The sequence below is a fragment of the Mustela nivalis genome, assembly GCF_964662115.1.
Source record: "Mustela nivalis genome assembly, chromosome: 17".
NCBI classification, from domain to species: Eukaryota; Metazoa; Chordata; class Mammalia; order Carnivora; family Mustelidae; genus Mustela; species Mustela nivalis.
In genome coordinates, this window is record NC_139036.1 from 39,992,571 (window position 1) to 40,053,476 (window position 60,906).

The following is a 60,906-nucleotide window of genomic DNA, read 5'->3' on the forward strand; positions in this document are numbered from 1 at the left end:
ACTAGCTTTTAAAGGCCTGGGCACCTGTCTCTCCTAAGAGCTTTTCAAATGATTCCAGCTTGCAAGCTGGGGTGGTGGCTCCCGAACTTGAGCCTCCGTCAGAACCACCTGGAGGGCCTGTTAGAACCTGCAGAGGGTCTAGGGAGTTTCTATTTCTGATTCGCAGCTGCTGCTGATACTATACTGCCGGTCGAGGACCACACTGGGAGAACCCCTGGCTTCTAAGCTAAGTGTTTACCTAGAGAACAGGAGATAAACAGAGGTGACTTAGGGGAGAGCTGGGATAGGTGTCGTAGGCATGTAGCTCCTCACCACTGCTGGTCTTACCCAGCTGGAGAAGTGAGGGGCAGGCGGTTTGTCCGCTTCTCGATAGGCACAGTAAGATCTTGATGGCGGACCCGCTCTGCTCTGGTGCCTGTGCTCCTTGCTCACCAGGCTGATCTGAAAGTAGGCGGCCAGCGTCCTAGCCTATAAGCTTTTTCCAAACTCAAGTCACACAGATTTTGTCCAAGCAACCTATGAAACTGGAACCCAAACCTTTTAACTCTGGGGAAAAAAAAAATGAAGGCTCATTTCTAAAGGACTCACCCATGACAGATATATACACAAAGCCTTTTGAGTTTTATTTGTTCCTTGGGCTGGAGATTCATCTTAACATGCATGCATTTTAAAACAGTAACAGGGTCTCGAACTGTTCCGAGCAGACATTAGACAAGCACAAGGGGCTGAAAATTCCTATTTTTAAAAAATGGAGGTCGCAGTGAGGAAACCGAGAAGTCACATAATTATGACGGGTGCTAGTGTATCCCGCTCCCCCACGAGGTCAGTCTAAGCTTTGTTCACACTTTCTGATGACAGTAATCTGACCTGATGTTCGGGTGTGCTGAGCAGCTCTGGCCCCCCGCTAAAGGCTGCTGGTTCACAACTCAAGAAACAGCTCTGTGCAGGGGAAGGGGGGTCCTCTGGAAGTTTCCTCCCCTGTCTCCCAAGCATCTCAGCATGACCCACTGGGGACAGCTGAGTCTCCTCTTCCCTTTGGAGGTACTATTCCTCCATGGCATGTCTCTTGAGGGAAGGTGGGCCACGTCCCTGCCCCCTGCAGACAGCTGGTGGATTTGGGGGCAGTTGTTCCAATGGGTTTTGCCTATGATTCCTGTGCTCAGGCTGGACCCACCCTCCCCACATTTCTGTCAAAAGGAAGTGAGGTCCCTAGACTCGGAGGAGCCACAGCTCTAAGGCCAGAGCTGTAAAGGCTGTTGAAACACACGGTCCCTTCTGGTCCCTAACACTTGAGTAGCTCAAATGCTAGGGAGTGCTGAAGTTTTTTCCCTCCCAACCTGAATTAGTAAAAAGACAACAGGGGGTGGGGGGGGGTGGGATTGGCTGCTGAGAAAAGTCCTGGGTCTTTGGTCCACCTCCCCGGGGCAGGTCCTGGCAGACTGAAGAGGGGAACGTCATTAGGGTAGGAGTCTAGTCCCCAGCCCTGAGCATGACCAGGGGACCAGTTTGAGGCCTAAAGCACAGGCAAGAGCAAGGAAGAGGAGGAAGGGAGAGGGAAGGAAGAGCTGCCTGTGGTGGAAACTTAGGGGGTGTCACTGAGAACAGCCACAGGGGCGACTCGTGGCACCCGCCACAGACCAGTAACCCCTGAGCTAGATAAGGAGAGACGGAGTGCTGCTTCAGCTGCTCCTGGAACTGCTGGCTTCTGCCCGGGACCCCCAAAACGCAGGGCACAGGGAAGGAGCTTGCACTGGGGGACAAAGACTCAGTGGTTCACTAAAAGGAACAAGGGCCAGAGGCCTTCATCAAGTGGTCTAAGTGGAGTTTCCAGAGAACCCTCGCTTGGGCTGGGAGGCCTGGGAAATGGATTTCTCAGCCATAGGCTTCAGGACGGGAGAAGCTGTGAGCGGCTAGGTGGTCAGAGTGGGGAACGGAGAGGAACTGCACACGGGCTTCCCCATCCAGGCTCCACCCCGGCAGTCCTGTCCTATTCTTACACCCTTGTTCTTGGGAGACCCCAAACTATTCCGGGGTGCTGGGAGACTGCTGGAGCTTTTCCTTGGGGCTCCAGAGAGAAAGGCTGGGCCTAGTCCCTTGCCCTCGGATGCTTTCTACAGCCCACAGAGGGAACGGTGGGGCTCGGAGAAAGGAATGGGGGCAGACGAAAGCTTGGGGACCAGTTCACTTTCTCCACGTTCAGACCACAACCCAAATATACCTGCATCATTACAAAAAGAGAAAGAAAACTGGTATAAAACAAAATAAACAGTTTTTGAACACCTGAATGCCAAAGGAATTAGAGGGCCAAACCCAAGGTTTTGAAGATAGCACAGAGAATGACCTTAAAAACCAAAAACAAAAAAACAAAAAAACCCCACCTCAAATCCACCCAACCACAGCTCAGGTTTTTGACCCAAACAACAATACTGTCAGAAAAACAAAAAGAGCATTTGAAACAGAATGCTATTCTCAAAATGTAAACAATATACCAGGAAAAAAAAAAAAAACCCACGAAAACACAAAAACTCAATGTTAAAGAAGTTAGATACCTGGTAGCTCATCTTTAACTGAAGGATCGTGTTACATTTTTCATACACATGATGGCAACATGATCAGCAGACCCAGCGCAGGAAGCTGCCGGGAGCCCAAGGCTGTGGCCGCGGCGGGGGGACAGCCCACCAGGCTCTGAAGACGTTGGGCCTCCTGAGGGGCAGATCCAAATTTTCATTCTTGATTAGGAGGTGGGGAAATCAAGTCCAGACGTTATTCCTACATAATCTCTTCCTAAGTCTGACTGGTTTTCTCCATGAGCCACTTTGTTCCAAGTTCTTCCCCAAGTCACTTGGTGGTCTCACCCCTTCGTGGGGCCGGGGCTGTCTGATCTGTCTGCCTCTTCCAGAAAGGTTCCAGCAGTCCCGGTGGGCTCCAAGAATGTGGCCTCCCTTCCTCCCTGACCTGAAAGCTGTGGGTAGGGCCCAGACACGGTGCTGGTTCCTGCTCCAGGAGCTGAGCCTGGCCAGGTTTAGAAGGAGCCACAGGAAACCAATCCATTTGTTCCAAATGTTTCCACAGACTTGCTTCGCATGTGTGGGGTTATGTACAAGTTCCATCATATCTCATCCTAAGTCCCCAGTTCCGACACAGGGCTGTTTCCTTCCTAGCCAGACCAGACTGCTCTGACGGCGTCACAGGAGGACACGTGGCTCAGTCCTGAGTCCTGGGTCACTCAGCAGCTGGGCAGAGGCCCTGAAGGACGCTCAGGACGCCACTCCTGAGGAAGGCCGGGGGAGGCTGGTCTGTGAAGGAAAACGCCCCCAAAACCCGGGGCAGGTGATCCCAAAGTCAAGCCTCCAGACTGGACTTCGTGGGTCCCCTCCTCAAGTGACTCGGAAATAACTTCAGGCTTGGATGCCACCCTCCAAGGTGGTGGATGGGTGCACCCCCTGCAGGCCACGACTGTCCACGCGACAGACCCACAGGCACGGGGCCTCAGGGGCGTCAGATTGTCTACACCATGGCCCTGGTGTTTGAAGAGGCTTCTCTGAAGGGAGGAGCCCGGGCAGGCAGAGATGTGGCCCAGCGAGAAGCTCAGCTATGAGGGAGGGTGCCCGGGGCCAAGGTCAGAGGGAAGTAAATGGATGGAGGACACCAGGTCTCATCTGACACCCAGTGGTGACTGGGGGTCTTGTTATCCGTAAAGATGCTTCCTAGTTCCTCTTGACCCAACAGGAGGCGGGCTTTATGGACAGGACGTGTGAAGGCCAGGGGCCAGGGGCATGGATGATGTTCACGAGGTTCTGTGAGAACCTGCCGTCCGACAGCCCGGCCGCGAACCCCACCCCCAACCATCCCAGAGGATGAACTCATACCCCTGGGAGATCTCTCCTCATCCAAGATGCCTGGTGCTAATCTGGAGCCTTCCTTCGGGAGGACAGCATTTACATGGAGGAATCCGGTAACATTTCACTTGGATCCGAGGCAAAAAGGAGGAGGACATTGTGCACAATACTCCATAACATTCAAAAGTTAATCCAGACAAGATCCAATGCAGCAGGGCTGAGGTGTCTGACCTCCTGTCCTCTGGCAACGGAGCATGTGGACCCTTGGCCGGGCCAGTGGGGTGCCCCTTTAACCGAAGGGAACCCAGAGCAGGGCAGGGATGGGGAGGGTGACGGGGTGATGACACACATCATTATAAACACCAAACCTGGAGCAATGAGATCGCAGAGACGGAACCCACAGAAACCCACAAAGTCCTCTCTAGCCCCAAGGTACTGTAAAAGGTTACAAGGGAACAAAAAGGAAACCCCTCTTCGACCTGGGTCAGAAGGGGGTAAAAATCAAGGAGCGGAGGGTGAGGTGCACCGCGAGAGCACGTGTCCACGCAGCACCTCCCCTCCCCACCCCCACTGGTCTTTCTGTCCTGGGTGCCGGCTCCTCACCAAAGCCCTCCCCTCTGCTCCCCACCCTCCCCTCTGCTCCCCACCCTCCCATCCAGCCCAAATACGCCCTCTCCCTTTTCCGACCCCGACCCCACATCCGGCTCTCTGGCTCTGGCTGAAGGTAAAAGGTAACTACGTGAGGATGTTGGACATGAACTCGTTGAAGCGTTTGGAGTACTGCTCAGGGTTCACGGTCGAGATCTCGGCCCCTGCCTGTAACACATAGAGGCTGACTCAGGTCGAGCTCCCCACCCTAACTGGGAGGCTACTGGGAGGCTCTAGCAGGGAGGGGCCTGGGGATTCAGGAGCCTCTGGCTTGGAGTGAGAACGAGGCTACAGCCCAGCCTGGCAGGCTGCCCGGAGGAGCGGGTCCGTCTCAGAGAGGCCGTGGCCTGACTCCTGATTCACAACTCCAAGCCTGTGCCCACTGAAGGAGCAGCAAGGTGGTGGGGAGGTGGTGGACAGACTCGGGATCTCTGGGCAGGGTCCCTATTTGGAGACAGGAGCTTCAAGTCCAAGGGGAAAAGGATTCTTTGGGGAGCAGCGTGGGCACTTGAACCAAGCTGCTAGCTGCAGGGACACCCAGCAGCCCTGGGGAGAGGAGCCAGCGTGCTCAGCCCCTGTGGCCTGCAGACCAGTGGGGAACAGACGGGGCGGACCAGCTGGCAGGGAGAGCAGCAGGGGTGCCCAGGAGGTGGGGGGTGTGGGGCAGCAGAGGGGGACTCACCCCGTGCTTCACTGTCTTGGCGGCGTGGGCAGCTTTCTTCTTCGCGTCGTACGGCGTGAGGATATCAATGATGGCCATGAAATAGACCTCCTTCTTGGGGGCGCCTGCAGGAGAGGGGAAGCAGGGTAGGAGGAGGAGGGGGTGGGGGGACAACAGAAAGAAGACAGCTTCGGAAGCCTGCAGACCTGAGACCCAGACCCATCCCGAGCCTTCCAGACCTGAGGAGAGGAATGCTACTGCGGCCCTTCTCAGAGCCTTCAGAGCTCTTCTCTTGTTTGTGGACCGTCTTCCTACAGGTTTAGAACTGTGAACCAGGGCCGAACTCAGCCTCAGACATCCAGGACAAGCAGAGAGGGGAAGGAAAACCTGACAGGGAAGGACCCCAGGGCCCCAGGAGCCAGAGTGACTGGCGGTGGCTCAGGAGGAGAGCCTGTGGGCAGGAAAAGGCCAAAGTCAGCAGAGAACGAGGCAGGGGTCCAGACACCCCGGGAGGCAGCTAAACAACGGGCCTGAAGGGATTGCAAGGGGGCCAGGGCTAGGCAGGGCAGACGCGGGCCCCTACTTACTTTCATGGCTTTTCATGGCATAGACGTCAACAGAGGGGTCGAACTCCCCGGGGCCGAAGAAGCGGGGGAAGCTGAGGAGGTTGCCCGGGCTGTCGGGAGGCGTGCCGTAGGAGCAGAGCAGATTGCCCCCCAGCCCGTCGTTCTCACACTCCTCGTCCTCGGCCCGCTCCTCCACCTCCATCTCCTCCTGCTCCGCCCGGTCCACGTCGTGGATGCCCACCAGTAGGCTGTAGTCCATGATCTTCAGTTGGGCCAGGAACTAGGGAAGGTGCGGAAGGAGAGATGGGAGGAGAGGTTACACTGGGCATCCCTGGGGCTCCTGGAAAGGGGAGAAAAGGCACTCCCTTCAAGTCCATTCTCCAATTCTGAAACACAGGCGAGAACAAGCCATCAGAGTCTCTGCCTTGCGTGGGCTCGGTGTCTGGTGGGGCGGACGGCCACTCCCGAGGGCAAGGAGCTGTGGGAGCCCAGGGCAGCAGGGGGAGGGGTCTCCCTGGGGAGAGGAGGTGAGCCCGCCTGACGGATGAGGAGCGGTCCGGCAGGCAGGAGCTGCAGGAGGAAAGGCAGCAGGAAGGCCAAGAGAAGAGGCCCACGGGGTCGGGGATTGAGGGAGGCTGGGGCGAGTCTGAGTGAGGAACGGGAGGCTGCAGTGCACAGAGGCCCGTGGCCTTCAGGCCATAAATCACACCCACTGGGGGCCCGAGATCCGGTCTAGCAGTCTGGAGCTGGGATATTTTTTTATGATGAAGTGGGAAATAGAACAGAAAATGTGAGAGGTCGCCGCGTGAAGTAGGTGGGACAGTGGTTCAGTTGTGTGTGTGTGCTAGGCTGGGAGGTAACACGTACTTCTCACTGAGGGCCACAGGCACAGTCCGAAATGCCACTAACTCAGCTTCCTTTACCAGTCAGGATAAGAACAGGGAGAAAAACAAAAAGGAAAGGGAACAGCCCTGAGATGAGCCAAGCAACACTCGAACCTTTTCCCGAAGGTCCGAAACGGCTGTGGCGCAGGGTTCACACCTGCATGAGGGTCAGTGTCTTGTGATTCCCAGGCTAGGACTCTGTGACTTGAAGAGCGAGAAAGTATGGGGCTGATCAGACGGAGCCAGCCAGCCAGAAATCCAGCTCAGCGATTACTGAGGCCGCAGTCACTGGTCAAATCCTCATTGAAGCGGCCTGTGACCATCATGCAGCACATGCTGGGCACTCTGCCATGGTCACCGGGAAACTGTCAGACAGACCACAGTGACCAGCACAGCCCCACACATAGGCCCCTGGGGTTCTAAAAGCAAAAGCAGCCCTGATGGGAGAAGATCTGCAGCCTCTCCTCTAGAGAGAAAGTTGGGGAGCACCATGCCAAGCACCTCCAGATGAGCCCTTCTCAAGATCCAAGGAGAGGGGTCTGAGGTCCCAGAAGAGAGAAAGGCTATGACCCACACCCGCTCCTATCCACCTGAGAAGACTCAGGAAGAAACAGGCAAGGGAAAACAAATGAAATGTGTAAACTGCCTTACCTTCCTCTCAGGAGAGTAGGGAAAAGGGAGGACAGGGAGGAGAAAGACTCTGAACAAACTGAGAGGCAGAATAAAGGTACAGACAGAGCAGGCAGTGACGAAGGAAAAGCTTCCTAGAAAAAAAAGCCGTTTGCAAAATCTACACACAGCAGCAGCATTCGCAGTGAATGGGTCCAAGAGCGGCGGTTAAATTTTGGTGCGCATTTGGTCAGATATTAATCTGGGTGCATCTGTGATGGTGTCTGTAGATGAGATTAACATGTGACTCAGCAAACTAAGTAAAGCAGATTGCTCTCCCCAGTGTGGGTGGGCCTCACCCAATCAGTCGAAGGCCTGAGTGGATAGAAAAGGGTGACCTTCCTATGAGTGAAAGGGACTCCTCCTGCCTGAGTCCCTTGGAGCTGGAACATTAGTTTTCTCCTGCCTTCAGATACAGACTAAACATTGGCCCGTCTAAGATCTTGAGCCTGCTGGTCTCTAGACCGAAACCACACTGTCTGCTCTCCTGGGTCTCTCCAGCCTGCCAACTGCAGCTCTGGGGGACTATCAGCCTCCATAACTGTGGGGGCCAATTCCTTATACTAAACATGGGGCTACCTGTCTAACTATTTACCCATCCATCCACTGGCACCATCTACTGGTCCTGTTTCTTTAGAAAATCTTACCCATTACACCAGTTGCCCTTTGATGGATGAACGGGTACACATATGATGCAATATTATTCAGCCTTAAAGGGACAGCCATTCTGACAGGTGCTACAACACGCATGAACCTTGCAGACATTATGGTAAGTGCAAAAGCCTGACACAAGAGATAAGTACTGTGTGATTCCACTTACATATAAAATACTAGAATAGCCCGGTTCACAGAGATGAAAAGTAGCATGGTTCTTGGCAGGGGCTTAGGGAGAAGGAGAAGTGGGGAATCAGTGTGTAATGGGGACAGAGGTTCAGTCTGGGAAGACAAAAGTTTCTGGAGAGGGATGGCTGTCACAACTGCGCAACACGGTGACTGTACTCCATGCCACTGAGCTGTGCGTTTACAAATGGTTAAGATGGGAAATTTTATGTTATGTGTATTTTACCCCAATAAGAATAAATAAGAAAACACTTCCAAAAGTTTGTAGGATTTGGCCTTAATGAACAGCCTCCTAACTTATGGAAACAGGAGACACCGAGTTATCAAGTGGTCAGGTAACACATCTGCTATCTAGCACCTGTCCTCCCCAGAAGAACTTCTCTGCCTCGAGTCCCGCTCCAGCAGGAGGCCGCCGGGTGAGGGAAGAACCGGAGCCAGAGAAAGGCCTGGTTGGTGGCGTTCATGGCTGGCTTCCCTTTGCTCTGATGGCCAACACCCCCAGCCCCCAACGATGGGAACACCTGCAGAAAGGAAGTTTAGGGGTGTTTGAAAAAGGCGTTGGAATAGAACAGTGAGGGATCAAGGAAAACGTTCCAACTTGAGCTACAAAGACTACTGTTATGAACGTGCTGCTGGTGATGGAACCCTCAATGGCACCCACACCAACCTTCAAATCACCAGCCTTCCTTTCCAGGAGTGTGGAAAGTAGTGAATTCAGTTTTTCTTTTCTTTTTTTTAAAGATCTCATTTTTAAGTAATCTCTATACCCAACACAGGGCTCGAACTCACAACCCCCAAGATTGAAGAGTCACATGCTCCGCCTTCTGAGCCAGCCAGTCTCCCCATGAATTCAATTTTTCTTAAGGTTAAAGAGGCTCCTGCTCTGGGGACAATAGGGGGCTCTCCTCAAATAAGGTGAAAATGAGGGTTAGTGGGGCACCTGGGTGGCTCAGTGGGTTAAGCCGCTGCCTTCGGCTCAGGTCATGATCTCAGGGTTCTGGGATCGAGTCCCACATCGGGCTCTCTGCTCAGCAGGGAGCCTGCTTCCCTCTCTCTCTCTCTCTCTGCCTGCCTCTCTACCTACCTGTGATCTCTCTCTGTCAAATAAATAAAATCTTTAAAAAAAAAAAAAATGAGGGTTAGTAAGTACCTCTACGTCCCGTTTCAGTTTTTCCAGGAAGTTCTTTTTACTTTCCTCTCCCACATGCAGCTTCTGCCCTTCATTAAGGAAGTCATTGTCTTTGAACGTTGGCAAGTCCTTGGCCTGGGAGAGCAATAGCAGTGTGAGGCCAGGTGGCCGAAGACACTCACCCCATGAGGTAAGAGGAAGGGTCCTCACAGCACAGAGGGGCAGCCTGTCCCATCAATGGGTCAGCGCAGGAAGCCGCAGTCCCAGGCCTCAGCCGCAGGGATGGCAACTAGGTGGCAAACTTCAGGCAGGGAGGACAGACCAAAGAAGGTCTTCCTGCTGAGCCTGGACTACCTCGGGACCCAGGCAGCCACACCCCAAGTGAGGCTGGCCAATGAGACAGAAACCGCCAGGCCTGCAGGACTGTGGACACACGGCAAGGCTGGAGCTCGAGGCCGAGGCCAAGGCCAGGCGGGTGCCCAGTGACACAGCCCCGACCGAGGGCGCGTATGGGAACCAGGCTAGGGGCTGTGATGGAGGAAGGGCCAAGAAGACTGACAGAAGGTATTTCTGATTCCAAGTGACCCAGGCCACACTTGATCAGTACCGGTCCCAGCATACCTTCTCTTTGTCGCTGGCTTCTCTGGCGACAGTGGAGCCCTGCAAGGACAAGAGCCGTCAGGAGAGATCCAGCTGAGGCAAACTCCGCTGGGCGGAAAACACGCACCCATCTTTGGGGAGAGGCAGCACGTGAACTGAAGGAGGCTGGTTAGAATCCTGGAGGGGCCAGGAGGCAGCAGCTTGTTCACGTCCTCTGCCACAGACCGCTGACAGAGCTCTGATTAGGCCTAAGCTCGAGCTCTGCAAACAGGACTGTACCAAGACTCAGTCCCTGCCCTTAGGGACTTCCCTTCCAACAAGGGAGACCGGCATTAACAAGTGGTTACATGATTAACTAATCCATTAATCACACTGGTGCGAGGTGGAAAACGGGAGGACACACGAGAGCAGGTGGCACAGGGGTGGGTCTGGGCTGGGGGCAGGCAGTGGTCCAGGCTGGCTTCCGGCAGGAAGTGACATCTGAGCCGAGCAAGAAGAAATCAGGTGGCGGAAGGCAGAGACGGACAAAAGAACAGGGAGGGGAAGAGGCCAGGCGGCCGTGAGAGGGGCTGGGGAGGCGCAGAGCACAGACCGGGCAGGAATGGAAAGGACAGCACTGCGGCTGCAGTGGGGGGAGAGACAGGGGTGTGAGGTGACAAGTCAGGAAGCCGGCTTCCAGAGCAGTGGAGCGCCGTGGCTCCCAGGTACAGGTGTGTTCCTTTCCGTGTCTAGAAATGTGCGTGTGCTATCAGTCCGCAGGGCCTGTCCCCCGGCAGCTGCCCTCGGAGAGCACACGCCCCCACAGGAGCTGAAGAACATCGACGGTGACATAAATAAGGCATGTTAAATAACCTCTTGTCCCTGTCACTTGGACTTCCAACAGCCTCTGACCCAGAGGAACTGGGCACATCAACTCCAGGGTCACCTGCCTGTGCTGAAACCCCTGCTCTCAGGCTTTCCCGTCATGGGGAAGCCTGCGGGGGACGGGGGGGACAAAGCGCAGGAGGGCAGAGCCCGTTACCTTGAGGTCGTACTTGCGGTGTACAGTGAGGCGGTGGCTGAACACGTTCCTGGTGACCACCATGTAGGTCTCCACGCCATCCACGGTCAAGCGGTACATGCCCAGGAACTGTGGCAAGAGCGTGTTGCCATGACACTCCACTATGAACTAGAGCAAAGGGAGGAAGGAGGGGCGGCTAAGGAACGATGGAAGGCGCCGGACGGCTGGGGCTCTGCCCAGGCTCAAATCCCCCTGGGGAGGTCCAGCCTCTGGGCCAGTCATTTTCAGAGGGGTCCTGTGAAGTCATGGGGGCTCCTCGGACTTAACGAGGCCACAGCCATCCCTGCCCCCAGCCAGCCCTGCCAAGTGAGAGCTTTGGGTCTCCTATTCCTGGGCCGCCACTGAAACTTCCATGTGAAACCAGATTCTACTGCCGGAGATAAAGTGAGGCAGGCCTGTGAGCAGGCTACAGGGGAAAGAGGAGCGGCTTCCCCTCTGCCAGAGATCTTAGCCATGCGGCACCCCAGAGGTTCCGCTGTAGCCCCGAAGACCAGAAGTCCCTTTTACCACCTCCTGGTGCCCCAGAGAGAAGGCAGCATTCCCCGAAGGCCCAGGCACTAGGACCAGGGCGTGCGGAGAGCCGGCCGGAGAAAGGAAGCGACCCTGCCCAGCCCCTGGGGACCTCTTTTAGAAGAAATGCGGCAGGTGCTACAGGAAGCCACTTTCCTACTCTGACAAGAAACAGCTGTTCCGCGGGATCTGAGTGAGTGAAGAATGTGCCTTCACTCTTGCTTTTTCTCCTGTTGCAAGCAGGCATTTCAGCTCCACACCCAGCCCCGGGGAAGGCCAAGTGCTTGATTCTCAGGAGGCAGGGACCACAGCAAGGGGCCCGATCCCTCCCCAGGGCCTCTGTCCTCCCCCAGCCACCCGTCCTCTCCCACCCAGGCTCGGGACTCACCATACCTGGTGGTATTTCTTTAGGATGTTGTGCATCTCAGCCACATCCTCACTTGACACGGTCTTGATGACAAAGCGTCGGTCATAGGTGGTGAGGAAGCGCGTGCCACAGCGGCCCTGGCTGTCACTGTTGATGGGGGCGCTGCGCGTCACTGAGTTCTGAGGGATGGAGACAAAAGCGGGCTGGTCTTGGGAGAGGAATGAGGGCTCTGACCTTTACTTGGGCCAACCACGCTGAGACAGGCGGGCCCTGACCCTCCCCTGGTGTCACGGGAAGTTCACTTCTCTCCCACAGGTCTTCCTGAAGGGTGACAAGAGTTGCTCCGGACCACCTGTTCCTGATCCCTGATCGGAGGGGCAGCGGGCTGGCTGCATCAACACTTCCTTCCTTCGGACCCCTGAGAATGACCCTGTCCACAAGATCCCTGCCTCAGGGATCCCTGCCCTGACCTGATGCCCACAGGTAACCTGACCTTGCATGAGCCATTTCACTTCTCCACTCCTGAATTTCCTGACCTGGAACACAAGGAGGCAGTCCAAGATGGTTTTCCCAGTTTCCTGGGGTGACAAAGACAAAGCTTAGGGACTAGTCAAGATGTCCAGCATAAAGCAGCAATGGACAGTAGTCTCTTTTTCCTGGATGTACCCCGGTCCTGGGAAACCCTTCCCACAGCAGACAGGTGCTGCTCGCCTCTCTGCCCAGCCCCTCTCCCCTCACCTCATGCTCTTGCTTGTCTGTGCAGAGCTATGAGGCAGTTCTGGGGAGCTTTTCTGGCTCTACCACTGCTCCTCCTCGAGGCCCCATTCCCACTGGGCTCAGAGAGCAGTAGAAGCCTCTAGAGGGGGTGGAGGGGGAGGTGTGAGTCAACCAAAGGGATGTGTTCACCAAGCAGACGCTGGGAGAAGACCTTTGAAAGGCAAGGCAGAGAGGAAGCCCCAGCTGTCCCTGTTCCCAAGCAGACACATGTGGGGATCTGCTCGCAGAAAGGCCTCCTCTCTGAGCCCTTCCCTCGGCTCTTACCTAGGGTCGGACTCTCTGCCCTCCCCTGGTGCCTCCTCAGGAGACTCTGGGGAAAAGAGGGAGTGCCACCCTCACAGGGAAGACTCAAGTCTGAAGTCTAAAAGGGCACCCCCAAAACTGAGTGTCCCCCATCCAGAAAGATCGAGTAGGCGCTACAGCAGAGGGCCTCGCTCCCCCAGCCTGGTCCTCCTTCCACAAAGCCGAGCAGGCCCCCGGCCTCGCTGGGAAGCATGCTCCCATCCCTGCCTCGTTTCCAGGCAGCGGGCTCTGGCACTCTGTCGGGAGCCGGTACAGGAGGCCTACTCTAAGAGCCGTAAGGGACTGAATATGATTGGCTGTTCATTTAGGTCCACTCTGGCAGGAGGTGCATGAGCACTGCATTGTGATTGGGTAACACTGCCTATATAAAAACGCATGCGCCGAGGGTAAAAGGGGAGAGGGAAAAAAAAGCGATTAAAGAAGAAGGTTCGCCGCTACGTGAGTCTCCGAGTCGTTCTTGCGGGCCGAGAGCGACAGGTGGTGCTGAAACCCGGGATTCTCATCGTGAGAGACGCACGGAGTCGGCGACGATCAGGTAAAGAGTGCACCTATTTCTGTCTAGTGACAGGGAAAGTTCCTCAAGTCGAGGACGAGCGTAGAAAGCTTTCCGGGATGGGAAACGAGATGGCTGCATATAAAATGCTGGGGCCGCTAACTGACATTCTTAAAGCAAATGGGACCCCTTTGAAAAATAAGAAGGCTCGCTTATTTCTAAAAGAAGTGGGTCAAACCGCTCCGTGGTTCTTAGAGGAGGGATTGCTTAATATTCCCCAATGGGAATATCTAGGGGAGGACCTCAGGCGCGACCCGCGCACTACGCCGGGAACTCTCGCTGTTTGGTCCTTAGTGAAGGTCTGCTTACAATCATCCCGCGAACCCATATGCAAGGCGGTTCTACAGGGAGGAGAGATCTTAGAACAGGTAAAAGAGGAGTCTTGCAAAGGATCCTGGAGAGATTCCAGTTCTGAAAGTGAAAGCTCAGAAGAAACCTCAGACGAGGAAAACGCCCGTCTGGGTGATAAGAGAAAAGTGACGGGAGGGGGTCCCTCCGATGATCAGAGAGTGGAAGAAATGAAAAGAGAGCTTGCAAAAAAGGAGGAGGAACTAAAAAAGGCTATGGCGCAGCTCAAAATGCAGGGGGAAGTTATGGCGCAGCTGAAATTAAAAGTGAAAGAAGGAGCTATGGCGCAGTTACAAACAGAGACGGAAGTGGTAGATAACTTAGATCCTATGCCCACGCGCCCAGCCCCAACAGCGCCACCTTACGAGGGGCCTCCTCCGTATAAACCTTGCTGCGCCAAGGCCTGCTATTGTGCGAGCTGCACCGCACAGAATTGGAGAGAAGTATTAGGGCCAGAAAAAGGGTTTTTCCCCGTCATGGAAGATCAACATCAGCAAAGATATCATCAGCCCCTAGATTTTAAACTCGTAAAGCAGCTGAAGGAAGCAGTTATGTCCTATGGGCCTCAGGCTGCTTTTACGGTTTCTTTGGTTGAAACACTAGGTAGCCTTTACCTCACTCCTGAAGACTGGAGTAACTTGGCTAGAGCAGTTTTATCTGGTGGGCAATATTTAGAATGGAAGATTCAGAATCAGGACAATTGCCAGGACACGGCGCGAAGAAATGCAGCAGCAGGTAACCCACAGTGGAACCTAGACATGCTAACAGGTGCGGGACAATATTTTGGGTCACAGGCACAAAGTAATTATCCGCCAGGGGTATATCACCAGATAGCAACCGCAGCTTTGAGGGCATGGAAGACGTTAAGGGGTGCTGGAGATTTGCAAGGACAGTTATCCAAAGTGCTACAAGGGCCGAATGAGCCCTATGCAGATTTTGTGGACAGGTTGATACAAACCACTGGTAGGATGTTTGGGGACGTAGACCAGGCTATGCCCCTAGTTAAACAATTGGCTTTTGAAAATGCCAACAAATGGTGCCGAGAAGCCATTAGACCCTGGAAAGCGAAAGACTTGTCAGCGTATATCAAGGTCTGCAGGGATATCACAGGACCTCTAGTTCAGGGCCAGGTCATGGCTGCTGCTTTTGCACAAGCGTTGCAAGGTGCAAATGGGGCTAGGACCAAAGGGTGTTTCTTATGTGGGCAAGAAGGTCATATGAAAAAGGACTGCCCACAGCGCAACAGCCAGGCACGAGGAGGAAGACAGAGTCAACCAGTCCAATTTGTGAAGGTGGAAGAGGCGCATCCAAATAAAGGTTATGGAGGACCGAAACCACAGCTATGCCCCAGATGTAGAAAGGGGAATCACTGGGCTAGCGATTGCCGCTCAGTCACTGATATGGACGGAAATCGGCTGCCACCAAATAATTGGGGGAGTTCAAAAAACGGGAAGCAGGGCCTTTCCCCCCGGGGCCCGAACGAAATGTACGGGGCGGTCATGGCGCTGCCGCAGAAGGCGAGACAGATGTTTCCCCCTGCAGACCCAGAAGAGCCACCACAGGCTCAGCCGGACTTGACCTGCGTGCCACCACCCGAATGGTCTTAACCCCTGAAATGGGTGTGCAGGCGGTGCCCTCGGATTTCCATGGGGGCCCGCCAGAGGGTACTGTGGGATTACTTCTGGGTAGAAGTTCCACCACTCTTAGAGGTCTCGTTATCCACCCAGGGGTTATTGATCCAGATTTTTCGGGGGAAGTAAAAATGTTAGTTTCCTCTCCAAGAGGCATCACCATTATCAACCCTGGGGATAGGATTGCTCAACTCCTAATCCTGCCCAGCCACCATGACAGATATAAGTCTACAGGAAGGTTGCGAGATGGAGGGCTTGGATCAACAGGAAATGACTTGATGTGTCTGACTATGGATATGAGCAACAGGCCCATGACAGTCTTAAAAATAAGAGGAAAACCCTTCTGGGGGCTGTTAGATACAGGGGCAGACAAAAGTATTATAAATTTAGCTGATTGGCCAAAGCAATGGCCCCTTGTCAAGGCCAATCAAACATTAAGAGGACTAGGAATTGCTCACAGCCCAGATGTCAGCGCAGCATCTTTAGATTGGGAAGATGATGAGGGTCATAAAGGAGTCTTTCAGCCATATGTTTGTTCTCTCCCTGTAACCCTTTGGGGACGAGATGTGTTAGAGCAAATGAATATAGTATTAACTACTGAGAATCATTATAGTGAAAATGCAAGAAACATGATGAAAGCCATGGGATATGTTCCAGGCCAAGGTCTCGGGCCCAAGGGGCAAGGGACCCCTAACCCAACACCCATGGGAGGTCAGGGTTTTCCCCAGCGGCCACTGAGGCAATAAAAATAGATTGGAAGGAAAGTACTCCACGGTGGGTGCCTCAGTGGCCGTTAACTACAGAAAAACTGAGGGCTGCTAGACAATTAGTTAGAGAGCAAGTTGAGGCAGGGCATTTACGTGAATCAAGATCCCCATGGAACACCCCTATATTTGTGGTAAAGAAAAAGTCAGGAAAATGGAGATTATTACATGATCTGAGACAGATAAATGATCAGATGCAAATAATGGGGCCTGTTCAGCTGGGCCTCCCCGTTGTTACTGCCCTGCCCAGAGATTGGCCTTCTATTGTTATAGATATTAAAGATTGCTTTTTCTCTATCCCGATCCATCCGGACGACATGAAGAGGTTTGCTTTTACCTTGCCAGCTGTTAATCATTCCGAGCCTGACCAACGGTATGAATGGACAGTGCTCCCTCAGGGTATGGCTAATAGTCCCACTATGTGTCAGCTCTATGTGGGCAAGGCTCTTTTGCCAGTACGGAATAAGTTCTCAGATGTTTGCTGCTACCATTATATGGATGATATCCTAATCTGTCATAGCAATACATCGGTTCTCACCTCAGCATTCACCTTTCTGCAGCAACAGTTAGCGATGTGGGGGCTAATTGTTGCTTCTGAGAAAATACAAACAGCAAATTTAAAGGACTATCTGGGCCTACAACTCACTGACTCCACAGTAAAGCCGCAAAAGGTTCAAATTCGCAGAGATCATTTAAAGACCTTAAATGATTTCCAAAAACTCCTGGGGGATATCAATTGGATTCGTCCCTATCTGAAACTGACAAATGCAGAATTAAAACCATTATTTGATATTTTGCCAGGAGACTCCAAATTGGACTCTCCACGGGTGCTCACGCCCGAGGCTATAAAGGCACTACAATTGGTTGAGGAAAGATTGGCTTCGACTACAGCAGATAGGTGCGATCTAGACAAACCAATTTATGCCGTTGTTGTACCATCCCCAGGTTCGCCCACAGGAGTACTATGGCAAGGTGGGCCTCTTCAGTGGGTGTATTTACATAATAGTCTTGCCCGAATCATCACCCCTTATCCCATTGCTGTGGCAATAACGGCAGGCAAAGTTATCAAGACTGGCATACGAGTTCTCGGGAAGCTACCCGACTCATGCATAGTCCCCTATGACAAGAGCCAGCTATCCACCCTTGTGAACACTATAGATGAGTGGTCCATCCTGGCGACATCCTATCCCATATCATTTGACAATCATTATCCATCACATCCATTGATTGAGTTCTGTAAAGATACACATCTTATCTGGCCAAAAATTTGCAAATCAGAGCCCTTGGCCAATGCCATCACTATATTCACTGATGCCAGTAAGAAAGGAACAGGCGCTTATGTGGTTGAGGGAAAAGTCATAACAGCGGTAGTACCAGGTGAATCGGCACAGCGAACAGAACTATTAATCATTATGCTGGTTCTACAAAGGTTTCACAATCAAAACATCAATATATATTCAGATAGTAAGTATGCAGTACTAGCCGTTAGGCAGATAGAGACAGCAATTTTTTCAGCAAGCCAATCACCTATCGCCTCCCTACTAAAAAACCTCCAAGAAACGGTGCTGGCAAGGCCAGCCCCCTTTTATATTGGGCATGTAAGGGCTCATTCTGAGCTACCTGGACCAGTAGCATCTGGAAATAGAATAGTTGATAATAATGCAAGGTTTGAATTCTGTGGAGCAATAGAAGAAGCAAAAGATTATCACAGGAAATGGCATGTGAATTCATTAACGCTAAAAACAAGATTCAATATATCAAGAGCAGAGGCCCGTGACATTGTAAAAAGCTGTGGCAACTGTTGTGTTCATCTTCCGACGCCTTCCTTGGGTGTAAACCCTAAAGGCCTTATGCCCAACCATCTTTGGCAAATGGATGTAACTCATGTGCCCTCGTTTGGTCAACAACAATACTTACACCTTACCATTGATACTTGCTCCGGAATCATCATGGCTACCCCTTTAAGGGGTGAAAATGTAAAAAATGTAATGAGCCACTGCCTACGCAGCTTTGCGTGCTGGGGAATACCTAAAAGTCTGAAAACAGATAATGCCCCGGCCTATACCTCAAATACCTTTAAAAATTTTCTAGCATGCTATAATATCCAACACAGCACTGGCATACCATATAATCCCCTAGGTCAAGGAATTGTAGAACGAGCACACCTAACATGGAAAACTACCCTACAAAAAATTAAAAAAGGGGGAATAGGGGAGAGCTACTCAACACCTAATGACCTCACAAACCTTGTAAATTTTATTTTAAATTTTTTAACGCTAGATCAAGATGGTCTCTCTGCAGCAGAGCGACACTGGGGGCAACAAAAGCATACGCAAGCAATGGTAAAATGGAAAGATATACTTACGGGCCTATGGAAAGGCCCAGACCCGGTGCTTCGATGGCACCGAGGATCTCTTTGTGTTTTCCCACAGGATGCGCCATCACCCATCTGGGTGCCAGAGAGGCTCACGAGATTGGTGGCCATGGAGCCCATGGATCCTGTGGATGACATCATCTAGTCTCTCTTGTGAACCCCGACAACTTGCCGGTGCTGCTTCGACATAAACGAGACTTTGGAATAACAGCAGCCATTATTGCAGCTATCGCAGCATCCGCCGCCACTGCTACTGCTGCCGCGGTAGCGTTGACAACCTCGGTACAGACAGCCGCCATGCTCAACAACGTCACAGGAATGGTCGCTGAAGCATTGGCTACGCAAGAACAAATTAACGGACATTTGCATGCTGGGATCCTTATTGTAAATCAAAGGGTTGATCTTGTACAGGAACAACTTGATATCCTAGAGTCAATTGTGTCAATTAGGATGCATACATAATATGGCTGGACTTTGTATCACCCCTATAGCTCATAACAACTTATCCTTAGCAACTAACCTCTCTAGACAATTGGGAAGAATGCTTAATGGTACCTGGAACCATCAATTTCAAAATTTAACTAGGCAATTACGAGCTCAAATTATATTCATATATTCTACCAAAGTAACTATTGCACCTGTTAGTGAGTGGAAAAAAAATGTTACAGCAATCTGTTTCGTTCCTCAAACAGTGGGCCGGACTTGGTGCCATGGCTGTTCTCTTAATCACAGCTAACATACTAATGTTACGTTGGGTGTGTGGCCATGTCCGTCGCAATCAACGACAATAACACCTCATGGTTCAAGCCATGATGGCTCCTGAAGCTGGTACCTCCCCCCAGATATGGCTAAGTATGCTAGATCGGTAGTCAAAGACGGGTAAGACTGATCCCACACCATAGCAACCTAAGACAGGGGCTCTTCGACCAGGGAGAGTACCCGATGACGGGTAAGCATGTGTGCTGAGGATTGGCAACCTAAGACAGGCACGATCTCAGCCATTATAAATAAATAAAAAAGGGGGAGATGTCGGGAGCCGGTACAGGAGGCCTACTCTAAGAGCCGTAAGGGACTGAATATGATTGGCTGTTCATTTAGGTCCACTCTGGCAGGAGGTGCATGAGCACTGCATTGTGATTGGGTAACACTGCCTATATAAAAACGCATGCGCCGAGGGTAAAAGGGGAGAGGGAAAAAAAAGCGATTAAAGAAGAAGGTTCGCCGCTACGTGAGTCTCCGAGTCGTTCTTGCGGGCCGAGAGCGACAGCACTCCACGTGGTCAGAATCCCCTGCCTGAACACCACACGCCCTGCCTCTTTTAGTCGGGAGCACAGTCACTTGCCCACAAGGTTATTAGAGAAAAAAATGCGGACACGGAGAGGATGTGGTGAGAGCGCGGAGGGAAGGAGCCACAGCAGAAGACGGCTGAGCAGCCTCGGGTTGCAACAGTGACAGGTTATCAGAAAACCTCCAGCTCCAATCAGGTCATGGTTTAGCTCCGGGTTCGGTCCCAACAGAGGGGACTGGAGGCACCTCCCAGTACCTCTCAGGCACAGCTGTTCTTGAGCTTTCCGGCCTCCGCATCCCTGCGCCCTCCTCTTGGGGAGAGTATCTTTGCGGGCCCCCCTCCAGAGTGGACGGGAGAGGAGAGGGGTCTCACCCAGGTGCCTCCTGCTCCTCGGGACCTACTCCGTGAAAGGCTTGCTAGGACCCGGCCGGGAGGGGTTACAGTACTGCAGATTTGGATACCCGTTTTAAACCGCACTAGGCCGTGTGGTCCTTCCCCCGCACCCCCTTTCCCAGACCACCGCAGGTCAGCCGAACTTCGCACTGCTAGCAAGGTGAAGTGGAGAATCTCCCACCGTCACCAGCAGGCTGCCTGCCAGGGTAAGAAGGTCCGCAGAAGGTGCTAGGTGGGGCAGTGACAGAAACCACAGCCTAGGAGTCAGACGGTAATGTCCCCAAGACTGGGTGGGAGGAGCGCTCCAAGCAGGCCAAAGGCTGCATCATCAGCCCTGAGAGGGGGCAGTCACTGGCCACACGGGCCCCAGGGGAGGCAGCATGCACACCTGCCAAGGTCACACTCCCCTCCAAGTCTTCCTTTTCTACTCTGTCTTAACTGCTTTAAGAGGCCTCATCATCTGCTGGCAATAATTCTCTCTTTTAAGAAGAAGAAGAGTTCCTGGGCTTAGATGGGGAATGTCAGACTGAGATGAGACAGCTTCCACAGCCCATTCCCCTCCCTCTGCTCTGCCTCCCGGGGAGAGGAGACAGAGCACTTCTGGGCCCCAACCCCCCTCCCGGAGCCCGCTGGTACCGGGGAGAGACCCCCAGGATAGAGCAGGACAGGACAGGAAGACAGAGCACGAGAACGGGAGTCTTTCCTCTCCTTGTCCTGTGGCCTCCAGACCCCCACTGCACTCCCTGACCCCTCCGACCACAAAGACACCCCGTACCTGGTAATCCTGATCATCAATCCCAAACCTCTCCCGGAGATTCCGAAACACCATGGGGCAGTACTCCTTGAACTTAAAGCGGCTGGGGAGGTTCTCCCTAGGGCAGAGCGGAGAAATGTCTTTGTAAGCCCCTCCTCATCCGCCTGATTCTTCATCCGAACTTCTCTGGGTTTGGGCCATAGGTCATCAGGATCGGAACAGTCTGCGGCGCTCAGAAGTAGGTTTCTAGGCCCCAGAAATTCTGGAGAGGAATCTGGAAATCGGTACTTTTAACAAACATTCCTGGTGATGCTGAGTGTGTTAAGAGTTTTAAATTTGGGGGTGCCTGGATGGCTCAGTGGGTTAAAGCCTCTGCCTTCGGCTCAGGTCATGATCCTAGGGTCCTGGGATCGAGCCCCGCATCGGGCTCTCTGCTCAGCAGGGAGCCTGCTTCCTCCTCTCTCTCTGCCTGCCTCTCTGCCTACTTGTGATCTCTCTGTCAAATAAATAAATAAAATCTTAAAAAAATTTTTTTTTTCAATTTTTACGTCCCTGTGTTCATTTTGTAAAAATGAGTTGAGCTGTATCCTTAGGATTTGTGTACTTTTTCTGAGTGTACGTTCTCTTTTGACAAAATTTACACGAAAGGGGAAAAACCTCATCTGCTGAGAAGTGAGACGGAGCGTGGGCCCCACTGCCCAAGGGCCGAGCTTACGCACGGGAGTGGCTGCGTGTGCACAGCTGCTGTGAGGCAGCTGGCAGTCTGATGGCTAAAAGGAATGCCTTTTCTCAACCAGTTTTCTCCTCTGAGGAATATTCTACCAACATGGCCTGAAGATGGTTACACCCACGAAGCCCCAGGCTTCCCTCCGGATGGAGGACGAGAGAGCTTTGGATTGAAGAGGTCCTCAGTCAGCTGACTGGGATCCCAGCTTTTCCAGAAGCCTTGTCTGTGGGCTGCCAGCACCAACTGCCACCCTTCCCGCTCCTTGGTCAATAAGCCACAGACTTCCAGGAGGGGAGAGGATAGCCCTGAAGGGTGGCCTCCTGCAAATCCTCTGTCTTTACAATGGTCCCCTTGCTCGGAGACACCCTCCAGGGACTACACTCCAGGATGACACACTTGGAGGGAATAAACAGCCGCGGCTTCTCCTGAAGGCAGGGGCCTCCTCTGCCTCCCCTTGGCACGGGCACTGTGGTCTAATAATTGGCACATCAACAGCCGTTGGGAGGACAAAAGGAATAAGGAAAGACAGAGAAGAGGCAGGATGCTCTGCTTTAGGCCAGGATGTCAAGGTGGAGCCTCACCAGAAGCCGTGGACCTTGGAACAGGCGGTGGTGCGATGTCCCCTCCCAGAGCCCTGAGCCCTGGGACAGAGCCCCCTCCTTTCCTGCCTCAGGCCCAAGGGCTGTCTCTCCTTCCTTGGGGGTGCGATACTGTGATGTGTTTGATCTCTGTTCCTATCTGAGGCACAGAGCAACTAAAACCGAATTTCTGAAGTCATAAGAGCAATAAACATGTCTTTTTTAATTCCTAACAAGCCCCTTTCAACCACATCTGAGTTTATGTGAATAAGGTGACTTTTGGCGGAGGGGAGGGGTGCTTGGGTGGCTCCGTCAGTTAAGCGTCCGCCTCTTGATCGATCTCAGCTCAGGTCTTGATCTCAGGGTCACGAGTTCAAACCCTGTGTTGGGCTCCGCAATGGGTGTGGAATCTACTTTTTTTAAAAAAGGTGACTTTTGGAAAACCTCAAAGGTTCGGTGCTGGTTGGAACATTCAGTCCTACTCCCCTGACTTGCAAGGGAGGGGAGAGGGGCTGGAGGGTGAACCCATTACCAATTGCCAATGACGCATCAATCACACCTTCGCAACGAAGGCAGGGCTCTGGGAACTTGTGGGCTGCCGAACAGGTGCAAGCGTGGGGACGGGGGTGCACCCAGAGAGGGCATTCCTGAGCTGTAGCCTTTATAAGAAACCAGTAAGCGAGTAAATAAACTGTTTTTCCAAGTTCTGTGAGCCGCTGTAGCAAACTAACCAAACCCAAGGGGGAAGGTTGAGGGAATGTGGGACCCACTGCAGGCTGGTCACTGACCCAGGGGACGACCTCAACCTGTGATTGGCATCTGAAGACGGTGCGGGAGGGGGAGCTTTGTGGGGCTGAGCCTCTGGGGCCCAACGCTGAGGCCAGCCACAGTATCGGCTCCCCGCCCAGGACACCCCGCCATCCCACACAATTGCTCCACGTGTGGAAAATCCAGGGAAGTGCGACGTGGTAGCAAGAGGCGTGAGAGCAGAGCACAAACCCAGGAGTTTTTCTTCTACACGGGTGGCTGGCTGCTTAGCTCTGAGGACAGAGGGCTTCTAGAATATGATGTTATTATTACATACTATGGCAGAGAGAGGCCACTAAGGGGTGTTTTCAAACCGAGCTTCCCCTTCAGACTAACAGTCTGGAAGTGGTGGGGTGACAGAGCCCAGCTGAAGGGGTGCCGGGGACTATGAGGCCAGGGAAGGTGGCGCCGGGATGCGAGCGCAGAAAGGAGGGTGTGTGCAGCAAGCGCCTCCCCAAGGTGGCCTGCGGTGGGCTGCCAGAGCAAGGCCTCCCGAGGCCTTAGGGCAGGACCCACCTGCTCCAGGTAAAATGGCTGCTCCAGCCCAGAGTCGCCCTCCAGACACCAGTGTTAGTCCCAGAAGCCACAGTGAACAAAAGTGGGAGGAATTACTTTGGAAGGCGCCCCTGGGCACCGTGCTCAGCCTTTGACCCCGGCCAGGAACATGTCTGGTAGCTTCTTGCCGCAGATGAAGATCAAGATAGGGCCACCGCTGTCAGCCTCCCACCAGACACCAGCTCGCTGCTCCCTAACCTGGCCCCAGATGAATCACCCTGGGTCAGGCCACACGCCCAGAGGGACCCTGGAGGCGGGCGGATAAAGGAGAATGACAGAATGACACAAAGGGAAGAGGCACATAATGAATGGATCTTCCCAGTCAGTGTGTCTGCCGGGAGAGCCAGGTGTCGCTGTCACACCCTGCCAGGTGCCAGCTTGGCACGGCCATGCGTGAGTTCTCAGCAGCTCTCTGCCTTGAGGGAAAGGGCTGTCCACAGAACCTGAGCCCACTCAGGAAGCCACTTACTTATTGAAGAGATGATTGTCCACCTTGATCTTGCTGTATGCTTTGAAGTCATCTGGCATTAGCATGACAGGCACAGGGACGTTGCTCAACTCATTGATCTGCGAAGCAAGGGGAAAGGGAGAGCTTCTCAGCCAGGAGGCCACCTGCCTCAGAGACACAAGATGCTACAATATGAACACCACCATGTCACCAAAAGTATGTCCATGGATTCCCTCCTTGTCTTTATTTCTGCCCTTCTCTTCAGAGAAGTTCCCAGTCTCATCTCTACCTAGTACAGAGATTCTCCCCACCTGATAAACTCCGGCTCAAAAGGCACCTACTCCATGAAGCTTTCCATGATTGTCTAGACCATAAATGTTCTCTCTGACCCTGGGATTCCTGAGGTTGTGTTTGTCTCCATCCTTTGGCCATCGTACAGCCTCCCTCACATTGTGGTATTAATGCTTATCAACCTCACAAGCTTGCTAGACTCTAAGTGAGGCCAAGATCATATTACTTACTGATCCTTGTAAGCCAAGGTCATCTAACTGATCTCTGGAGGCTCCAAGGTGCTTGGCCCCATGGTCTGCATATGGCAAGTATTATATAAATATTTGTCAAATGTAGCAATAAGTGGATCAATGAATAAACATCACACAACCTGTGTGGGTACTGAGGCCTTCAACATTTTCCTACCAACTGTGGGTCACTCAAGATGTTGGGCTGGGGTAGGAAAAAAGCTGGATGAGTTTGTGTGGGTGTATAACTCATCTCCAAAGTAAAGGATTAAATTTAAAGCAAGAAGAGGTAGGCATCTGGCCACTGGCTCACTTTTCCCCTCCTGATTAAAACAGGGCCAGCTCCTCAAGCCATGTCCTGCCTTTGGCTGACTGCACGAGATGGGGTAGAGTGCCTTGCCCCACCACAAACAAACCTTCCCATTGGCTTTCATTCCCCTTCGGGGAGCTGGAGGCTGGCAGGGAGCTGGCTTCCCATTGGCACAGAGCTGAGAGCATGTCTCCTGCCCTTCCCTGTCCCCAGCTTAGCCAATTAGTGGTCTAATTAGCCGCAGATGTCCTCTCCCTTCACAGCGGAGTATTTGACATTTGACCCTCAACCCAGCGGCCACTAATGCATTCAGGATTTACAGAGGAAACCCTAGGTCTGCCTTAATGGATGCGGGGGAGGGGACGCACAGCCTTATGTCTCCGGGAGACTTTCCTTGCAAATCCTATTATCTCAATGAGGCCCATGTGGCAGAAAGGGAATAACTGAGACTCACAGGAGCATAAATGGGGGGAAAGAGCATTTAATTTGCTGCCCCTTTCATGCTCCAAACATTTTTTTTTTTTAAGGTAGAAATGTCAGAGGATGGAAGAAGTTGGGAGTTAATGCAGGATCTGGGCTGGGGAACCACACTTTCCTAGAACTGGTGAAAAACCTAACTTGCTCCCCTGGAAATGAAGGTAGGCACAGGCATGTAGATGTCTGGGGAGGGGGGTGGCAGGGTATCAGCAGAAGCTGCCAGTGGGGCAGGGAGTCAATAAACTGCTGGCAAAAACTGATGGGCACAGACACCAGAGTATATCCTGCATATGAATTCCTCGAAGAGGGATCTCCAGTGAGAGCAATCCAGTAAGAAGCTGCCTGGGTTGGCCGAGGGCAGCTGACTGTAAAGAGATACGAGAGGTATGATTCTGGGGTGACACAGTGTTCTGTTTTGTTTGGGGTGATCATTACATGATCAGATATACGTTTGTTGAAACTCATCCAACTGGACACTGAAAATCCCCAGCATTTAGGTCTGTGGCAGCCACCACACTGGCTTACTGGCCACAGGACAAAAGCCACACCATCTCCCATTTCAGGGGGTGCTTACAAGGGAACCCGACTGCGAAGTGCGTGCCTGTGGAGGAAACCATTCCGCTTCCTGGTTCTCCTGCCAAAAGAAACCATTCACGGGAGCTGTCCCGCTTCCTTTTTCCTGGCATATCTTGCTTGGCTCGGACAGCTGAAGAAGTTGAGAAGTTCACGGCTCTTGTGTCATCATCCCACTTTGCCAGTTCACACCTCCACACCAGAAAGAACACACCGCACTGGCTCGAAGTGCATGGTTTTATACCAGAACGTTCCAGGATGTACTACTCATTGATTCTGCATGAGTCTACAGTCCAGATTTGGTGCCAAGGCCAAAAGTACCAAATGCTGGGACGTCCAGGACGGAAGCCCTTGCCTGACAGGGTCAGCTATGCCGGGCCAGGGTGAATTTTTCCAACGGCAAAATTCTATTCAAGAATGCCCCATTCGGGTGGCGCCTGGGTGGCTCAGTGGGTAAGCCGCTGCCTTCGGCTCGGGTCATGATCTCAGGGTCCTGGCATCGAGTCCCGCATCGGGCTCTCTGCTCAGCGGGGAGCCTGCTTCCCTCTCTCTCTGCCTGCCTATCTGCCTGCTTGTGATCTCTCTCTGTCAAATAAATAAATAAAATCTTAAAAAAAAAAAAAAAAGAATGCCCCATTCATTAATTTGCTATAACTTCTGGTTCAGCCTACTTCGAATGGTTATAAGTTGGCAGATTTTTAGATTTCCCGCCATCTCTCTTCTTGACTACACAGCCCAAAAGCAGGAAATTTCTGAGAGAATTTTTGGTGAACAATCCATATATATGAACTATGTAGCCTTGTCCCTCATTTCTACAGGGCCCCATGCAGATGATTCACTCTAGGGATTAGCTGTACTATTTTTTTTTTTTAGTTGTGCTAACTTTTATAGCCCCAAAGAGTTTTATTCGATTTTAACTGAACAAGCACTTACTGAGATACCTACCACAGGCTTTAGTTCATGTTAGGAAGGAGGAGGGTACATGGGGGGCGGTGCACACAAGAGGAATAGGAGGTTTATCCTCTTATTGGGGAGATGAGACAAACCCATGACACACAGAAACTCAAAGTCAAGTGGTAAACATGTAGTGTGAACACGGGGACAGACACATCCAGAACAACAGAGGCTCAGATGGTGAGGTTAACAGAGTCACACAGACTCCTGGCTCTCACACGTCAGGCTAGAAACAGGGCACCTCATGCCTCTCCTGGTATTGCCAAGAGCACCTGACACTGGACGAATCTACAACAAGATCATGTTACACCCCCACTTAAGGCCCGTGGCTCAAGTCATCAACCTTGGGGTAAAGTTTTACCTCCTAAGCCTGGCATGGAAGGCCCCTCCTGACCTGGCTCAGGCACCGCCGAACTCTATTCAGTTTACTTCTACTCAGGGTAGTGAGGGCCTTACTCTACACATGCCAGGACAGTGCCAGGGCCGGGGATCCAGAAACAGGAAGACATGGGCTCTGTCCAGCTGGGAAAACAGCAAAAAATACAGTGCGACGAGTGCTATGGAGTTAGAGTACAGGGAGGGGGAGAAACAGATGAAGAAATTGGTGCTGCCGGGGGGTGGGCGTCAGAGAGCCGCTTGCTAGAGGACGCTGAAGAGAAATAAACACACGTGAGAAAGGCCTAGGATGGTAGTTCTCAAAAAAAAAAAACAAAAAAGACATGAAGGAAATCCCAGGCAGCGGGAACAGTCAGAACCAAGCCTCACAGCTGTGAAAGTATACTGCCCAGCTTAAGTACAGTGTGTAAGGGCAGTCTGGGGGGTGGCAGGGCAGGACAGAAGTGCTAGGGGGTGGACGGAGAGGACACAGGAAGAGCAGTGAATGGCCTAGTCTACTATCAATATTAATAAATAACAGCTGCTTCTTTTTATTGAATACCTGAAAGTGGCTGGGGCTTTCACATTACTATATATATCACAGAGAACATATATTCTGTGCTATTATTTCTAATGCTTAACTGCCACACAAACTTATTAATCTGATTTTGCAAAAAAAGTTTAGGATACCTTGCTCAAGGTCACACAGACAGGATGTGCTGAGTCAGGGTTTGCTCCCAGGTCTGTCTGGTACCCACAGCTTGGCTCTGCGTACTATGCTGTGTGAGCCTTCTTCTGAATAGCTACCTTGACTAAGGAAGTGTTCCCCCTTCCTTGCCTCTCTCCTAATAATCTGCAAGGAAAGTGATTTTGCTCATTTTATAGAACAGGAAAATGAAGTTCCAAAGCTACAAGAAGGGGCAGAGCCTGGATGTGAACTTAGATCTGTCCACTATAAAAATCTAGACTTAACTGCACAAGAAATGGGAAGTGCTCTCAGGTTCAAATCTGGGACCTCACATGATCAAATGGATGCTTTAGAAAGGCATCCTGGAATCAAAATCAAGCAAGGACTGGACAAGGCAAAAGAAGCAGCACTAAGACCATTTATGCGGCCATTATAAAATAGCTAAGGTGACAGACTGTGGCAGCAGGGACAGAAGAAAGGATAAAGCTAAGAGAATCCTTCAAGATCTGCCTAAACAACACCTCCTCTGTCACAGCAACCCTGTCTTCCTCTGTGCATCTTTATATCCCAAACAGCACATTCAATGGGGTAATGGTTTGCTCACATATTTCACTGTTGCACGAGGCTATGAGCCTCCAGAAAGAAGACATGATCTTATCCAGGCTTGTGCCCCTAGCACAATGACTGGCATATAGTAGGTGCATAATCAATGTTGGCTAGAGGGACAGATGGCTAGAAAAATGGGACTGAAGTATGGCTAACACCAGGATAAGGAGAAAAGAGACAGCAAAGCTGTTGTGACCATGCCAAAGACTCATACTCTGAAGGGTGAGAACAAAGGTTAAGTTGGCTGTGGAGGCTAAGACCTGACTTTTTTTTTTTTTTTTTTTAAGATTTTACTTACTGGGCCACCTGGGTGGCTCAGTGGGTTAAAAGCCTCTGCCTTCGGCTCAGGTCGTGCTCTCAGGGTCCTGGGATCGAGCCCCGAATCGGGCTCTCTGCTCAGCGGCGAGCCTGCTTCCCCTTCTCTCTCTGCCTGCCTCTCTGCCTACTTGTGATTTCCCTGTCAAATAAATAAATAAAATCTTAAAAAAAAAAAAAAGATTTTACTTATTTATTTGACAGCGATAGGGACCGCGGAGAGCAGGAACACAAGCAGGGGGAGAGGAACAGGGAGAAGCAGGCTCTCTGCTGAGCAGGGAGCCCAACGTGGGGCTCAAATCCCAGGACCCTGGGATCATGACCTGAGCAAAAAGCAGGCACTTAGCTGATTGAGCCAACCCAGGTGCCCTAGAAAGAGTCTGAAACAGCAGGGAGAAAGAAGAAACTTTATTTGGTAGACAAAGGGGAGTAACTAAGAGTTTCGAAGCATGAAAGTTCATGACTAAAGCGATGTTCCAGGAAGACGTGCCTGTCCTCTACTATCTAGCACAATCCTGAGCCGACCCCCCTCCCCTTCAGCACAGTGCCCTTGTGGAATGCATATTCATCCAAGGATCACATTAAATACAACATATTCGGATGGGAAATCTGTTCGGTTTCACATCACGTAAGTGGTTTTTGGATTATCCACATGATTAACTCCAGGAGCCATCAGCATAAATAATAAGGAGGCTGACCAAGCTGAGTGAGAAATTTAGGAGCCCAGAATTCACTCTACGCTGATCCTACTAGAGATGAAAATTCAGTCACTAGTTCTAGTCTGCTGAACTTCTGATTCCAGAAACTTCTACTTCCGTGTATGACCTTCATAGGCACCCAGGAGGCGTGGGCCAGGCATGCAGGTTCCCTGACTTGTCCTACGGTTCTGTGGGCGGCTCAGCGGCAGGCCGGCTAGCACTAACAGTCAGGTGTTACCTGCCCCTATCGGGAAACACAATGTCTTGAAAATCCCCAAGACCAAAGAAGTCCAAGTAAGAGCTCAAACTAGAGAGGAAAAGGGCAAGAACAGAGCCACAGGTGCCAACAAATTCAGTCCTGCGTTTATTCCTCCTTTTTCACACCACAGTTTTTCTTCTCTTCCTGTTCTCCGTGAGGTGGAAAGGCCTGGCGAAGGGCGGCCCACTAGAGCAGGAATATTTACTGAAGATTTTTAAAGTCGCAGAGCAAGAGAAAAAGGCAGGTAAAAGAGGTTCTGAGTCTGCACTATGCAAAGAAAATGCATGGACAGCATGGGGGGTGGAGTGTGGGAGAGAAGTGAGCAGACTTAAGAATGAATCTGTTCCTTACACCATACACAAAAATTAGTTGAAAATGGATTACAGACCTAATTGTAAGCACTAAAACTGTGAGTTTGGGACGCCTGGGTGGTTCAGTTGGTTAAACGTCTGCCTTTGGCTCACGTCATGATTTCCCTGTCCTGGGACAGAGCCCTGCATCAGGTTCCCCATACCCCAGGCTTTCTCTCTCCATAAATCAATAAAATCTTAAAAAAAAAAAAAATAGGGCACCTGGGTGGCTCAGTTGGTTAAGCATCTGACAGCTCAGGTCATGATCCTGAAGTGCTAGGATTGAGTCCCGTATCAGGTTCCCTGCTCAGTGGGGAGTCTGCTTCTCCACCTCCTTCTCCCTCTGCCCTTCACCCTGTCCCCGCCATCCAAGCTCAAGCTCTCTCTCTCTAAAAAAGAACTCTTGTAACTCAATAATGAAAAGTCAACCCAATTAAAAATGAGCAAAAAATGTTTTTAAAAAATTGGACAAAGATCTTGACAGACATTTCTATGATGAAAATATATAAATGACCGGAGCGCCTGGGTGGCTCAGTCAGTTGAGCATCAGCCTTTGCCTCAGGTCATGATCCCGGGGTCCTGGGACTGAGCCCCATGTGTGGCTCCCTGCTCCACAGGACGCCTGCTTCTCCTACCTCTGTCCTACCCCCTGCTCATGCTCTCGCTCTCAATCAAATAAATAAATAAAATATTTTTTTAAAAAAGAAAATATATAAATGGCCAATAAGTACATGAAAAGGTACTCAAAACCATTTGTTATCAAGGAAACACAAATCATAACCACAATGAGGTAACACTTTGCACCCACTAGGGAGGCTATGACAAAGACAGACAATTCCAAGTGTTGGCAAGGATGTGGAGAAAATGAAACCTGGTCTTTATCCTGGTGTTAGCCATAATTCAGTCCCATTTTCTAGCCATCTGTCCCTCTAGCCAACATTCATCGTGCACCTACTCTATGGCAGTCATTGTGCTAGGTGCATAAGCATGGAACAAGCACCCTGCTGCTGGTAGAAATGTACAATAGTGTAGTTACTTTGAAGAACAGTCTAGCAGGTTCCTATCGGTTAGATACAGTTACTGCCAGCTGCTCCTAATCCTTGTGATCACCTGAGCGAAGGTTCACGCATACCTGGTTCCTAACCCCGCCAACAGGTCAGCAAGCCAGGTCTGCCTCCTCTGGTCTCCACACCCCTCTCAGAGGCAATCTTTTCTCTAACTCCAGAGCCCCTAAACTGTATTTCACTCATGGGACGCCTGGGTGGCTCAGTTGGTTGAGCAGCTGCCTTCGGCTCAGGTCATGATCCCAGCTTCCTGGGATCGAGTCCCACATCGGGCTCCTTGCTTGGCGGGGAGTCTGCTTCTCCCTCTGCCTCTGCCTGTGTTCGCTCTCTCTCCCTCTCTCTGATAAATAAATAAAAAATCTTAAAAAAAAAAAAACAACGCTCACTAAAACACTGGTGTTCTCTCTTTACTAGTTCTCCCCTGACAGATCTAAAGTCTTCTTCTTCTTCTTTTTTTTTTTTAGTTTTATTTGTTTAAGTAAAGTCTAAACCCAACATGGGGCTCAAACTCACCACCCTCAGACCAAGAGCTGCGTGCTACTCTGATTGAGCCAGCCAGGCACCCCGATCCAAAGTCTTCTGACTTCTTCGCCTGTTTCCTGCAGTCTCCCTCCACAAAGTCCACCGGCTGCACCTCTTGCCCACAAGAGGAGCTCCTGGGATGACACGGTGGTTAGTCAACCATGTCAGGAGAGTCACTGACTTCTGCCCTCCATAAAGACATATCCATCCACCATCAGCCATAGACTATCATGCCCTAAACACTTAAAGGGGTGAGCAACTAAAGAATCAAAAAAATGTGCTATCTGAAGCCTCAGACTGCAAAAAGTGGCAAAAGTGGGCTTATGAAGGAAGGCAACCTCCCAGAAAGCCTGGCAATACACCAAGAACTATGTAGTCCTGACCCCCTTAAGAACTGCAAGATTTTATACCACTCTTCTTTCAGGGACATGCCTCCATTTCCCAAATGCAGAACTCTAAAGTACCAGACCTTACACCAGGCCCTAATGAAGCACTAATGCTTGGGGCCAACTGAGCTGCGTCCACACCCGAGCGTACATAACAAGACCATCATCCCTACTATCATGGCACCTGGCTGAGAAACGGACCAGGAACCAGGAGGCACAGAAAGCGACACCTGCCATTCAAGCACCACCACGAATCACACAGCCCGACGTCCCAGACTGTGAGCTGCCTCTTCTGCTGCAGGCATGGGGGAGCTAATACTCCAGCTGGGGCCTCCATTTCTCCGTGTATAGAATCAGGGACCCAAGGTAGTTAGTGGCAATATTCCAAGGCAGGAGCTGTAAGATTCTCCACCAATTCTCTATATAGACAGGATGCTTTCTAGTGAGAAGCAGGCTGCAGGACAAAATCAAGAATTGACTTCCAGGCAGGGATACGAGGTCCACATTTTGATGACCCAGTTTCCCTCGAAATGTTGTCAGATGACCCCTGAGGCAGCAGGAAGCAGAAGAAACAAAGTCTACTGGACTACTGCCCCAAAGTCGCTTCCAGGGGTCTAGGCACTAAACCCACGCTACTCCCTTACCCTGGCCAGGACTCTCACCTGAGGGAGGTTCCTGAAAACAGTAACCTGTCTGAGACCAAAACACCAACAAAGACCTCACCATAAACGTGCACTTTTCCGTATTAGATTGAAGCTCTTAACTCTCTGACTCAGACTAAGGTTCATGGATCTCCAGCCAACCCTCTCCAGAGGTTTGCTCCTCTACAAAGAAAAACAAAAAGCCTTGCTGGCCCCAGGCCCCTCTGTTATCATTTGGTCTTGTGGGCTATTTCAAATGCTCTGAAAAGTCAGGGTGCCTGAAGAACTGAAATGCACAGGAAACCCAAGCCAATAGTTTCATCTTCCTCATTCCAAACTTGTAGTTGGTGAAGTTGGGTGTTTCAGGTCCTTTTACTTCCTTTAATCATTCCTGGTGTAGGGAGTCACAGTGCAAATGGTCAGAACGCAAGGAACAAGTGGTTGTAAAAGAAAAAAGAAAGACCCTAAACAAACAGGGCACAAAGTCCTCCAGCTTAAGCACCAAAGCTGGGCTCCAAATTCCTGATAGGACAATCTCAAAGCATCCCAAGGGTCCAGGGGACCACTCTCTCATCCTAACCTCCGACCATTATCACACCTTTCATGACCTTACAACAGAAAGCTCAGTAAAAGAGAAGTCAGCGTCTTTGACATGAACATCATAGGAGAATGCAGGAAGGCACATTATTTCTACTATGAATAGTCTTCCTTATAATCAGGCCTCACCTTCTCTCAAATGGTTACATTCTCTCTTCTCCCTAACCCAGGAAGACCCTGGTAAAGTGTCTGTGATTCAAGGAAGCCTGTGCTTCTCCAGTTGATACATCTTGTTCGTGAAGAAAAAAAGGAAACCCAGGGAGGATTTCCATAGTCAGGGGTGAGGAGGTCTGGAGGATGGGAAACTTCAAGCAGTCGCACCAACCAAATAACCAGAAATAGAGGAATATTCAGGCAGGCCAAGGCCACTTGCCCTGTCAACTGGACAGGGAGCTGGCAGCCGGTTGAACGAACAAGGGGGGAAACACATGCAACAAACAGGGAGAGGGGATGAGAGCGATTCTGCCGCACCCAGGCCTTCCCCCTGCGCTCCAGGGACTGCCCGAAGCGAGCAAGCCCAACGTAGGAAGCCAGAGGGGCTGGAGGAGAGGGAGGGGGCGTCGGCATACCACTGTCGGAGACACCAGGCCTCGCGTGGCGCGCGGGGAGTGCACACCCGGCCGGGACGGCGAGCAAGGGTGGGGTGGGCGTGCAAGTGGCTTGGCGAGAGGCTGCGGGCGTCCTCAGCAGGACCCGCGGGGTGAGGGCCGGGCCTGCGGGGGGGCGTGGGAGCGCGCGGGGCCGCGCTCGGAGGGGCGCGCGCGGGGGAGCTGGTTACCGTGTGGTTCACCCCCCACATCAGGACGCTGAGGATCGGCTCGCTGGCCCGGAATAGCTTCACTTTCTGGCACACGAAATGCTTCTTCTTGGTCTTGGTCTTGCTGGCGCTGAGCGGCGCCACCGCCACCGCCGTGGTGCTGGTGCAGTTGGACGACATGCCCGGGGCGGCGGCGGCGGCGGCGGCGAAAGGGGGGGGCGGTCGAGACGGCGCACAAGCCAGCGGCCCCAGGCCTCCCCGGGACCGATCCCCACCCCCGCTCCCTCAACGCGCCATGGTCGCGCCCGTCCCGTTACCTCCCCACCCCGCCCCGGTGGTTCCGTCCGCCCCACGCCCCGCCCCCACGCCCCGCCCCGCCCCGCCCCGCTCCAGGGAGCTGGCCGGCTCGCTCCGAACCCCGCCCCCGGGCGCCGCCGCCACCGCCCCGCCGTCACCAGGCGCTCTCCTCCCCGCCCAGGTGGTAGCGCCCGTCCCGGGGAGGTAGCGGCCGCCCTTCCCGCCCCTCCTCCCCGGGCCTGACAGGAACCGGGCTGGCTTGGGGACAACTCAGAGTCCCGCACCGGAACGGAAGGGGGAGGTGGGCTGGGGGTAGGGCTCGCCGTCCACCGCGGGAGGGTCCCTCTGTCCGCCCCCTCCCAAAGCCAGGGTTTGGCTCTTTCCCTCAACCTGACGTGCCAAGATGGCGGCGGCGCCCAGGCTCCGAAGGGAAGGAGGGGCGGGAATGCGAGGAGGGTGGGACGTACCATCCCATCCCGGGGGAGAGAGGAGGAACCCAGCAAGGGGAAAAGGAAGTCCTGCCGGGAAAACCAAGGAACGCCCCCTCGCTCCACCCAAGTGTGGATCTTCCCACTCCCCTGGGCCCGGCGCGCGCTCCACCCGCGGGTCACGCCCCTTTCCCCCGGGGCCAATGAGAGCCGCGGGCCCGGAGCCCTGGGTTTTATGAATGGGCCCTGCACCCACCCAGCTGCCGATTGGCCTCCTCCCTTCAAAGGGTCGAGTTAAGAGACCTGCGGCACGTTAAGACACCTATCCTGCAGCAGAAAATTGTAATCGTCTTATTCTCTGGCACACTTCAAGACATCTGTGAGTGAATTGCCCACGCTTTGTTATGTAATTCCTCTTGGAAGAAGGATCTCCAAAGATTCGGATTTCCAAAGATTCGACACAAATTACGGGTCAGTATTGTTCTGTATGGGAATTCATAAATTCAGTACTCAGCACGTGGTTGTTCTTTAAACAGTTACAAAAATAAATGTAGCCTTTATTACCAAGTAATAAAATAAAAGACATAATTAGCATAGAGAAGGAGGATGAGGTGGTTAAATGAATAACAAGTGTGTGTTACTTTCTCTCTGGGGAGAGACTGGGTTTTAAGTATTACAGTGCCTGGCATCTAAGTGCACAGAAATATAAACCCAAATTCGTTTTAAACAGAATTAGGGATTAGCAGAACAAGGAACTAGCCCCGCTAATATGTGGGTCAAGAGGGCCTGAGGAGTTCATGGGTCAAATGAGGGCTTCTGGTAAAAGAATAGAAAAGGGAAAGGAGTAAAAGCAAGAGACTGGTTCCATGAGTTTTGGGGGTTTTTAATACCTGACTAAAAAATAGTAGCAAACTCCTGGAAATCTAGAATTGTAATAAGATTACTACATGATTAAAAGGAAGCCATGAAATAAAACAGCTTCCACTTTATTTTAAGAGCCAGGGTGGGAGCACACTGGTAATTTGGTCCTAACTCCTAAAATCATTTGACTTCACAGCTGCACTGCCCACATGGGAGCCTGTAAGCAGTGTAACAGGATAGATCCCCTGGATCCTATCTACAAACCCAGGCTCCTCCTAAACTAGCTGAATTCAGAGGGGGAAAAAAGCTGACCTGCATTACTGTATTACTCGGTAACAAGATACAATATGGTTCCATTATGTAGTAAAGTCACTTACCAAACAAGATGTTCTCACAAAGCTAACTTTTTTAAAAAGCATGTAAAAATTATACATTTGTACACATACACACTACACTTTTTACAGTTCAAAAGACAGTCCAAATAGTTCAACAGCTCATTTAGTGCTTTTTTGGATGGTGTCCCCTTCCAGATTCTTTGTCTCTCCTTGGATCTGCCCTAAGCTGACAGCATTCTGTCACATGATCTACTAAATCAAGAAAGATGTTCATTTACCCCACTAAGCACAGTCTATCTGCGTGACTCCGGAGAGAGGTTTCTGCAAGGTCCAGTCTACACTGAGGCACACAGTTCTCACAGCAGGGAAGAAAGTGGCATAAGAAGTATCATGACCACAGGAAACAGCCTTCCAGAGCAGGGTGAGTGCTCACACCTAGAGTGTCTAGTGCCCACCAATTAAAACCTACAAGGCACTCAGCAAAAGTTACTGAGTGTCCCATAAAGTGCGTTGCACTGGTTCTCAAAGGAAGTAAGCTGTTTCAGGAATCACCGGAAGAGAGTCACTTTGAACAGTGGTGCTTTGACAACTGTGCAAGAAGTCACTTGAACTCTTATAAAGAGAATTTTTAAGGGATCAGCAGCCTCCCTGGAAAATTCAGGAAAGCCAGCAAGAGAGGGGATAGCTTTCATCTTTTCATAAAGTTCTTCTCCAGAGCCATTGAGGTTCTCTGTAGAGAGTAGATGTTCCGTTTCACCCTATCCTCCAGGGAGGAGGAAGATGCACTCTCCAGCTTCATGCGGCTAGGAAGACAGGAGAATATCTGTGAGTAACATATTTGTCAAGTGGTCACCTATCTGGCAGACTTAGAAGAAAGAGGTTGCCAAACATAAAGCAGATGTAGAAACTTAAGCTCTTTTAAACTCATATAGGTAACTTTGGAGTGGACTCCAATTGGAATTAATTTTTTTAAACCAACGTCCAACAGGGGAAAGTTACCTGTTTTGAAAAACCAGGTAAAGCCTCATTGGAAAAAAGCCTCCTGAGCCATGAATTCTTACTTAAATAGAAAGCAAGGAGATTCAATGAAAATACCAATCCACTTCTCCTTCCTTCAAATCAGAAATACCCCAGTGTCTAGCTAGATGCTGGGAGTAGTAACAAAGGTGGCCTGGAGGCTGATCTCCCCATTCTCACTGCACGGACACCGAAACACCAGGAACACAATGAATGAGTCCGCTGCCCAGTTGCCTCCTTGGGACCACAGCCATGAAAGCCATCAGGCAGCAAGAAGATGCACTCACTGGGGGGGCCTGGGTGGCTCAGTGGGTTAAAGCCTCTGCCTTCAGCTTGGGTCATGATCCCAGGGTCCTGGGATCAAGCTCTGCATTGGGCTCTCTGCTCAGCAGGGAGCCTGCTTCCTCCTCTCTCTCTGCCTGCCTCTCTGCCTGTCTGTGATCTGTCTGCCCAATAAATAAATGAAATCTTAGAAAAAAAAAAAGATGCACTCACTGGATAAACTTCCCATCCCGGGAGCCCAGCTTCTCCAGCCTCTGCTCCCGTTCATCATCCTTGGCGTGCCTCTTGAGGATGGTCAGCCTCTCTTCCTCCCGCCACTTAGCATTTTCCATCATCTCTTGACGTTTTCGCTCTAGTTCCTCTGATGAGAGCTTTCTGTTGAACACAAAAACCATCCTATCAGGTCTACTTCTCTCCCAGCAAAAACACCCATACACTACAGGGACAACAAGTTAGGTAGGACCCCAGGCTCTCCACCGCCCTGCTCTCTCTATGGAAATGCTCAACCCGGGGCCACCCTGAGCATGGGTCTCCTTCTTTCCTAATACCTTGGGCAGGTGGTTTCATCCAAATTTCAAAGACTTTCATACTCTCTCTTAGTAATCTCTGGAGTGGTATTTCTAAACATAAAATACAAAATATTCCGATTGTTTGCTCAACAACTTACTGAAAAGAACATAAAACTAAGTTAGCCATGTGACTGCTGACATCTACCATCTACCTACTGGAAATGCTTAGAAATCCATGGACATAGCCCAGAAGTACACCACTTTAGGAATAAGTTAGAATGCAGATGCCAGAAGAATTCAGGTCAATTCAACTTAATCTCAGAGAGTAGATAAGTCTTCTTTCCTGACACTCATGGCAAATGAAGTCAGAGGAAAAAGAGGAGGTGGTGAACTAGCTCAATCACTATTTAACAAGGTCAGAAATTCAAATCCATTGCTTCTCAAATGGATGTGATAAGCCCATTTAAAAGATCCCCTTTTAAGAGGAAAAATATTTGGTGGCGTCTCATTAGGGAGGGGAGCTCAATTTTGACACAGAACCTTAAGACACTAAAACTTAACATTTAGTTGTCTATAGTGAAATGACAATGCTTCATTTAAAAAACCCATTAAATAAAATATATAAAACCACAAAGAGAATGGGAGAGGAGAGGACATTGGATAAGAGATGTCTAAAAATTGTTGGAGAGGCGCCTGGGTGGCTCAGTGGGTTAAAACCTCTGCCTTCAGCTCAGGTCATAATCTCAGGGTCCTGGGATGGAGCCCCGCACCGGGCTCTCTGCTCAGCAAGGAGCCTGCTTCCCCACCCCCCCCACCCCCGCCTGCCTCTCTGCCTACTTGTGATCTCTGTTTGTGAAATAAATTTAAAACTCTTTAAAAAAAAAAAAAATTGTTGGAAGAGGGAAGCAGATGAAGGGGTAGCAACTACTTTTCACAGATTAGAGAAAACTTAGTCTCTTTAAGTGCCCAATACTAATCAGAAGCAAAATCCAGGAAAGGTTCAGAGACTGCAGGCACCAAGTAGCAGATGGCGGTAAAGTTGAAAACAAAGGGACTGATTTCAAGTCTATATGAAGAGCAATCAAGACACCTGGGTCCTCATTCCTAACTTGGGGAAGCCAGTGATTGCTCTCCCAAACAATGACAGGAGACCCTCCAGAAAGGAGACCCTTCTGGTAGTTTCTAAAGAACTAAGCCAAACAGGAAATTAGAAGTTGCAGGCACATCGGGCACAGCAAAGGAAGCTGGCAGGGCCACCAGGGGTAAAAAGAATGTCTCCCAAAACGCCAGAAGCCAGAGTTAGAGCCATTGTCAGGGAGCCAGAGGGTTTTTTCTTTCTATAGAAAAAAAAATTTCTTTTAAAAATTTTATTTATTGGGGCGCCTGGGTGGCTCAGTGGGTTAAGCCGCTGCCTTCGGCTCAGGTCATGATCTCAGGGTCCTGGGATCGAGTCCCGCATCGGGCTCTCTGCTCAGCAGGGAGCCTGCTTCCTCCTCTCTCTCTCTCTCTCTGCCTACTTGTGATCTCTCTCTGTCAAATAAATAAATAAAATCTTTAAAAAAAAAAAATTTTATTTATTTATTTATTTGACAGTGAGAGAGAGAGAGATCACAAGTAAGCAGAGAGGCAGGCAGAAAGAGAGAGGAGGAAGCAGGCTCCCCGCTGAGCAGAGAGCTCAATGCGGGCTCCATCCCAGAACTCTGGGATCATGACATGAGCCAAAGACAGATGCTTTAACTCACTGAGCCACCCCAGAGCCCCCCCCAAATTTTTTTAGGATGTATTTATTTATTTGAGAGAGAGAAAGAATGCAAACAGGGATAAGGGAAGAAAGAATCTCCCACAGATCCCTCACTGAGTGTGGAGCCCAACATGAGGCTTGATCCCACAACCCCATGAGCATATTCAAGAGTCAGACATTCAACCGAGTCACCCAGGCACCCCCATCTATAGAAATTTAATGGTTCTTGGCCTGAGTGGCTCAGTCAATTAAGCATCTACCTTTAGCTCAGGTCATGATCCCAGGGTCCTGGGATGGAGCCCTGTGTCAGACTCCCCGCTCAGCAGGGCATCTGCTTCTCCTCTGCCTGCTGCTCCCCCTGCGTACGCTCTCTCTCTTTGTCAAGTAAATCAATAAGATATTTAAAAAAAGAAAAAAGGAGAAGAAATTTATTGGTTCCTGACAAGAAAACCAAAGATACTGATATGCGTATCCCCAGCTAAAAACCAGTTCAAGGGGCGCCTGGGTGGCTCAGTGGATTAAGCCTCTGCCTTCAGCCCAGGTCATGATCTCAGGGTCCTGGGATCGAGCCCCGCATCGGGCTCTCTGCTCGGCAGGGAGCCTGCTTCTGCCTCTCTCTCTCTCTCTCTGCCTGCTTGGGATCTCTCTCTCTCTCTCCCTGTGTCAAATAAATAAATAAAATCTTTAAAAATAAATAAATAAATAAATAAATAACCAGTTCAAACCCAAACTACCACCAGTAGGTAAGTGCTGCCCACACACAATACAGTCATCTCAGCTTTAATTCCTTACTCTTACATATGAATAGACAGTGAAGTATCACCAAACATTTTTCAGAAGAGTCTCTCACAGGAAAGAGACCAAAGGAAAAGTAAACGGACTAAGATAAAGCACAAAACTTATTAAAAGTTTACAATTAAAAATGTCACTCAGATAATGAACGATATTACAATGATAAAATGAGAAGGGTTTTTATTTATTTATTTTTAAAGCTTTTATTTATTTACTTGACAGGGAAAGTACAAGCAGGGGGGGTGGCAGAGGGAGAGGGAGAAGCAGACACCCCGCTGAGCAGGCAGCCCAATGTGCGACTTGATCCCAGAACCCTGGAATCCCAACCTAACCCAAAGGCAGTCCCTTAGCCAACTGAGCCACCCAGGTGCCCGAGGAAAGTTTTTAAAATGGAACAATCAAACATAAAAGAGCTCCATTAGGGAAGGAGCACCTGAGTGGCTCTGTCCATTGAGTGCCTGCCTTACTCTTGGTTTCAAGTGAGCCTGCGGGCTCTGGCTAAACAGGGAATCTGCTGGAGGTTCTCTCCCTCTAACCCCCACCCCCAAAATAAATAAATTTCTCTAAAATAAGTAAATAAAGTCTTTTAAAAATTATAAAAGTGCTGTGTTGCCTGTAAAAAATTTTGTAATTTCAAAAGCAATGGAAAATATTAAATGGGAATCCCACAAGACCCCAAAAAAATTTTACAAGAAAAAAAGTCTTGGGCGCCTGGGTGGCTCAGTGGTTAAGCCGCTGCCTTGGGCTCGGGTCATGATCTCAGGGTCCTGGGATCGAGTCCCGAATCGGCTCTCTACTCAGCAGGGAGCCTGCTTCCTCCTCTCTCTCTGCCTGCCTCTCTGCCTACTTGTGATCTCTCTCTGTCAAATAAATAAATAAAATCTTTAAAAAAAGAAAAAAGAAAAAAAGTCTTATCCTGTAAAAATTGCTTTTTTTTAATAAAAAAAGATCTTATTTAATTATTTTATTTTATTTTATTTGACAGAGAGAGAAGATCACAAGTAGGCAGAGAGGCAGGCAGATGTGGGGGCGGGGAGCAGGCTCCCTGCTGAGCAGAGAGCCCAAGGCAGGTCTTGATCTCAGGACCTTGAGCCAAAGGCAGAGGCTTAAACCACTGAGCCACCCAGGTGCCCCTTTATTTAATCATTTTGAGAGAAAGAGAGCTCAGAAGCAGGGAGCAGGGCAGAGGGCAAAAGTGAGAACCTCAAGGACTCCCCACTGAGGATGAAGCCCTATCTGGGGCTCAATCCCAGGACTGTGAGACCATGACCTGAGCTGAAATCAAGAGTTGGACAATTAACCAACTGAGCCACCCCACCAAATTTTGGTGCCCCCAAAACTGCTTTAAATCAAGCACCTTAGCACAAAAGAGAAGCTTCATCTTTTCAGCTGTTTAGAGTCGTTTTAGACCACCAATTAAAAGAAAACATACACACAAAAGAAAACACACGCATTTAAAAATTCTGACAAAATTCCCCATTACAGCCATAATTTTTCTCTTTTTATCTTAATTCACCATCATCTTAATTACATAAAGCAACCTCAACCACCTGGAACACCAAACCAAAATGGACAATGAGATCACAAAATCTATGGACTAAAGTTTCTGTGCTTTTACTGCTGGGAGAGAGAGGTCTTGAGGGTTCTAACCCATTTAAATCACAAAATTCAATACAAATTCTAAGGGGGATAAAAAAGGCTGATAAAGTATGACCAACTAAAGTGATGACAGATGGCAAAAGGGACAGAACGACAAAGCAGGATCTGAAAAAGCATAGTCACACGCTGACCAAGAGCCTTAAAACACAGAAACAAATACACACGTTCATGAGCATTGACTGGAGGAGCAGAATGACCTCCAGCCCAGCTGAAAAACTGTCACCAAAGAAAGATGAAATTCTACAAAACATACTCTGGAGAGGCAAGGAAATATATAACATATTTTATAAAGTTGTCAGTCAAGATGAAAACATTTAAGAAAGTTTCTGTTTCTTAGAAACTTCAGGAATCAGGGGCGCCTGGGTGGCTCAGTCGTTAAGCGTCGACCTTTAGCTCAGGTCATGATCCCAAGGTCCTGGGATGGAGCCCCGCATGGGGCTCCCTGCTCAGCGGGAAGCCTGTTTCTCCCTCTCTCATGCTATTCCTTCTCCCCCTGCTTGTGTTCCCTCTCTCGCTGTGTCTCTCTGTCAAATAAATAAATAAATTTTAAAAAAAGAAAAAGAAAAAGAAACTTCAGGAATCAGGCAATCAAGAGTTAAAAGGGACTTGTAGGGTCTGCCTCTTTTTTAACATAGTGAATACAAGAGGTGGTGCAGACTCTCAGCTGTCCTCAACATTGACTGCCTGTTGAAGTCACCGGGGAGCCTTAAAAATACTGATGTCTGCCCCCACCACCACAGATCATGATGTCATAGGGCTGGGCTGTAGCCAGGTAATGGAACTTTTTTTAAGCTGCCCAGATAATTCTACTGTGCAGCCAACTTGTTTGGGCAGTAAAAGGAAGTTCACAAAAGTTGCCCGGCTCCTCTTGACTTCTATAAAGAGAGAGACCCCTACAGACAGTCTTTCGTGGGAAGAGCCAACTCCCCTCAGGTCCCAGGGCCGCAGGCCCCTGTTCTGTCTGACCCACTCCACACCCGGCTCCAACACAGAGTCCATCTTAGGGTGTCTGCCCTCAAGGACAGCACCCTGCTTCCCCCTCAGCTGATGCCTCAGGAAAGGAACACTCTCTAGGGAAAAGCTTCTCTGTGGAAATCTCTTGTGAGAATCAACATGTTTACAGATGTTCAGAGACAGTCACTTAATCAATTGTTCATCAAGGTATAACTATTACTTTGTCCTTTCAATGTGCCTTGCGGGGAAGGGAAGTGGGAGGTCAAGACTGTTATGACAAGAAGAATAAAAGTAGATTATCCACCTGCCCTGGTTATCCACCTGCCCTGATTATCCACCTGCCACTCCTAGACTCGGGCCCAGAGAGTCTGCAGTTCCCGTCTGGGCCTCCTGACTCACCTGGTGTATCCAGGGGCGTGCCGCCTTTGGTAGACCTCCTTTTTAGGCGATGGGCTCTTAGTTCGGCCTCTCTCTCTTCTATTGACCTTAGAGTTGTGCCTGTGACAGACGCACAGAAGGCAGACAGGAGAAAAGCCTTTTCAACACAGGGGCTTTTATCATGTCCCTCAAATAATGGGAGAAAAGCTAACGGTCTTAGAATTATAATCCAAACTGAAGAGAACAGAGGGCAGAAGTAGAAGAAAAGCAAACACATAAAGATACATAAGATTTGATATTAGACTTACTGCAAAGATTCTACATAGATAAATCTGTAGTTCTAAGGACCTGAGATTTACACTGAGGCGGCTGGTGGAAGGAGGGCGGGGGTGGACAGATACACAATATAAAGGAGATAAAGCAAAGACATTTGGAAAAATTAATGAGCAGACATCAGTAAAAGAAAATACCTGCTGTTACCAGCCCCACATTTATAGGCCATTTCCCAGCGAATTCCCACACTCACGCTTTGCTTGGCCTCGGGGACCGTGACCTTCTGCCTGGGGATCGAGAACTCCTGTCCCGGGTGCTCTTCTTGTTAGCATGTCTGGGAGGTGAGTGGGAGGAGCTTCTGGACCTGGAATAATTCTTCAACCCGTGCGTTCCCTTTTGCTTGGCCATCAGAGAACTCTGCGCTCCCTGGCTATGGTAGGAGTCCCTGATCTGTAGCATCAAGGAAAGGAAGAGAAGGTATTCATAGAAGCTCCAGAGAAAATGCAGTGAAACAAGGAAATCAATGAGCACTGTGGTTCTGTAAGAAGCCAAGCGGGTGTACTGCGCCCACCATACAGTTACCCAGAGAAGCACTCGAACTTAGCAAAGTTCTCTGCAGAATCCCCTCAGAGCATGGGTCCCAGCAACCACCTGCACGGCCTGACTCTTCACCAGAGCCCGGGCAGCCGCAAGAGACAGCACGGAGATCGGGACCTAAGGTTAAACCTACTAAGGGGAAGAGGAATCTAGAGGGACATCCACCTGTCAAAAGCCATCAACCTAGAAGCCTAAAATGCCTGCGTTACATGGAAATTATCGGCAGAGGGAGAGGCCAAATGCCTAAGGCCCCACTGGTGGTATAGGGTCTCTGCTCAGAGGACCCTGAGCCCCAGCCAGAGGCTCGGAGATAAGGAATGGGCCAGCTCCCCGGCAGCCCCCACCCTGGCGGCCCAAACTCCTGCCTTCCCTCGTGATGTCGGGCGGGCTGCGGGAGATGCTCTCTGTCCAAACAGGCTCTCAAGCGAACACATTCTACAGCCCGTTGTCACCCTCTGAGATGCTCACAGCCTTACCTGTAAGCCATATCCCGGGGCTCTGGACAGCACAGGGGAAGAATCTGCCACCTTCTTTTGAGATCTAAACGATTGAAACACATAAATTGTGTGTGTCACCTATACAGAAAACGCCTCAAGGCCCAGTTTCAATCTCACGCTGAAGTGTGCTTCCTGCTCTGGCCATGACCTTTCCCACCGGCGCAGTCACTCGGCAGCGTGGCTGTCTATCTGCACTGTCTGCTGGAGGACGCGTCAGCACAGTCATGTTTTTCCTGTGAAAACCCGTGGGCCTGGCTTTTCAGCCCCAAAGCCTGAACACGTTCTCCTCTCGCCTCATGCTGCTATTCCGGGGACTAAGAGTGAGTCAGCAGTGACAGTGCTCACTGCTCCCACAGAGAAGACACACAGAATGGGCCCAGATGGGCCCATTAATGCATTTTTTTAAAAAAAGGAAAGAAGAGAAGGCTACATAAAATCCACTTCCGTCTGGGAAAAGTCACCAGCCCAAATGAAAGTCACATCTAGGAGGGCTATGCTGAGACCTACAAGGTCACGGTCAGCTCCATGAGGGGCCTCACCCAGACCTCCAATGCGCGTGGGTGCTGGGTGATGAGTTCTGTGGGCCAGGGGGCCCACATGCGAGTGCTCACCCCTGAAACCCCAGTGCCTGGCAGCTCCCCACACAAAGCACAGTCCGTGACTATCCGGAGAATGAATGAGTCAGTGAGTCACAGCGGAGGGCCTGCCTCCACGTGCTCACCTCCCCCGGCTGCGCTCCTCCTCGCTACTGCAACCATCACTACTGGAGCTTCTGTGCTTATGTTTCTTGTGCTTCTTCTTCTTCTCCTTCTTTTTCTTCTTCTCCTTTTTTTCCAGACTCATCTGCAACTAGAAAACGGGCAAAACATAGACAGGCAAGATCAGGGAGGGCCCTGAGGGGCCTGGTTCACACCCACACTACCTGACTCTGTACCTCTGGCTTTATGGCGGTCCGGGATGCTAGCAGAGCTTCCTGTCAACAGGAGGAGGGCAAGAGCTAACCCAGCAGTGCACGAGCACCCCCTGGACCCTGGGGCGGAATCTCGGGGGCAGGGCCAGGGAGCTCTTCGTAAACCATCCCCAGAGCCCAGGCCTCAAAATTTCCAATTGGTCAGAAGAACTCCAACTCCACTGAAAGCCATCAGGGACTGCAAGATCAATTTTTACATTTTCCTTACCAAATAACCCAAAACACAATCACACGGTCTGTCCGTGAATGATAAATGGGCCCTAGGGGGTTGACATCACGTGATCTCTTGAACACACCTAATATCCAGGATTCCCACAGCATGTCCCATACACCTCATTTCTAAAAAAAATTGACCTCACATGCTGCTTTTCCAACCAAGTAACATAAAGGAGGGAATCGTTCTGCCTTCCCGCTCATGAAGTGAGAGTGAAATGTGAGAAGTTCTCAGGTTAAGTACCTACAGGATCCTATTAGTGCTTATTTGATGCACTACTTACCAATTCTTTGATTTTCTTCATTTTCACAGGATTATTCAACACCTCTCTTTTTTTCTCCTCCTCCTTCTTCCTAAAAAAAAAAGGAAATGATAAAAAATCACGACTCTCTCTTTTGGCAAGGGGATTAAGTCATTTACTCTAATCTCCACCAAGTCTACACAGCAATCTTTTTTTCCAAATGCACATAGAAAGGCTCTGGGTGGAAAGCTGCATGGTGGTGTGGAAGCCTTCGGGCTTATTCCTCAAACCTACAGAAGGGACTGAATGCTGGGGGGCAAGGCCACGCTACGTCCCTGTGGTAGAGAAGAGCGTGTGTGGGCTGTTCCTTGGTAGGCTTTATGCTCAGGGCTTCCCAGCTGGTTGAGTAAATAGGGGCATCCTGTGTATCAACTGGTCGCAGCATTTCAATGCCACCTATACTACTTAGCACGACAACCAGCTGGGAAACAAAGAGAATGGATTCCTCTTTCAAGAAGTCTTACTCTAGGGGCGCCTGGGTGGCTCAGTTGGTTGGTTGAGTGTCCGACTCTTGATCTCAGCTCAGGTTGTGATCTCAGCGTCGTGAGAGAGTACCTTGAGTCCGGCTCCACACTCAGTGGGGAACCTGCTTGAGATTCTCTCTCTCTCCCTCTTCCTCTGCCCCTTTCCCACCTCTCTAAAATAAATAAAATCAGTCTTTAAAAAAGAAAAAAAAGGGGCGCCTGGGTGGCTCAGTGGGTTAAAGCGTCTGCCTTCGGCTCTGGTCTCAGTCCTAGGGTCCTGGGATCAAGCCGTGCATCGGGCTCTCTTCTCACTGGGAAGCCTGCTTCCCTTCCTCTCTCTCTGCCTGCCTCTCTGCCTACCTGTGATCTCTGTCAAATTAAAATAAATAAATAAACAAACAAACAAACAAAAATTCGGGCCCCTGGGTGGCTCAGTAGGTTACATGTCTGCCTTTGGCTCAGGTCATGATCCCAGGGAAACCTGCTTCTCCCTCTGCCTGTCACTCCCCCTGCCTGTGCACACTCTCTCTCTCTTTCTGTCAAATAAATAAATAAAATCCTTAACAAAAGAAAGTTCTTACTCTCATTTATTGGTCATGAGGGTAAACTGGTCGGCGTCCATGGAAGATAATTTGGCAACACTTATCACAGCCTGTGTGCTCTTTAATCCTATAAATTCTTAAGAATTTGTGGGGCACTTGGGTGTCTCAGTGGGTTAAAGCCTCTGCCTTCAGCTCAGGTCATGATCCCAGGGTCCTGGGATAGAGCCCTGCATCAGGCTCTCTGCTCAGCAGGGAGCCTGCTTCCCCTTCTCTCTCTGCCTGCCTCTCTGCCTACTTGTGATCTTTGTCAATTAAATAAATAAAATCTTAAAAAAAAAAAAAAAAAGAATTTGTTACTGTAAGGATATAATCCAGGAAGGTCTCTACAAAGCTGTCCACATTATAACAATAAAAATTTGGAAACAAGTTAGGGCCCAATAAGAGAATATTAATCAATAAATTATGGTATATCCACACAATGCAGACATAAAAATAGTACTATAAAAGCACAGTTAATGACATAGAAAGATGTCTCCTATATTTAACTTGGTGAAAAAAAGGAGTTTATAAAATAATATGCATAATATCTATACATCAATGTTCAGAACAAACATTATTCACAACAGCCAAAAGGGGGGGAAAAACCCAAACGTCCACTGACAGATGAAGAGACAAACGGAATCTGTATGACAGAGTATTATTCGGCCTTAAGGAGGGAGGAGGGCGCCTGGGTGGCTCAGTCGGCTGAGTGACTGACTATAGACTTTGGCTCGGGTTGTGGGTTTGGGCTCTTTGTTGGGCTCCCCGCTCAGCAGGGAGTCTGCTTGAGGTTCCCTCTCTCCCTCTGGCCCTGGCCCTGCTCTCCTGCACTCTCTAAAATACATAAAGTCTCAAAAAAAAAAAAAAAGGAGGGGTGGAAGAAATTCTGACACATGCTATATGGCGGATGAACCTGTGAAGACCTTATGCTGAGTGAATAAGCCAGTCCCACAAAAAGATAATCACTGTGCGATTCCTAGAGGAGTCAAGCTCACAGACACAGGAAGTGGTATGGTGTTCCCAGGGGCTGGGGGAGGGGAAACACGGACTTCTTGTTTCATGGGTAAAGAGTTTTCGGTTTTGCAAGGTGAAAAACTCCTGAAAATGGGTGGTGCTGATGGCTGCCCAACAGGATGAATGTACTTATTGCCACTGGGCTGTACACTTACAGGTGGTTAAGACTATAAATTTTACAGGGTGCCTGGGTGGCTCAGTTGATTAAGTGACTGCCTTCGGTTCAGGTCATAATCCTGGAGTCCCGGGTTGGAGTCCCAGGTCAGAGTCCCGCATCGGGCTCCCCACTCAGCAGGGTCTGCTTCTCCCTCTGACCCTCCCCATCTCATGCTCTCGCTCTCATTCTCTCTCTTTCAGATAAATAAACAAAATCATAAAAAAAAAAAAGACTGTATATTTTATGTTAGGCTTTATGAACCATGATTTAACTAATTAAGAAGCTAACAAAATGGGATGCCTGGGTGGCTCAGTTGGTTAAGCAGCTGCCTTCGGCTCAGGTCATGATCCCAGCGTCCTGGGATCGAGTCCCACATCGGGCTCCTTGCTCTGCAGGGAGCCTGCTTCTCCCTCTGACTCTGCCTGCCACTCTGTCTGCCTGTGCTCACTCTCTCTCCCTCTCTCTCCCTGACAAATAAATAAATAAAATCTTAAAAAAAAAAAAAAGAAGCTAACAAAATGGGAGAAAAAAATATGCACATACATACACAGTATCATTACATACATCTATGTGGTATTTTTACCATGTCAATAACTTTTAAATTTTTTCAAAATTAGAACTATAAGTGACAAATGTTTTTCGATGTTCAACCTTATACATCTGAAATAAAATGCTGCAAATTAAACCAAAAAAATTAAGAGGCACAGCATGAGTTGGCTCCCAAAACGCATCTCTACTTCGATGTTACATATTAAGAGTTTTAAGAAAGATTCTAAGGTTTCTTCTTAAAGCGTTGTGCTGTACCAAAAAAAGGGGTTGGGGAGTTAGAAGGCCTGCTCACTCACCTATCCCGCTCTGTACATAGCCCCAAATTCCCAAGAAGCTGCCAGCCTTTCTCACCATGCTTCTAACTCCTATTTTTGTTCAAAGGCCAATCTGGTCTGGTCTGGTCCACTTGCCATCTCTTATCATGTGGCCTACATAAGAAGCCCTTGAAGGATCCTCCTTCCCAACATCACGGGAACCACCAATGGAGACAAAGCCTTTTACAGGGCAGAAAAAGCCAAGAGGAAACCAACTGCGAAGTCAAGCAACACTGGGGGGAAAAAAAGCAAACCCTTCCTAGCCCGTCATCAGTACCTGATGATGAAGAGTGGGTCTTCCCGGATTTTGCTGGCCATGTCAAGAAGGGAATTGGCACCAGAAGGGGCAAAAATGGAGCCTGGGAGCAGTCCTGTCTCCGAAGAACAGCCTGCCTCCTTCTCCTCCATCTTCTCAAAAACATACTTGTCGATGGGGCGCCCCAGCAAGTACTCATCGCGGTTCACCATCCCGCCAGGACCCTGATACATCCAGTCCAGTTTTTCCTCTTTTTTCCTGGTTCAAGACAAAAAAACACAATCAAAGGAAATGTCAACTCTTACAGACCTACACATACCACTGAGCATGAGGGACAGAGGACTCCAGCTGGTCGGAGCCGGACCCGCTCTCCAGGTGCCTCGCAGGGCTACATCCTGTGCTCCATGTGGAGCTCACCATTCAGTGAATAGATTGTTTCCACACGCTTGATGCCATTTATGGCATCAACCTGGGGCGTGGACATTTGCTCAGGGCTTCTCAAGCCTCCTTTACGTAGACTATAGGTTATGCTTTTATTCTGAAGCAAATTGGAAACGATACACAGATTCTGGATCACCTCATTACCTAGAATGATATCAGTGACCGCATACGCATTTGTGTGGGGTGTGTTTGGCTGCGGGTTGTCACATGGGCACAAGCAGTAATTCTTCACTTGGGAAGATAATGAGAAAAGACCAGAGGTGACTGAATAAGTTAACTATGCTTTCAAGCCAAAAGAGGGGGGGCCAACTTATGTCCAATGTTTGCCAAACAAATATTGCCCTGGGGTTCTGAGAGAAAAAAGTGGTCGGAAAATCGAAGGAACCTCACACAACAGACAGTAAAGGCTGACCAACTGCGGCTGACTGACTGACAAGTGCCTGTGTGGAAGGGCTGAAAGCACACTCACGCTGCAAGAGGCAAAGTAGTTTCATCAAAACAGTATTATCTGTAACATTAAATTCAATGTTCTTTGAATATGGCTTCTTAACATTTGTTTAATTATTTTCACTTAGGATGCTACAACAACTGTAAGCATAAAGAATGTTTTCCTAAGCTATGTCTTTGGACTTTTTTTTTCTTTTAAAGATTTATTTATTTGACAGAGATCACAAGTAGGCAGAGAAGCAGGCAGAGAGAGGAAGGGAAGCAGGCTCCCAGCTTAGCAGAGAGCCCGACGCAGGGCTCAATCCCAGGACCCTGGGATCATGACCTGAGCCAAAGGCAGAGGCTTTAACCCTCTGAGCTACCCAGACACCTGGACATTTTTTAAGATTTTATTTATTTGGGAGAGAAAGGCAGAGTGCACATGGGGCAGGGGGTAGGATAGGGGAGGAACAGAGATAGGAGAAGCAGACTCCCCACTGAGCAGGGAGAGCTACATGGGCCTTGTTCCCAGGACTCGAAGATCATGACCTGACCTGAAAGACAGACACTAATTGACAGAGCCACTCAGGTACCCTGGTTTAAAATATTCTTAATAAAAATGTCCGGGCGCCTGGGTGGCTCAGTGGGTTAAGCCGCTGCCTTTGGCTCAGGTCATGATCTCAGGGTCCTGGGATCGAGTCCCGCATCGGGCTCTCTGCTTGGCAGGGAGCCTGCTTCCCTCTCTCTCTCTCTGCCTGCCTCTCCATCTACTTGTGATTTCTCTCTGTCAAATAAATAAATAAAATCTTAAAAAAAATAAATAAATAAAATAAAAATAAAAAATAAATAAAAAATAAAATAAATAAATAAAATAAAAATGTCCAGGGGTGGCTCAGTGGCTCCATCGGTTAAGTGTCTGACACTTGATTTTGGCTCAGGTCATGATCTCAGGGTTGTGGGATCAAGCCCTACATCAGGCTCTGCACTCAGCCGAGAGTCTGCTGGAGACTGTCTCTCTCCCTCCTTCCCTCCCCACACTCTCGCTCTCTAAAATAAATAAATAAATAAAATCTTCAAAAAAATAATATTTTAAACCAATAACTGGGGGGCATAACCCTTTAGTTTTAGTTCGTTGGGTTTTTTTTTTTTTTTCCTATTAAAACGATCGGTTTGAGAAACACTATAGAATTAAGAACTGAGGGGCACCTGGGTGGCTCAGTGGGTTAAGCCTCTGCCTTCGGCTCGGGTCATGATCTCAGGGTCCTGGGATCGAGCCCTGCATCGGACTCTCTGCTCAGCGGGAAGCCTGCTTCCTCCTCTCTCTCAGCCTGCCTCTCTGCCTGCTTGTGATCTCTCTCTGTGACAAATAAATAAATAAAATCTTTTTCTTTAAGTTTTTTTTTTTAGATTATTTATTTATTTATTTATTTATTTAACAGAGAGATCACAAGCAGGCAGAGAGGCAGGCAGAGAGAGGGGGAAACAGGCTCCCTGTTGAGCAGAGAGCCCGATGTGGGGTTCAATCCCAGGACCCTGAGATCATGACCCGAGCCGAAGGCCGAGGCTTAACCCACTGAGCCACCCAGGCGCCCCTAAATAAAATCTTTAAAAAAACATTTATTTATTTGACAGAGAGGGAGAGAGAGAGAGAGATCACAAGTAGGCAGAGAGGCAGGCGGGGTGAGGGGGAAGCAGGGCCCCCACTGAGCAGAGAGCTTGACACAGGCTTCAATCCCAGGCCCCCAGGATCATGACCTGAACCAAAGGCAGAGGTTCTAACCCACTGAGCCACCCAGGCGCCCTTAATTTTTATTTTTACAGATTTTATTTATTTGACAGAGAGAGAGAGCACAGCAGGAGGAGTAGCAGAAGGAGAGGGAGAAGCAGGCTCACAGAGCAGGGAGCCTGATGCAGAACTTGATCCCAGGATCCCGGGATCATGATCTGAGCTAAAGGCAGACACTCAATGACTAAGCCACTTGGGCACCCCAACTCTGAGTTTTTAGATGAAAAGATACTTGGGGGGAAAGCCACGTAAAATCAAAATGATCTTGGGGTGTCTGGGTGGCACAGTCGGTTGAGCAAACGACTCTTGGTTTTGGCTCAGATCATGATCTCCAGGTCCTGGAATCAAGCCCCACATTGGGCTCCATGCTCAGCGTGGAGTCTGCTGGAGATATTCTTTCTCTCTCTCTCTCTCTCCCCCAGCCCCTGCCCCTACCACTCATGCTGTCTCTCTCTCTCTCAAATAAATAAGTCAAATCTTAGGGGGGAAAAAAAGCAAGATGATCTATAGAATTTTTATTGTTGCTATCATTAAAGATATAGACCCGGTTCTCAATGGAGGCTGCCCATTAGGATCACCAAGAGCTCTTAAAAGATGCAGATGCCCTTGCCTTATGTACCCCCTGCTATTCTTAGGGAACCACTCTCATCTTTAATCTTCCAAGAACATTCTAAAGTGCAAAGGTTGAGAAACACTGGTATAGACCGCAGTCTAGAACATGTAATTTTCTAGCATTTCAGTAAATACTAAAGCAACACTCTATTGCGAAGAGGAATTTGGACATCCAGGATAATACGTGTACTGAGGTTTCTATTTGTTCTGAGTGATGCGTTATAAACATAGAAAAGATTATCTAACCCATGAAAATGAATCATTACATAGTAAAAGGATTCTACTGGCATTTTATAGGATAAAGTAAAAGCATCCCACTGTGCAAAGACCTATACAAGCATGAGACAGACAGGCAGATGATTAAAGACATCTGCAAGTAAACCCAAAAAGGACATCCGTGCTGACCTTTGTGTTTTATGTTGGAGGGTATGTGAGGGGGCCAAAAAAAAAATAATCGAAAGAATATAAAATCAACTTCTGGTGCCTGGGTGGCTCAGTCATTAAGCGTCTGCCTTCAGCTCAGGTCATGATCCCAGCATCCTGGGATCGAGCCCCACACTGGGCTCCCTGCCCAGCAGGAAGCCTGCTTGTCCCTCTCCCACTCCCTCTCTTGCTGTGTCTCTCTCTGTCAAATAAATAAGAAAAATATTTTATAAAATAAAATAAACTTCCTCCTATTCACAACAGATAAGCAGGCCTGAGGGTCAGCAAAGGATAAATGTTTCACTCCCAGCTCTGAAGCTGTTTGTCTACAGTCCCACCTCATTAACTAGAATCTGAGAAGCCCACATTTCTGATACATCAGGCATGCTGTGTAAAATCAGACAAGATGTGTAATACTTTGCTGAATAAGAGTTTCAAGGGGCGCCCGGCAGGCTGTCAGAAGAGCATGTGACTCTTGATCTTGGGACTGTGAGTTCGAGCCCCACCATTAGCATACAAATTACTTTTTTTTTTTTTCTGATTTTATTTATTTATTTGACAGAGAGAGAGAGAGAGAAAGATCACAAGTAGGCAGAGACAGGCAGAGGCGGGGGGAAGCAGGCTCCCAGCTGAGCAGAGAGCCCAATGCGGGGCTCGATCCCAGGACCCAGGGATTATAACCTGAGCCGAAGGCAGAGGCTTAACCCACTGAACCACCCAGGCAACCCTGAAAATATGTGAAATTTATTGACATTAAATTATAATGTAGGCACCTGGCTAGAGAATGCAATTCCTGATCTCAGAGTTAATGAGTTTGAGCCCCATGTTGGGGACAGAGTTTACTTTAAAATAAAAAACAACACATTTTTAAAAATGTAAAATATGTAATTTACATAAAACATATAATGTATGTCTATACATTTAATGTAGTCTATGGTACTAGAAAACAAAATTTCATTCCCTTATCTCACTTGATGTATTAATGTCATAAATTTATTTTATTCTATTTAAAAATCCTAAAACTGGGGCGCCCACATCGGGGTCTCTGCTCTGCAGGCAGCCTGCTTCCTCCTCTCTCTCTCTGCCTGACTCTCTGCCTACTTGTGATCTCTGTCTGTCCAATAAATAAATTAAATATTTTATAAAATAAAAATCCTAAAACTATTTTTTTTGTTATTTTTAAAAAAAGATTTTATTTATTTATTTGACAGACAGAGATCTCAAGTAGATGGGAGAGGCAGGCAGAGAGACAGAGGAGGAAGCAGGCTCCCCACTGAGCAGAAAGCCCAATGCAGGGCTTGATCCCAGGACCCTGGGATCATGACCCAAGCCAAAGGCAGAGGCTTAATCCACTGAGCCACCCAGGTGCTCCAATCCTAAAACTATTTTAAAACATTCCAAGTTTCACGCTTGAGTCAGAGTGGCCTTCTCCCCAGTCCAATGTCCTGAAAGAATGTGACTGTCACCATGCCTAAGTTCCATAATGCCACTTCCATGTGTAAGTTGTACATACACACACCACCCTGAATGCCACCGATCCTCCTGTCATAAGTATTAAGGAAAAGCCCTAGATGCCCACTGGGGACAGTATGCCACACACCACCCAGGAGACTTACCCACAAGGACATGAACAAAGAGAAGGACAGTATCGATTACTTTGATTTTAGTCTATGTGTTGTTTTCATTAAATTTAAGAATGTACTGTATGGGGCACCTGGGCGACCCAGTCAGTTAAGTGTCTGCCTTCGGCTCAGGTCATGATCCCAGGGTCGTGGGATGAAGTCCCATGTCAGGCTCCCTGTTGAGCAGGGAGCTTCCTTCTCCCTCTCCCCCAACTTGTGTGCTCTCTCTCTCTGTAAAATAAATTAATAAAATCCTTTTTTAAAATGCACTATATATACATTTTATACTTTTCATCTTTCTCAGAATACATCTGCTGCCACCTTATTGTAGGAGATGGATAGGATGACGGTCCCCTGCTGTCCCTAGCCTATATTCTACATGAGGAAACTGAAGTAGGGTGAAATGGAGTGGGACGGTCCACCGTCATACAACTTTTACTGATAGGCATGATGCACCAGCTTCCACGAGGCCTCACTGAGTCCATGAACAAACAGAAGCAGGACTGAGGCCCAGTCACACTCGGAGAGGTAGGATGGAAGCAATCGTCCTCAGGCCTGCTTATGAACCACCAGGCATGCGCCAGGCCTACACTAAGCCCTTTCCACGCTCTCTCGTCTGTTTCCCCCACAAACCTTGGGAATCAGGTACCCTCGCTCCGCTGGCTCCTCTGAGATAACTGAGCCCCCAAACTTGCTCCCAGGGGACACAGTTAGGCTAGTACATGCAAAGCCAGCCTGAGGTCGGACTGACTGAGCCCAGGTCGGGCTGACTCCAAAACCCAAACTCCCAGCCAGCAGCTCTAAGCAAGCGGGTGCAGGCCAGCCTCAGCCCCACCACCCCGCTGCAGCCTCAGCCTCTCACTCACTTGACAGCCCCGACGTCCTCAGCATAGCGCTGCATCTCCTCCCGGGCCCGCTCCTCCCGCAGCTCCCGCTGCAGCTCCTCGATCTTCTTCCGCTCAGCCTCATGCTTCTGCTCGGCCTTCCACACCTTCTCCACATTGCGAAGGGTCTGTGGGTGCCAGCTCTTCTTCAGATTCTGTGGTGGACGAAGGGGGGAGAACACAAGACAGGCGGTGGGTGGGTGAAGGGGGTATGCCCCCCCCATTCCCTACTCATGCCCAAGCAGACATCTAAGGGCAAGATGTCCTGCACAATGGCGAGGTTGACACCCAATAATCTCTCACACATCTGGGGGGTTTGTTCAAGTATATAAAGCTTCAAGATAGGGGCTCCTGGGTGGCTCAGTCGTTAAGAGTCTGCCTACAGCTCAGGTCATAATCCCAGGGGCCTGCGATCGAGCCCCACACTGGGCTCCCTGCTCGGCGGGGGGCCCACGTCTCCTTCTCCCACTCCCCCTGCTTGTGTTCCCTCTCTCCCTTGTCTCTCTAAGTCAAATAAATAAATAAAATCTTTAAAAAATTACAAAGCTTCAGGATAGAACAGGCCTGGATTCCCTTTGAACACTTTCAGCTTGAAATGCTTATGGATCAGACTTCAACTGGCCATGCCTGAAATAAGGGGCAGTGGTGACAGTACAGGGGGAATGGGCAGAGAGGTGGGAAGGTAAACTCTGAAAGGCAACAGAACTCTAGTGCGTTTGGCAGGAGATGTTCATTTTTATGAACACATCTTCTGTTCCTTGAGTCCGGTTAGCCGGCCTTCACCTTATGTGTTTTACCTCCCCATCAAGTACCTCTTTCAACCTTCCTTCCCAGGAATCTCCCCTCAGTTCCAATTTCCCCTTCACAGGGCACCCTGAAGCACCTCAAGAATGCTTCTCCTCTCCCCTCTCCCCATAAGCCACTGTTCTGGTTCAGCTGCCAACCAGGGAAGATTTCCTGGAAGAAGTGACATCTCATGACAATTACGATTTAGCCCAGTGATGTAGGAAGCAGGGAGGAGCAGGAGTAGATTTCCAGAGGGAACGGCACACACAACTACAGGCCCAGCGATGAGAAAGAACATAGCACAAGTGATTCTGTGGGGCTAAAGAAGGCATGCAAGCTGGTGAGGAGGGGGGTCGAAGATGAAGCCAACTAAGCCATCTAAGAAAGGAACAGACTAAGCCTTATAAAGCATGTTAAGGGAGTGGGCTTTATCCTGTGGACAGTAAAAAACACTAAACAGTCACATGCAGGTGACAGGCATAACTAGCTATCGTGTTTAGAATGCACTGGAGGGGGCGCCTGGATGGCCCAGTCAATTAAGTGTCTGCCTTTGGCTCAGGTCATGATCCCAGGGTCCTGGAATCGAGTCCTGCATCAGGCTGCTTGCTCAGCAGAGTGCATGCTTCTCCCTCTTCCTCTTCCACTCCCCCTGCTTGTGCTCTCTCTCTCTCTGACAAACAAATAAATAAAACCTTTAAGGGGAAAAAAAAAACCAAACAAACAGAATGCACTGGAGAGGGCAGAGACTGAGGACCAGGAGATCAGTTAAGAGGCCTAAATGAGAAAACGTACACAAAGTTCCTGGCATATAGAAGGTATTCAGGCAATGAGAGCTGTCCTTTCTTTCTTTTCCACCTTGTCCTTCTTTTCTCTTTATCAGGTTGCTCAGTCCACTACCCCTACCCCGTCTCTGGCCTTGTCTTACTGGTCTCCCTCTCCCTCCTTCAACACAGGTAATTCTGCCCCCCAGGAAACATTTGGCAGTGTTTAGAGAGATTTTTGGTTGTCCCAACTGAAGGAGAAAGGTGCTAGTGGCATCCGGTGGCTAGTGGCCAAGGATGCTGCTGAACATCCTACAATGCACAGGACCCCCCACCTACCCACCCACCACCCAAAAGCAGAACAAAGAGTTATCCCACCCAAAGTGTCAACAGCACCAAGGCTGAGAAACCCTGAACTAGAGCTTTCCTGTCCCTAACTGCCATTACCTGAAGAATACACTAAATTGGGGCCCCTGGGTGTCTCAATCAATTAAGCGTCTGCCTTCAGCTCAGGTCATGATCTCAGGGTCCTGGGATAGAGTTTTCGAAATCCCTCCTTTGGGGGGGGATCCTGCTTCTCCCTTTCCCTTTGCCCCACCTCCACTCGTGCTCACTCAATCTCTTTTTCTCTCTCTCATAAATAAATAAACAAAAAGAATACACTAAACTGTATGAATCCTGGAGTCTTGGAAAACATTCTAACCAACAACACCTGACAAATTCCAATACAGATCCTGGACAGGTGGCAAAATTTGTTTGCTGATTCAGTCAGCAACACTTTAAAGGGGTTAGCATTTTTCTGATCTTGCACCATGCTCTTGTAGCTCCTTTGCCCTATCTGGAGCTCAGCACCCTACAGATGAACTACTATTCAGTTCTAGAGAAATTCCCACGTAACTTATATTAAGTGCTATAATTCAGAATACAGGGCGCCTGGGTGGCTCAGTGGGTTAAAGCCTCTGCCTTCAGCTCAGGTCATGATCCCAGGGTCCTGGGATCGAGCCCCTCGTCGGGCTCTCTGCTCCTCAGAGAGCCTGGTTCCTCCCTCTCTCTGCCTGCCTCTCTGCCTACTTGTGATCTCTGTCTGTCAAATAAATAAAATCTTAAAAAAAAAAAAACTTCTATAATTCAGAATACAGCTCTGTCACTACAGGTCAGAATATAGCACTGAAGGAGGAGTGGAAGTCAGAGACATGGATGTGAAAAAATAACTTCAGGTTTAAAATAGGTATGACTCAAAAATAAAATAAAATAGATATGGCTCAGGGGCAAAGACAATGGGGTACGACCACGCCTACTACAGCCCAAAACATGACTAAACTCCCAGCTGAGGAAGAGAGAAGTGTCCCAAGACAAAATATACAAAACAAAGCCCGCGTGACTTGGTATCTGCCTCCTTTCATAGGCATGGTTCCACCACCACCACCTCCTCCCGGGCCTTCCCAGAATTTCCAGCCGGGAAGGGCCCCAGCAACAAACACACAAACACCAGTCGCCACCGTTGGCGACACACGTCGCACACCTTCCCAGGTCTCTGCCTGGTCCCTCCGTGACCCCAGAGATCGGGCCCCTCTCCGAGGCTACAGCTCCCTTCGTACGAAAGCACGGCCGTGTAGCAATGGTCACCCACTTCCACACCCTCCAATTTCCGTCCCCAATCCGGGTCGGTCCCTTTTTCCGTCTTCCCCCGCCCAGGTCTCCCTCACTTACCAGATCTCCGCCCCCCATGACAGCGGAGAAGTTTCGTCTCTACGCGGACCTGCAGGGATCAGGAGGGATCGAGAGGAAACGCAGAGAAACAGCTCAGCTGCGACCTGGCTGCCACTTTTACTGCCCGATCCAGAGCCCACTTCCGGGAGGGCGTCCTATTACTGCGTCGGCGTCGCAGGACGATGACGTTCAGCACTTTGTCGCGCAGTGCGGTGTTAGCGTCACGGCTAGTCTCACAGCGTGGGGCCCAGATCTCGCGGCGCCTGCGGTCCGGTTTGGGGCACCTCTGTTGGCACCTCACCGGGTTTCCGGAACGCTGTGTTGAAACCGGGCTGCCCGGGCCACTTCGAGTCGACTGGGGCTCCGCCCCGCCAGCCTGTTGCCATGGCAGCGCGCCACGACGTTCACCCCGCACCCCCTAGGCGCCACTGCCAATTTGCCTAGTTCGCCTCCACCCAGCCCTTCCCGCCCACACCCGCCTGTAAGAAACGCTTTTCAAACCCACACTCCTGTGCCAGCTCCACTCAGCGTCCGCTCTTACTCCCAGCCTAGCTTATCGAGGGAAGTAGAAAGCGTCCCGCAGAAATTCCATCGGCGTCCCTGCACCAAACCTTTATTATTTTTTTATTGGCTGAGGCCCACCCACATTAGACTTTTTCTATCCAAAAGGCGGGGCTCAAACTCACGACCCTGAGATCAAGAGCCTGCTCTCCGCACTGAATCAGCCAGGCGCTCCTTCCTGCACCAAACCTTTAGAATCTTCCAGCCTCTCCTTTTCCTTTCCCTTCACTTATGCGGGAAGAGGCGTCCTTCTTAAGTCCTGACGCTTCATCAGCTCTGGATCCGACCCCTTACATCTGGGATTACAGATACCTTCCTCTATCCCGTGGCGCCTTCCGGACTGGCCCTTTGTCATCAGCATTTTTTTTCTTTTTTAATGATTTCATTTATTTTTTAGAGAGAGAGAGAGTGAGCTCGAGGAGGCAGAGGGACAAGCAGACCCTGAGATGCCCAGCAAGGGGCTGGATCTCAGGACTCTGAGATCATGACCTGAGCTGAAACCAAGTCGGCTGCCCAGTCATCTGGGCTACCCAGGAGTCCCTGTTTTCAGCATTTTATTTTTTTTTAAAGATTATATTTATTTGAGAGAGAGAGAAAGTGTGAGAGGGGAGAAGTTCGAGGGAGAAGCAGACTCCCTGTCGAGCAGGGAGCCGGGTGTAGGACTGGATCCCAGGACTCCAGGATTATGACCCAAGCCAAAGACAGTAGCTTAACCAACCATCCACTCAGGCACCCCTGTTTTCAGCATTTTAGATGCACTCAACTGACCGTCTAAAAAAAAAGAATTTGGTTAAACAACCATGTCTTTCCCCCAGCTACTCCACTCTCTCTCTTAACCGAACTCTAAATTGGCTGCCTCCACTCAGGAGACAAGATGCCTCCCTCCACTTCATCTTCTGCTTAAACTCAGTCCTCCACTCAGCTATTTTTCCCCCATGATCTTGAGTAATCCCCCTCCCCATACTTAAATCAAAAACCACATTGCAGGGCGCCTGGGTGGCTCAGTGGATTAAGCCGCTGCCTTTGGCTCAGGTCATGACCTCAGGGTTTTGGAATCGAGTCCCGCATTGGGCTCTCTGCTCAGCAGGGAGCCTTCTTCCCTCTCTCTCTCTGCCTGCCTCTCTGTCTACTTGTGACCTCTCTCTGTCAAATAAATGAATAAAATCTTTAAAAAAAAAGCCACATCCCATACTCATTTGACCTCCCCTAACCTTTGAAGGTATTGAGGACCACACTCCCCTCTGCAAAACACTTTACACGTGACTTCTCTGTACCACTCTTTAGATTATTG

General features: G+C 49.9%; 2 protein-coding genes and 2 long non-coding RNA genes across 6 annotated transcripts; 2 read left to right on the forward strand and 2 right to left on the reverse strand.

The window, feature by feature from the left end:
- Nucleotides 1-602: 602 nt before the first annotated feature.
- On the reverse strand, nt 603-34,528 carry PIP4K2B (phosphatidylinositol-5-phosphate 4-kinase type 2 beta). Of its 3 annotated transcripts, XM_082704962.1 has the most exons (11): nt 34,185-34,491; nt 33,536-33,635; nt 24,095-24,192; nt 20,980-21,076; nt 11,800-11,952; nt 10,858-11,004; nt 9,858-9,896; nt 9,258-9,371; nt 5,736-5,994; nt 5,170-5,273; nt 603-4,655 (listed from the first exon to the last, which is right to left on the reverse strand). In XM_082704962.1, the coding sequence occupies exons 3-11, from the start codon at nt 24,157-24,159 to the stop codon at nt 4,575-4,577; spliced, it is 1,059 nt and encodes a 352-aa protein (XP_082561088.1). In that variant the 5' UTR covers nt 24,160-24,192; nt 33,536-33,635; nt 34,185-34,491; the 3' UTR covers nt 603-4,574. The 3 variants fall into 3 exon arrangements, with proteins under 3 accessions (XP_082561088.1, XP_082561087.1, XP_082561089.1); XM_082704961.1 differs by lacking the exon at nt 33,536-33,635 and having other exon boundaries at nt 34,185-34,528; XM_082704963.1 differs by lacking the exon at nt 33,536-33,635 and having other exon boundaries at nt 33,976-34,465.
- On the forward strand, nt 13,247-19,750 carry LOC309850719. Its single transcript, XR_014304417.1, has 2 exons — nt 13,247-13,388; nt 18,582-19,750. It is a non-coding gene; the product is annotated as an uncharacterized lncRNA (long non-coding RNA).
- A 97-nt stretch (nt 34,529-34,625) lies between the features above and the next one.
- LOC309850718 lies at nt 34,626-37,585 on the forward strand. The gene is made up of 2 exons (XR_014304416.1): nt 34,626-35,359; nt 36,280-37,585. It is a non-coding gene; the product is annotated as an uncharacterized lncRNA (long non-coding RNA).
- Nucleotides 35,410-59,457, reverse strand: CWC25 (CWC25 spliceosome associated protein homolog). The gene is made up of 10 exons (XM_082704960.1): nt 59,055-59,457; nt 55,780-55,952; nt 49,625-49,861; nt 46,251-46,320; nt 45,505-45,632; nt 44,763-44,826; nt 43,943-44,139; nt 43,438-43,536; nt 37,597-37,758; nt 35,410-36,887 (listed from the first exon to the last, which is right to left on the reverse strand). Exons 1-10 carry the CDS (start codon nt 59,070-59,072, stop codon nt 36,773-36,775), a joined length of 1,263 nt encoding a protein of 420 aa, XP_082561086.1. The 5' UTR covers nt 59,073-59,457; the 3' UTR covers nt 35,410-36,772.
- Between the last annotated feature and the right edge of the window lie 1,449 nt (nt 59,458-60,906).

Excerpts from the sequence above, each read along its gene's own strand:
- CWC25 (XM_082704960.1), bottom strand. Across the intron at positions 44,827-45,504 it reads GAGGAGCGCAGCCGGGGGAG|ATCTCAAAAGAAGGTGGCAG; the intron begins GTGAGCACGTGG and ends TCAATCGTTTAG. Across the intron at positions 44,140-44,762 it reads CCCCGGGATATGGCTTACAG|ATCAGGGACTCCTACCATAG; the intron begins GTAAGGCTGTGA and ends TTGATGCTACAG.
- PIP4K2B (XM_082704961.1), bottom strand. The coding sequence starts at position 34,343 with ATGTCGTCCAACTGCACCAGCACCACGGCGGTGGCGGTGGCGCCGCTC. Across the intron at positions 9,897-10,857 it reads ACCGCAAGTACGACCTCAAG|GGCTCCACTGTCGCCAGAGA; the intron begins GTAACGGGCTCT and ends TTGTCCTTGCAG. Across the intron at positions 4,656-5,169 it reads CCAAGACAGTGAAGCACGGG|GCAGGGGCCGAGATCTCGAC; the intron begins GTGAGTCCCCCT and ends TATGTGTTACAG.